This window comes from Felis catus, chromosome D4 (assembly GCF_018350175.1).
Source record: "Felis catus isolate Fca126 chromosome D4, F.catus_Fca126_mat1.0, whole genome shotgun sequence".
NCBI classification, from domain to species: Eukaryota; Metazoa; Chordata; class Mammalia; order Carnivora; family Felidae; genus Felis; species Felis catus.
The window spans coordinates 91,526,578-91,587,525 of NC_058380.1; the positions used below are offsets into that span (position 1 = coordinate 91,526,578).

The 60,948-nt window shown below is 62.2% G+C and overlaps 6 protein-coding genes and 1 long non-coding RNA gene across 17 annotated transcripts in view; 4 read left to right on the forward strand and 3 right to left on the reverse strand.

Moving 5' to 3' along the window:
• LOC123381672 (endoplasmic reticulum mannosyl-oligosaccharide 1,2-alpha-mannosidase-like) overlaps nt 1–3,096 on the forward strand; it is a 14,819-nt gene extending 11,723 nt beyond the window's left edge. For all 3 annotated transcript variants that reach the window (XM_045043310.1, XM_045043309.1, XM_045043311.1), the window contains one exon: nt 65–3,096. In XM_045043310.1, the coding sequence (XP_044899245.1) occupies nt 65–277 (213 nt within the window). In that variant the 3' untranslated portion in view covers nt 278–3,096. The remainder of the gene's footprint in view (nt 1–64) is intronic.
• Nucleotides 3,097–9,133: 6,037 nt separating this feature from the next.
• DPP7 (dipeptidyl peptidase 7) lies at nt 9,134–12,895 on the forward strand. Of its 5 annotated transcripts, none has more exons than XR_006588964.1 (13): nt 9,137–9,486; nt 9,561–9,674; nt 9,754–9,893; nt 9,975–10,138; nt 10,320–10,455; nt 10,529–10,610; nt 10,720–10,886; nt 11,060–11,120; nt 11,322–11,560; nt 11,671–11,795; nt 11,916–11,980; nt 12,341–12,411; nt 12,535–12,600. XR_006588964.1 is itself a non-coding variant. In XM_045043312.1 (13 exons), the coding sequence occupies exons 1-13, from the start codon at nt 9,405–9,407 to the stop codon at nt 12,734–12,736; spliced, it is 1,680 nt and encodes a 559-aa protein (XP_044899247.1). In that variant the 5' UTR covers nt 9,145–9,404; the 3' UTR covers nt 12,737–12,895. The 5 variants fall into 5 exon arrangements, 4 of the variants coding, with proteins under 4 accessions (XP_044899248.1, XP_044899247.1, XP_019672391.3 ...); XM_045043312.1 differs by having other exon boundaries at nt 9,145–9,486; nt 11,639–11,795; nt 12,535–12,895; XM_019816832.3 differs by having other exon boundaries at nt 9,145–9,486; nt 11,325–11,560; nt 11,639–11,795; nt 12,535–12,895.
• Nucleotides 12,896–13,590: 695 nt separating this feature from the next.
• Nucleotides 13,591–26,297, reverse strand: LOC111557571 (endoplasmic reticulum mannosyl-oligosaccharide 1,2-alpha-mannosidase-like). 3 transcript variants are annotated; one of them, XM_045043306.1, is made up of 13 exons: nt 26,046–26,297; nt 25,435–25,543; nt 24,631–24,746; nt 22,939–23,093; nt 22,536–22,648; nt 21,027–21,212; nt 20,182–20,330; nt 19,638–19,790; nt 17,546–17,736; nt 16,558–16,678; nt 15,487–15,684; nt 15,214–15,345; nt 13,591–14,512 (listed from the first exon to the last, which is right to left on the reverse strand). In XM_045043306.1, the coding sequence occupies exons 1-13, from the start codon at nt 26,154–26,156 to the stop codon at nt 14,300–14,302; spliced, it is 1,947 nt and encodes a 648-aa protein (XP_044899241.1). In that variant the 5' UTR covers nt 26,157–26,297; the 3' UTR covers nt 13,591–14,299. The 3 variants fall into 3 exon arrangements, with proteins under 3 accessions (XP_044899241.1, XP_023098867.2, XP_044899242.1); XM_023243099.2 differs by having other exon boundaries at nt 19,638–19,826; nt 26,046–26,296; XM_045043307.1 differs by lacking the exon at nt 22,939–23,093 and having other exon boundaries at nt 19,638–19,826; nt 26,046–26,079.
• Nucleotides 26,298–27,368: 1,071 nt separating this feature from the next.
• On the reverse strand, nt 27,369–33,991 carry UAP1L1 (UDP-N-acetylglucosamine pyrophosphorylase 1 like 1). 2 transcript variants are annotated; one of them, XM_023243097.2, is made up of 9 exons: nt 33,648–33,990; nt 32,761–32,965; nt 32,392–32,567; nt 31,917–32,089; nt 31,625–31,818; nt 31,011–31,151; nt 30,253–30,438; nt 29,613–29,679; nt 27,369–29,157 (listed from the first exon to the last, which is right to left on the reverse strand). In XM_023243097.2, exons 1-9 carry the CDS (start codon nt 33,934–33,936, stop codon nt 29,074–29,076), a joined length of 1,515 nt encoding a protein of 504 aa, XP_023098865.2. In that variant the 5' UTR covers nt 33,937–33,990; the 3' UTR covers nt 27,369–29,073. The 2 variants fall into 2 exon arrangements, with proteins under 2 accessions (XP_023098865.2, XP_044899249.1); XM_045043314.1 differs by lacking the exon at nt 29,613–29,679 and having other exon boundaries at nt 33,648–33,991.
• Nucleotides 33,992–34,875: 884 nt separating this feature from the next.
• Nucleotides 34,876–38,497, reverse strand: LOC109494062. Its single transcript, XR_002148659.3, has 2 exons — nt 37,782–38,497; nt 34,876–35,165 (listed from the first exon to the last, which is right to left on the reverse strand). It is a non-coding gene; the product is annotated as an uncharacterized LOC109494062 (long non-coding RNA).
• A 75-nt stretch (nt 38,498–38,572) lies between these two features.
• SAPCD2 (suppressor APC domain containing 2) lies at nt 38,573–45,331 on the forward strand. Its single transcript, XM_023243096.2, has 6 exons — nt 38,573–39,280; nt 41,657–41,769; nt 42,404–42,550; nt 42,887–42,994; nt 43,107–43,229; nt 43,303–45,331. Exons 1-6 carry the CDS (start codon nt 38,695–38,697, stop codon nt 43,429–43,431), a joined length of 1,206 nt encoding a protein of 401 aa, XP_023098864.2. The 5' UTR covers nt 38,573–38,694; the 3' UTR covers nt 43,432–45,331.
• A 9,875-nt stretch (nt 45,332–55,206) lies between these two features.
• Nucleotides 55,207–60,636, forward strand: ENTPD2 (ectonucleoside triphosphate diphosphohydrolase 2). Of its 2 annotated transcripts, XM_023243092.2 has the most exons (9): nt 55,211–55,454; nt 56,713–56,830; nt 57,350–57,500; nt 57,684–57,843; nt 57,924–58,151; nt 58,606–58,860; nt 58,943–59,062; nt 59,846–59,980; nt 60,055–60,636. In XM_023243092.2, the coding sequence occupies exons 1-9, from the start codon at nt 55,338–55,340 to the stop codon at nt 60,256–60,258; spliced, it is 1,488 nt and encodes a 495-aa protein (XP_023098860.2). In that variant the 5' UTR covers nt 55,211–55,337; the 3' UTR covers nt 60,259–60,636. The 2 variants fall into 2 exon arrangements, with proteins under 2 accessions (XP_023098861.2, XP_023098860.2); XM_023243093.2 differs by lacking the exon at nt 57,924–58,151 and having other exon boundaries at nt 55,207–55,454.
• The last annotated feature ends 312 nt before the right edge of the window (nt 60,637–60,948 follow it).

Consider the following 60,948-nt stretch of genomic DNA (forward strand, 5'->3'; position numbering starts at 1 on the left):
CCCGGCGTGGGGAGCTGGCTGGGCCTGCAGCCGTGGTGACGCCGCGGTCTCCGCTCTCGTGCAGGTCCCCTCGGGTGGCTATTCTTCCATCAGCAACGTCCAGGATCCCCTCAATCCCCAGCCCCGGGACAAGATGGAGAGCTTCTTTCTGGGGGAGACGCTCAAGTACCTGTACCTGCTCTTCTCCGACGACCCGGCCCTGCTCAGCCTGGACGCCTACGTGTTCAACACTGAGGCTCACCCCTTGCCCATCTGGGCCCCGCCTAGGGTGGGGTGACCCCCCCCGTGGGCACTGCCCGGGGGCCTCACACGTCTTGCGTCTGTGGGTACCTGTCCTCGGAACCCTGGCCTTGGGTAGGTTCGCTCTCTCGACCTTGGCCGCGGCGTGTCCCCTCGGCCGACTGTCCGTGCTCCAGGGTCAGGCTGATGACATTCCCCAGGGGGTTACCGAGCCTGACATCTCAGGGCCTCAGAGGTGGTCAGGGCAGCTGGGCGCCCGGTGCTTTGCCGCTGGCTTTGCACTTCTGGCTTGTGGTTCTCATGACGCCGGACGGCGTCGTGAGGTCAGCGCCGTGAATCCCCGAGGCCCCACCTGCTGGGGACCTTCCTGCTTGAATCACGACTTACATTCCTGATCCCCAAACGTCTTCTGTGTGGCCCCAGTGTCTCTGCTTGTCCCCTGGGGCCGCTCTGGGTCTCCTGGACCCACACATGTTCTGAGATGAGCTGAAGGGACAGCCCGACATGCGGTTCAGCCCGGGGTCTCAGAGTCTGTGAATGTGCCCTGACCCGGGAGTCCTGGGGGGGGCACTTGTGACCTCCTGCGAATCCGGGCACCTGGCCGGCTGTGGTGTTTACATGTTGGACTCAGGGATCCTCCCCCGGCCCTGCAGGGGTGGGGAGGGGCGGGTGGACAAGTTCATCCTGCTCCTGGACCACCCGACAGAACGGACTTTCCAGGCAGCATAAACGTGGATTGTTTCCTCTGTTGGTAAGCAGGTCCTTTACTGTGAAACGTCTTTGCGTAGTTGAGAGCAAGCCATCGTTGGTTTGGGGCGCTTCTGACTGCAGTGCACAGGGGTGTCAGGTTTCCAGCCCGATAATCCTGCCGTCCTCCATACATAAGTCAGCACATACGCACCTTACCTGTCGTTGGACGAGATAACGCATCTCGGGGTGGGAGCGGAAGGTGTGCTTCGCGGCCTGTCCCGAACACAGACCCACAGCAAACAGAGCCAGCGAGCGCCACACCCAAGTTCTTTCGTCAGCTTCTGTGTATTTCGTGAAAGACAGAAGGTCACAAAATGCAAAATCGGATACCTTGGAAAGGTCAGCGTAGAGAAAAGATTTCTGTAGCGAGGCAGAGCGGCCACATCCACCTCCCATTCTCCCCAGAAACAAAACAGCAGTAGAACCGTCGCGGTCAGTTTTGACAACAGCCAATGAACCATGAGGAAAAAAGGAAGTGTGGCTCCATGAAAGGAACAAAATTAGTTGCTAAAAACTGTCACTAAAGACAGTCCAGCCTTGTGAATTATTAGAAAAGGACTAATAAAACTAAATTAAACGTTCTCAACTTGAACACACACATGGAAGTAGGGGAAATTGGGGAAATACTACGAGCACACTGAGATTACCAGAGAAATTACCAGAGGGAATAATTATTAAAAATTATCTTCCGTTGAAATGTGCAGCGATTGAGAGATTCATCAGAGTTCAGTAGCCACAGCAGCGAGGAGACCACAGAATGTGAGCCGTGGACAGAGCCCGAGGGACAGGTCCCACCCTCCGCAGGCCCCACAAGTCTGTTAGAGTTGGGGTCTCGGGCACAAGGGGATTTGAAACAGTGCTGAACGCTTACCAAATGTGATGTTCTAAGATGTAAATTACAAATTCAAGAAGGTCAGACACTTCCTAGTAGAATCAACACAAGATGACCTGGGATAAGTGGGAGAGTCTTGACCGCCGTGAGCGGTGACCTGTGACGTGCAGACCCACGGCAAGGCCAGCCGCCCAGTGAGGGAGAAAAAAGGCCAGAAGATGGGAATGGAATGACGCTTTGATGAGAAAAGTTGTCACCCTGGAGTTCCATGTACAGCAAAAGTGAGTCAGAAATGGAGAATTCTAGGTATCTCCAGGGGAAAGCCGGATAGCTTGTCGCCAGGTGGCCTGACGTGCATGAAATGCTCCAAGGACTCTGGGCGGAACTGCTGCCGGATGGGAACTCGGGGCTCTGTTAAGACGCGGCTGGGATGCGTCAAATCAGTTACGTGTTTGGCTGCCACTCCTGTTTTTATTCTCCAGGATTTAAAAGCTGTTCATGGGAGATAATTACAAGTTTATGTTTTGGGGCCCATGGTGTGCAGCGTGTTTTGAGAGTAGCTACAGAAACAGACTGGTCTGAGCTGTCTCGGAGATAGGTCGTGTATGTTAGTGAACACAGTTGCTGTATGTGTGGACCAGATTGTTAGAAATTCGGGATGTCACCCATGATAGCCACGATGAAATTATCAAAAAGATACACGTGGGTGGAAAGGAGAAGAGAGTGAGAATGGTTCACCGAAGTTTTTTAAAAAAAAGTCCTTGGAAGAAATGAGGGACGAAAAAGGATTAACGTATAGAAAACACGTGCAAAGTGGTAGAAAGAAGTCTTATTGGTAATTACGTAAAATAAAATGGATGAAACCCTTCGGTCAAAACCAGAGCTTGGCAGAATGGACTAAAACACAGTGACCCAAGTACGTACTGTCTAGCAGAGACCATGCTTCCAAAGATACAAATAGACTGAAGGCAAAAGCAGGGGGGAGACACTCCATGGAACAGTGACCCAAAGAGAGCTGGGATGGCTTTGTGAAGGCCAGACGAAATAGGCTTTAATTCAAACACGGGGGGTGCCTGGGTGGCTCAGTGGGTCGAGCACCCAACTCTTGATTTCATCTCAGGTCATGATCCCAGGGTCGTGGGGTGGAGTCCTGCATCGGGCCCCACGCCGAGCATAGTGCCTGCTGGGATTCTCTTTCTACCTCTCTGCCCTCTCCGTTGCTTGCACACGGTGTCTTTCAAATAAAAATTAAAAAAAAACTTTTAAGAGGTCAACGTAGATGCAGCTTGCTTTGTTTGTATTCAGTGAAAACAAGATTTTTCCACGGGGAAGAAAAGACAGGGTTATAAAGAAGGTAGAACAGTCACAAATGCATCAACAGCAGAGTCAAATGAAATAGCCGGGTCTCCAGTGGCAGTTGGAGACTTCGTTAGTCCCCTTCAAGATGCACAGACCCGCTAGGGGAAGACCAGCGAGGAAACCGAGGACAGGAACAGGGCTACAAACTAGGCAGACCCAACAGACGAGAGCGCCCCCGACAACAGAGTGTCCCTGCTCCTCGAGGGCACATGGAGCATTCTCCACTGTCTACCTTAGGCCACGAAACAAGTATTAATGCATTTTATTTAAGTTTTTTTTGTTTGTTTGTTTGTTTTTTTTTTTTTTTTTTTTGAGAGCAAGCACAAGCCGGGGAGAGCGGCAGAAGGAGAAGGAAAGAATCTTTAGCAGGGTGCATGCTCAGTGTAGAGCCTGACACTGGGCTCAATCCCACAACCGTGAGATCATGTCCTGAGCTCAAATAGACACTCAACTGACTGAGCCCCCCAGGTGCCCCTAAAGATTTTACTTTTATGTAAACTTTATACCCAACATGGGGCTCGAACCCACAACCCCAGGATCCAGACTTGCACATTCCATCAACTGAGTCAGGCACCCCAGTGTATTTTAAATGATTGAAAGAGGGGGGGCCTGGCTGGCTCAGTCGGTTGAGCGTCCGACCTCAGCTCAGGTCAAGATCTCACTGCTCGTGGGTTCGATCCCCTCATCGGGCTCTGTGCTGACAGCTCAGAGCCTGGAGCCTGCTTCCGACTCTGTGTCTCCCTCTCTCTCTGCCCCTCCCCTGCTCATGCTCTGTCTCCCAAATATAAATAAACACAATCAATTGGTCAGTGGAGAAGTCAGAAAGGAAGTTAAACACTTTTGAGACCTATGAAATTGAAAGCACAAAGTACACAATTTATGGGATGCAGGGAAGGCTGTGCTCAGATCAAAATCCATAGCTTTGAATGCCTACATTAAAAAAAATTAAAAACGTACGAGGCGCCCAGCTGGCTTAGTCGGTAGAACACACAGCTCCTTATCGGGGCCGTGAGTTTGAGCCCTGTGTTGGGTGTAGAGCCTACTTTAAAAATAATAATATAGAGGTGCCTGGGGGGCTCAGTCGGTTGGGCACCTGATTTCGGCTCAGGTCATGGTCTTGCGGTTTATGGGTTCAAGCCCCGCGTCGGGCTCTGTAGTGACAGCTCAGAGCCTGGAGCCTGCTTCAGATTCTGTGTCTCTCCCTGCCCCTTCCCCGCTCACACTCTGTTTCTCTCTCTCAAAAAATAAACATTAAAAAAATTTTTTTAATAAAAATAAAAGGAGGAAAGATCTCCAGTTAGTACCTAACTATGTACCTTGAAGAACTAGGAAAGGAAGAGCAGACTAAACCCAAGCTTGCAGTATGAAGGAAATGTGCAGAATGGAGAGAAGTAAAATAGAGAAGAGAAAAGCACCAGAGACGGTCCACAAAACCAAAAGCTGGTTCTTTGAAAGCATCAACAAAATTGAATCTCTGAGCTACACTAACAAGGTGAATGTCCAATAGCTAGAACCAGAAACAGAAGTGGGGGCGTCACCAGTGGTCTTACAGAAAAATTTCACACCATCAAATCTGACGGTCTTTTTAAGATGGCAAGTTCCCAGACAGGCAAGAATGATCTAAACTCAAGATGATCTATAAATTTTCGACAGACCTAGGACAAATAGATGGATCCAATAGTAAAAAAAGAGACAACAACAAAACCCTCCCAACAAAGAGAAGCCTGGGGTCATGTGGCTTCTGGGGAATTCAGCCAAACATTTTCAAAGTTGGGGCACTTTGCTGGCTCAGTCTGTGGAGCGTGCAACTCTTGATCTTGGGGTTGAGTTCGAGCCCCACATAGAGTGTAGAGATCACTTAAAAATCTTACACACACACAAACACACACATTTTAAGAGTTAACCCCAGTCCTTCTCAAACTCTCAGAAAATTGAGAGGAGGGAAAACTTCCTAAATCATTCTGTAAACCCAAAATTACCTTGATATCAAAAGCAGATACAGACATTTCAGTAAAAGACTACAGGCCAATATTCCTTGTGAATATTAATGCAAAAATCCTTAGCAAGATACAAATCTGGCAGTATGTTTAAAGATTCTACACCATGATCAAGGTGTTTCAATATAAGGAGATCAGTCATCCACACAACACAATACACAGGAATGAGCTGTGGATACAAGCAACAACTTGCATGGACCTCAAGGACATCGTGCTGAATGAAAGAAGGCACAGGCCAGGGGGAAAAAGAAACAATAATACACTCCATTCACAAAGCACAGTGGAGAAAATACACGATAACTGCAATTGACATAGAGCACGTGACAAAAGCCAACACTCTTTCATGGTAGAAACACTCATGAAACCGTAGGTAGGAGGGAACTTCCTCAACACAATAAAGGGTAATCATGGAAAGACGCACAGCCAACATCACACTCAACAGTGAGAGACGAAGCTTTTCCTCTAAGACCGGATATAAGACAGGACTACCTGCTTCCACCGCCACTAGAAATAAAAGGCATTCAGACTGGAACTGAAGAAGTGAAACTCTATTTGCACATGATATGATCCTGTGTATAGAAAATCCCAAAGAATTCACAAGAACATGACTAGAGCTAATAAATTCAGGAAAGTTGCAAGGCACTAGATCAGCAATCAAAACGTTATGTTCCTGTGCACCTGCAGTGAACAATCTGAAAAGGGAATTAAGAAAGCACTTCCATCGAAAATAACATTAGGGCTGGGACGCTTGGCTGCCTCAGTCTGTGGAGCATTTGGCTCTTGATCTTGGGGTTGTGAGTTCCAGCCCCACGTTGGGCACAGAGCTTACTTTAAAATAAAAACACCATCGAAAAGAATAAATAGGGATACATTTAAGGATGTAATGTACACCAAAAAGTATAAAACATTGCTAAAATAAAGAAGATCTACATAAGTGGAAACGTCCTTTGTTCATGCATAGGAATACTTTATTTTTTATTTTTTCAATGTTTATTTTAGAGAGAGAGAGAGACAGAGCATGAGCGGGGGAGGGGCATAGAGAGAGGGAGACACAGAATCCGAAGCAGGCTCTGGGCCCTGAGCTGTCAGCAGAGCCCAATGCGGGGCTCGAACTCACAAACCGTGAGATCATGACCTAAGCCGAAGTCGGACACCTAACCAACTGAGCCCCCCAGGCACCCCAGGAATACTTAATTTTAAGACGTCAATGCTAGACAAAAATCTATAGGTTCAGTGCCATCCGTCTTAGAATTCCAACAGCCTTTTTTGCCAAAATGGAAAATGAATTCTCAGATTAATGTGGAATTGCAAGGAGCCGCAAATAGCCAAGATATTCTTGAAAAAGAACAAAGTTGGACGACACGGACTGCCCGATTTAAAAACTTACAACGAAGGCATGGTACTCCGAGCAGTGTGGTGCTGGTGTAGTGACAGACACGTGGTTGTCACTGAAGGGAGAGCCCAGAAATGAACACATACACGGATGGCCGACTGATGTTCTGCGAGGGTATGTAGGTTTACTCAGTGGGGAAAAGAACCTTGTCCTCAACAAATGGTGATGGGAAGACTGGATTTCCACATGCAAAGAATGGAGCTGGACCTTACTTCCCACCACATACAAAACACCAACTAAAAATCGATCAGCAACCCAAAGAGCGAAACCATCCGGCGCCTAGAAACAGCAGCAACAGCAATACGGAGACAGGTCTGCACCCAGCGGGCCTCACAGGGCTTCTCACGCCACAATCCAGAAGCACAAGCACCAGCCAAGTAGGACTTGGTCAAAAGCTGCGCATCAAAGGACGCGGAGTGCACAGAACCAAAGCCCACAGAACGGGAGAAAGTATTTGCAAACAACGTATCTGATAAGGAATTTATATCTAGAATACGTTTTTTTAAATGTCCAGAACAATAAAAAAGTAATGCTCAACAACAGATAAAAGCACCTTTCTGACACGAAAGGGGGCTCAGCGTGTAGCGTGTATAACTGAGCGTGCACACAAATGTGGCCCCGACCTCACGTGCAGCTCGCTCAGACCCAGATCACGGGCACCTGTGCGGGGTTCCCTGTCGTCCACACCCGCTGCTCTGCTGCTTGCAGGTTCGAGGGCTGAAGGGCAGAGCAGGTGGGGGAGACAGGGCCTGTCTCCCCAGATCTATGGGCTGTGGAGGCGGGAATCAAGACCCAGCTTTGGCCCCAAAGCCACTGTCCCCCCTCCCCAGGGAGTCGGAAGAAGGGCTTCTGGGCCCCCAGACGTACCCGCAAGCTCCGGGCCACCAGGTGAGGCAGGACAGTCAGAATCGGAATCCCCTTCTGGGCCTTACCGGTGCTGCCTGGAGGGTTTGGAGGGAAGGATATGCTGGGTCTGCAGCCGGGGTAGGAGGGTCAGGCAGCCGAGCTGAGAGGGGAGGACGAGAGGAGGGCCTGCCTGGGGAGAGGCTGCCATCCAGGGGGAAGGAGCCGTGAGCCCTTCTGTCCTGTCCTGGCTTCTACCCTGCAGAGGCCATGGAGACCCTGCGAGGGCAGCTCTCTACTCAACGCAGGACAGGCAGCCCTGGGTGCGGGTCCCGGGACACAGGAACAGGGACACGGGGAGACGGGGACATGGGAGCTTGGGGGCATAGACACAGGATGGGGACAGGGGGACACAGGGAGAGGGACATGGCACAGGGACACAGGGACTGGGACACGGGATAGGGACACAGGGACGGGGACAGGGGCACAATGATGGGCAAGTAGGGACACGACACGGGGACGTGGAGACACAGGGACGGGGACATGGGGTCCCAGGGACCCAGGGGCGGGGACAGGGGATGGGGCCACAGGGACGGGGACAGGGAAACAATGGTGGGCAAATAGGGCTAGGGACACGGGGACATGAGGGACACAGGGAAAGAGGGACAGAGACACAGGGATGGGGACACAGGGGTATAGGGACAGAGGGACATGGGGATGTGGGAACGCAGGACCACAAGGAGCGGGGCACAGGACAAGGACAGGACATGGGGATGGGGGCACGGGGACAGGGACACAGGGATGTGGGGATGGGGACAGGGACTGTGCAATGATTGTGGTGTGGCATTCGGTGACCATGGGGTGACCACACCCCTGGGGTGGTATGGCATGATCAACAGTCATTGTCACCATGCTGGTTGCCACAGTGACAGCCCGGGGACAGTGTGTGGGGCAGCTAACTGGCTGCTCCCCAATCAGCCTGGCTTGGGGCCCCGGGTTCTCAGGCTGCAGCCAGAGCGCGGGACCCCAGCCTTGGCCTGTCCCAGTGCTAGACAGGCCGGACCTGGGCAGAGACTGGGGTCGTGCTGGCCAGGGACAGTCTTGGCACGGGGACAGGTGACTCACCTTCCCTTTGTGGCCTTGGGCAGGGGGTGGCTCTGCTGATCTGGCCCCTCACGCATGCCCAGGACTGGATGCCAAGGGAGAGGTGGCCCCCCTGGTGTCTGGGTACTGGGTACCTGCCACAGCCCCTGGCACTGAGGGGCCAGTGGAGGGAATAGCCTGAGGGGCTGGGGTCAGGGTCCCAGCTCCCAGCAGGGGCCTGGGGCCACCGCCTCCCGACCTGGGCTCTCGGCAGCTGCGTGTCTGCACCGTCCGAGCTCCTGCCTGGGCTCCGAGGCCCCTGCTGCCGCCACAAGGCTTCACACTGTCGCTTGGACAAGCCCCTTCCTCAGAGCTGCTTGCCTTCTGCGTGAGCCCCCTCCTAGCTGCCACCACCCCATCTTCCCGAGGCTCCCCCACTTCTCCTCAGGGGTCAGCCCATGTGGCCTTCGCAGCCCTGCCCTCAAGAGCCCGCCCTCCCCCGCGGGCCTTCACTAGGGGCGCAACGTGGCCCAGGGCATCACCCAGCGGCCCAGAGGCTGGGAGAGGCCTGGGTGTGTCTCGGCTGGGTGGGGGGGGGGGGGCAGCTGGGACACTGGCAGGTCTCTCCCACCTCCCCGTGACTCAGCAGTGGCCCCTAGAGGACAGGTGGCTGGGTGCACATCCCCTGCCCTGACACCACACCCTGGAGCCCTCTCCCGCTTCCTGTGTCTCCAAGGTGACCGTCTCCGTGGCGACACGGTGGGTGGCAGGAACCTGGAGGACCCGGAGAAAAGGCATCACTAGCCCGGTGGGGCGGGGGAAGTCGGGCCCAGAGTCCAGCCCCGCCCGGGCTGTCACGTGAGGGTGGCACGCCGGTCATGTGACCGCAGCCCGCGGCAGAGCGGAGATGGGGACCCAGCTCCAGCTGGCCCTTCCCTGGGCCCTGACCCTGCTGCTGGCGCTGGGGCTGTGCAGCCCGGAGGCTGGGGGTGAGTGCGGGCCTGTGGGCGCCCCCCGCCGCCGTGCCCAGTGTCCCCATGCGCTGAGCACTGCGCCCCTCCAGCCCACAGAGTCCCCCAGTGTGACTTCCAGGAGGGCTACTTTGAGCAGCTTCTGGACCACTTCAACTTCGAGAGGTTCGGCAACAAGACCTTCCTCCAGCGGTTCCTGGTGTCAGGTGAGGTGGCCCTGGGGGTCCCGGGGCCCTGAGGTCCCGCCCTGTGCCTCACCCGCCCCCTCCCGCCTCCACCCGACAGAGAAGTTCTGGAAAAGGGGCGAGGGGCCCATATTCTTCTACACGGGCAATGAGGGCAACGTGTGGTCCTTCGCCAACAACTCGGGGTTCATCCTGGAGCTGGCGGCACAGCAGGGGGCCCTGGTCATCTTCGCGGAGCACGTGGGTACCCGCACTGGTGGCAGGGGAGGGCGGGCGAAGGCGGGCGGGGCCCGGGCTCAGTGTCTCGTCGGCCACCTGCAGCGGTACTACGGGAAGTCGCTCCCTTTCGGAGAGCGGTCCACACAGCGCGGGCACACGGAGTTGCTGACCGTGGAACAGGCCCTGGCCGACTTCGCGAGGCTGCTCAACGCGCTACGGCGGGACCTTGGGGCCCAGGACACCCCCGCCATCGTGTTCGGTGGCAGGTGGGTTCTCGCCCGTCTCATTTCTCCCTGAGGCACAAACACGTGGCCGGCCCCAGGGCCAGAATTTCTGGGAGACACGGAAGTCTCAGGTCCTCCTGGGGCCACCGTGGGCTCCAACAAGGGAGAGCGGAGAGGGGTGTTGGGGAGGCTGTGGCCCCAGGCGCTCTGTGTCCCCGCCCAGCTACGGGGGGATGCTCAGCGCCTACATGAGGATCAAGTACCCGCACCTCGTGGCTGGGGCGCTGGCAGCCAGTGCACCCGTTGTGGCTGTGGCCGGCCTCGGTGACTCCTACCAGTTCTTCCGGGATGTCTCGGCGGTGAGTGAAGGTTCTGGGGCCCATGGGCCGGACCAGGCTGTGGTGGCAGCTGCCACGATCCTCCTTTCTCCAGGACTTTGAAGGCCAGAGTCCCAAGTGTGCCCAGGGCGTGCGGGACGCATTCCGGCAGATCAAGGACTTGTTCATACAGGGAGGTGAGCGGTCCCCCCCACAACCCACTGACCGCCCCTCGCCTCCCTCCTTCCCCCCAATCCTCACCCAACAGCAGCCTCCGAAGGCCATCGTCCCGCCTTCTTCTGGCAGCTTATGACACGGTCAGCCAGGAGTTCGGCACCTGCCAGCCCCTCTCCGGCCAGAAGGACCTGACCCAGCTCTTCGGGTTTGCCCGCAATGCCTTCACGGTGCTGGCCATGATGGACTACCCGTACCCCACCGACTTCATAGGGCACCTTCCTGCCAACCCGGTCAAGGCAAGGAGACTCTGGCTGGGATCTGTGGACAGAGAGGGGCCCGGCCGCCCCCGGGTGGCCAGTGGTGGCCAGCCCGAGAGCCTTGAAGCCACTCTGGGGCCTGGGACCAACGAAGGGTGAGCTGGGGAGAGGGCTGCAGGCCCAGAGTGTGGGTCTTTGGTTGGCACCCCTAGGTTGGCTGTGACCGGCTCCTGAGCGAGACCCAGAGGATCAAGGGGCTCCGAGCGCTGGCTGGTGCGTCTGCCCCTCGGCCCTGGGCCTGGTGCTGAGCGTGGGGGGGGGGGGGGGTTGTGGCTTGGGGGGCAAGGGTCACGTGGAGGCCAGGAGCACAGCTGCCCCCGTGCAGTCCCTAGCCCGGAGGGGGCCGGTGGGGGAGGCTCTGCTCCACGGGGTCTCCGACAAGTTCCGGCCCGGCCACCGCCTGGCCACCCTCAGCAGCCAGAGCAGCAGCTGAGAGCCCCGCCCCCAGGAGCCCCACGCCTCACGGGCACGTGTCCCCCACCAAGGGGGCAGGGTGGCCATGCAGGCCCCCGGCCCCAGCGCCCCTCTCACCAGGGCTGGTGTACAACTCCTCGGGCACGGAGCCCTGCTATGACATCTACCGACAGTACCAGGCCTGCGCAGACCCCACAGGCTGCGGCTCGGGCCCTGACGCCAAGGCCTGGGATTACCAGGTCCGGGGGTGCCGCCTGGGGGTGCGGGGTGAGGTCGCCCGCCCCGCCGGGCCGACCTCGGTGTGTGGCGTCCCACAGGCCTGCACCGAGATCAACCTGACCTTTTCCAGCAACAACGTGACCGACCTCTTCCCCGACCTGCCGTTCACGGAGGGCCTCCGCCAGCAGTACTGCCTGGACACGTGGGGCGTGTGGCCCCGGAGGGACTGGCTGCGCATCAGCTTCGGGGCGGGAGGTGAGGCTCGAGATGGTGGCATCCTTCCCTCTGTGCTGACCCCCCCCCCACTCCCCTGATCTCCGTGGCTCAGACCTGGGGGGCTGGGCCTGCTCTCCACCCCCACATCTGTGCTTTCAGACCTCAAAGCTGCCAGCAACATCATCTTCTCCAACGGTGACCTGGACCCCTGGGCAGGGGGCGGGGTGAGTCTCCCTGGGTTCCCCAGACTCCGCTCAAGAACCGGCTCTGCCCTCGCCAGGCTGCACACGTGGTTCTGTGGGTTCTGTGCCGCCTTCGCTCTTGTTCCCGCTTTATCCCCTCCTCTCCTTTGCTTTTTTCCCTGACTTCTTTGTGTGAACTGACATCTGGCTCGTTCATCTCCGTCCTTCCCTTTCAATGAGGCCGCTCAAGGCCACGTAGTGTCTTTAAGTCATGGCCTCGGCTGTGCCCCACGGGCTGGGACACGAGGCCCTGGAGCAGGTGGCACCGGGCGGGCAGAGGTGGGGTCGGCCGTGGCCCAGAGCACGGCGAGTAGCCGACGGAATGTCCTTTGACGGACACAGATACAGAGAAACCTCAGCACCTCTGTCCTCGCTGTCACCATCCGGGGAGGAGCCCACCACCTAGACCTCAGGTGCAGTCCCGCCCCGGCAGGGGAGCGACGTGGGGCCCCAGGCCGTGGCCGGGTGTGGGCTGAGGTGGGGTGAGGCGAGGCTCGGGCCTGCTGCCCGGCTGAGGCCCCATGCCTTCTCCTTAGAGCGTCTCATCCACGAGACCCCACGTCTGTCCGGGAGGCTCGCAGGCTCGAGGCCAGGCTCATCGGCGAGTGGGTGGCCGCAGCCAGAAGAGAACAGAGGCTGCAGCTGGCCGAGCGTGGGGGACTCGGGGGGGCTGAGGAGCGCTCCCAGACTTGGGACCGGACAGGCCCGCTGGGGAGCAGCTCAGGGCGCTGGGGGTGAGGGGCTAAGGCCAAGGGACGGGCCAAAGAAGCATCTGGTGGCCTGGTTGTGCACAGCACAGCGCAAAGCATGGTGTCTGTAGTCCTCATGGGGTGACAGACCGGGCACACTGCCACACCTCTCAAACCAGCCTCGTGTTTAATAAAACAAAGCCCTCAACCTGTGTGTGGTCTCAGGGCAAGGGGTGGGCGCTGGGGCCCACTGGAGAGGGGGGGGCGGCAAAGCTCTACCCACGACCGCTACCGCGGCTGCACCCCTGGCTGGGCAGCTGCCAACCAGGCCCCTGGGTGCAGAGGGGCAGCCGACAGCCATGAGGGGGTACAGACCCCACTTCTGAGACAGGCCCGGGACCCTGTTCCAGGCACAAAACACATGGGACTAGGGGCCAAGAGCAGAAGGCAGCCCCAAGAGCGGCCACCAGCCCCCAGGGCTGCTGGAGCGACAGGAGTATAGAGTGTCTGAGAACTGAGGTCCTGCCCAGCACTGGGAGCGTTGGTCTCTGCAAACGCAGAGAGACTCAAGCTTTTCAGGCAAAGAGGACCTTCCGGAAAGAGTATCACATAGAGAGGAGCTGGGCCTGTCCCACGGGGCCACCTGGTTCCAGGAGGCAGGATCCCAAGCAGAAGCTGGGGGTTGTTTCTGGAAAAGCGCCCTGAGTCCATGCTCAAGGAGGGAAGCGGCAGGTGCTGGAGGAGGAGCAGGTGCAGGGCATCAGCTCCCACGGGAACCTGGACTCCGTGTCCACACCGCCTCCTCCCAGCTCTCCAGCCTGGATGGTGACAGTGGGAGTGTGACGCATGCCCCACCCACGGCTCAAGGAACACAGGCTCCATCACAGACACGGGAGACACCAGTCAGGGCAAATCCACGTTTATGCTGCCTGGAAAGTCCGTTCTGTCGGGTGGTCCAGGAGCAGGATGAACTTGTCCACCCGCCCCTCCCCACCCCTGCAGGGCCGGGGGAGGATCCCTGAGTCCAACATGTAAACACCACAGCCGGCCAGGTGCCCGGATTCGCAGGAGGTCACAAGTGCCCCCCCCAGGACTCCCGGGTCAGGGCACATTCACAGACTCTGAGACCCCGGGCTGAACCGCATGTCGGGCTGTCCCTTCAGCTCATCTCAGAACATGTGTGGGTCCAGGAGACCCAGAGCGGCCCCAGGGGACAAGCAGAGACACTGGGGCCACACAGAAGACGTTTGGGGATCAGGAATGTAAGTCGTGATTCAAGCAGGAAGGTCCCCAGCAGGTGGGGCCTCGGGGATTCACGGCGCTGACCTCACGACGCCGTCCGGCGTCATGAGAACCACAAGCCAGAAGTGCAAAGCCAGCGGCAAAGCACCGGGCGCCCAGCTGCCCTGACCACCTCTGAGGCCCTGAGATGTCAGGCTCGGTAACCCCCTGGGGAATGTCATCAGCCTGACCCTGGAGCACGGACAGTCGGCCGAGGGGACACGCCGCGGCCAAGGTCGAGAGAGCGAACCTACCCAAGGCCAGGGTTCCGAGGACAGGTACCCACAGACGCAAGACGTGTGAGGCCCCCGGGCAGTGCCCACGGGGGGGGTCACCCCACCCTAGGCGGGGCCCAGATGGGCAAGGGGTGAGCCTCAGTGTTGAACACGTAGGCGTCCAGGCTGAGCAGGGCCGGGTCGTCGGAGAAGAGCAGGTACAGGTACTTGAGCGTCTCCCCCAGAAAGAAGCTCTCCATCTTGTCCCGGGGCTGGGGATTGAGGGGATCCTGGACGTTGCTGATGGAAGAATAGCCACCCGAGGGGACCTGCACGAGAGCGGAGACCGCGGCGTCACCACGGCTGCAGGCCCAGCCAGCTCCCCACGCCGGGCTCAGCCCTCGGGGGCGCCGGCGGCCGCAGGGCCCCCGGCCGGGGCCCCTGCGCCTCACCGCGGCGGCACCCGTGGCCAAGGGCCGGGTCTGAGGCAGACGACCCCAAGGTCCGCCGGGGGACCGGCCCCCCGGGAGCTCAGCCGCAGCTCCTCCAGACGGCCCCCCTCAGAGACGCCAGCCGCCCTCACGTGACCCGACGTGCAGCCCGTGCTCCGGAACCCGGAGGCGGCCTCCCGAAGGCCCCCGAGCACCTGAGGCGGCCGGGACCCACCCACTGCCCGGCCGCCACAGGGCATACGCGGGTCGGGTTTTGGCGCTCGCGCTCTGCCGGGGTGGGTGGCGGGCCCCGGACACGGCGTGACCTCCGAGCCCCGGCCCAGACCGCGAGACGGGTGTCGGGGCCACGGTCACGGCGCCGTCTGGGGTGGGAAAGGGCTGCCCGGGGCCACACGGAGGATCCGGGAGGAGAGTCGCCCTGTGCACACGGGGCCACAGAGCCTGGTCCCCGAGACCCCGGGGCACGTGGCGCCGAACTCCCGAGGCCGCGGCGAGCCTGCACCACCCCCGCCCCCGGCCCCCTCTGGCTGCCCCGGCTAGGGGAGAGGGACTCAGGGCTGGGCAGGGCAGGCGCTCACCCGCGTGTACTTGTTGAAGCTCTGCAGGATCTCCCAGCCCCAGTCCTGGTACTTGCGCTCTCCCGTGAGGCGGTGCAGGTAGAACAGACTCTCCACCGTCTCGGGCCGCAGCAAGTTGTGCCTGTCGGCCGGCTGGGCGGGGGAGGGGGGAGGGGGGAGGGAGGGATGGGGGACACAACACGGGCTGAGCTCGGCCGGCTGGGGTGGGGGGACACGGGAGGAGCTAGGCCGAGCCCGCAGGGCGCCCCCACGCCAGACCCCAGCCCGGCTCACCTTGACCTGCACGTCCTTGCGGTCGCTCTGGGGGTACAGGTTGAAGTGCACGATTTCGGGGCTCAGCCCCGTCTCCATCTGGCGGTTCATCTGGTAGCAGGTGTCCATGAGCGCCCGGGCCAGCTCCATGTGGTCGGCGGGCAGGCCGTGGTGGGCGCCCAGAGCCAGCGTCCCTGGCAGGAAGCACACCAGGTGGTCCTGAAACCAGAGCGGTTTCCTCACCACTGTGAGTCGGTGGCCACGTGGGGCACGGGCGGGGGCCACACCGGGTGCAGGGTCCAGCGCTCCCTCAGGCCCTCCGCATCCCCAGGGGTCGACGGGCCTGAACGGGGACTCCTCAGGGCCCACAAGGGCAGGAACGTGGAAAGCGACTCCACTACGGGCCCGGCCCCTGGAGCTCCACATGGGCAGGGGGGAGGGTGGTGGACGACACCCGCCTGCCAGGGGAGTGGATGCTGACCCGGGTCTGGCCCTGACCCCACAAACACTGATGGAGTACCAGGGGCAGGGGACAAGTAACTAGACCCAAGGCAGAGGGCAGAGGGCAGGGGGCAGGGAGGGGAGGGGAGACGGGAGGGGGGAGGGGGGAGGGGGGAGGGGGGAGGGGGGGAGGGGAGGGGGGAGGGGAGGGGAGGGGGGAGGGGGGAGGGGAGGGGAGGGGGGAGGGGATGGGAGGGGAGGGGGCAGGGGGGAGGAAGGAGGGGAGGGGAGGGGGGGACGGAGGAGGGGAGGGGGGAGGAGAGAGGGGAGGGGGGGAGGAGAGAGGGGAGGGGAGAGGAGAGGGGAGGGGAGGGGGGAGGGAGTGGACTCTTGGGGGGGGTCCTGGGGAAGGCACAGGGTCCCCGGGGGACGGGAGCGGCACCCCGGGGGAGGGGCCAGGGACCCATCACAGACCCCAGCCCCCCTTGCCGCACACCGCCGCGCGGTCCATCGTCGACCTGTGAGGGCTCACGCCCCACGACCAGAATCTGAGCCATCTCTCCAACGTCCAGACTCGCGAAGCCATCGGGGGCCCAGAAAAACGGGTGGGTGCCGCCCCCTACGCCCCACCTGCATCACGACCGTGCTCACCATCTTGGCGCTGAAGCGGCCGTGGGCCAGCTCCCCCACAAAGGTGAGCTTCCTGGGCTCAGACCTGCGCAGCAGGTGCCTTTTGATTCCCTCGACGGCTTCGAGGTAGTCTTCCAGTAACCTGTGAACCGGCAGGCCCCGTGGGCTCAGGCCAGGTGGGTGCGCGGCCCGACCCCCTGCCCGGTTACCCAGGAGCGGGCACGTGGCCACGAGCTGCCATCCCCACGCTGGCGGCCTAGAGGCCTGGTGGCACCAGGTGGCACCACGCCAGCCTGGAGATGCAGGCTCGTGGCAGTCGGCGGCCTGGGGCACACACGGGGCTGTGCCCGCCGCTCCCCCGAACAGGGTCGTCCCTCTCAGCCGGCCCCCGTGGACCACCCGGGACCCCACGTGCCCACCAGGGTTCTCTCAACGTCCCCACGTTCAGGCGTGGGGAACTCCGGCTCCCCAGGCGTGATGCCCTGATCTCTGCCCGTAGCGGTCGGCCTCCTGGAGCTGCCCACCCCCAGCGGTCCTGGGTCGTGGTCACCCCCTGGCGTGAGACTTCAAGGATTTCCAGTCCCTTCGCTAGAGTGACCTGTGTTTTCCCGACCGCACGACGAGGCTCCCCGAGGCACTGCCGTCTGGGAAAGCGCACGTCTGAAGCGTCAACCCGGCAGCGCGGGGAGGCCCAGGGGCCCCCGGCCACCTTCTGCTGGGGAGCGGACAAGCGGAGCCGCCTCCACAACCCCGAGGACGAGAGCTCGGCCGGTGAGCCGGGGGCCCCTCGGCCGGGCCCAGACCCCAGGCCCTGCCTGGCGCAGAGGGGCCGGGGACCTCCGTGACCAGCCAGGCGTCCTCTCTGGCACGAAGGCCGTGCCGGGAAGAGACACATCCCCCGCGGAGGGGCCGAGTCCGGGTCCGGCACGGCCGCTGCCTCCCGACCGAGAACTCGGGACAAGGGGAGCCTCGGGGACCCCGTCCCCGAGGCAGCAGAAACAGGCCTCACTGCGTCTCCTTCTTTCCGCCCTGGATCCACTGCTTCAACAGGTACTCGTAGTAGCTGTCGGCCCTGGCGCCCAGAGTGAACACTCCCATGTGAGTGAAGAGGCCGCTGTGCGTGTTGATGAACATGGGCACCAGCCCGTCCTTCTTCCCCGACAGGGAGTGCACACGCCTCGTCACCTCCTCCGCGGCCTCCTGGGACACACACACACACACACACAAGGGGAGAGTGCGGGTGAGCCAGGGGGACGGGGCTGCCGGACCTCGGGCCAGCCGAGGAAGGCGGGCCTCGTCGGCTCACCCCTCCTCCGTGACAGGCGGGCCCGTTCCCAGCGGAGGACGGAAGAGGACGAGGACGGAAGAGGCCGGTGTCCCGGCCCACGGCGCTCCCCTGCCCGGCTGCACCGGGCAAGGGCTCCTGAGGGTGGCCCCGGCCACGCGGCAACCAGGTCCCCACCCTCACACGCGGCTGCCTCGATGAGCGGGCAGATGCCGAGGGCCCCGAACACGGGGCTGAGCTCCTCTTCCTGGCAGGGGACCGTGTCTGAAGGCCACAGCCGCGGTCCCCGGGACCTCCTGCCCAGGCATGGCCGTCTGCTCCCGCTCGCTGGAGGGAAGGCAGGCGCGTCTGCTTCCGGGCCCGCGGTCGCGGCACACCCGCCCGCCGATCCTGTTCATCCTTCGAGACCCAACCAACCTCAGCTCCTCCCGGGTAGCGCCACGCATCTGTGCTCCATGGCCCTGTGCGCGTTTGCTCACGGCGCTCGGGACCCTGCCTGGGGAGTGACTTCCTGGCCTCCACCCGCCACGGACGCCCGCCCCCTTTTACAAAGTCCTCTGAGGCAGGGGCGGCTTCAATTTCCCTTGGGTCTCCAGCAGCTACAGGGATCCGGCATCGCAACGGCGCCCGGCCGGCGTCTCAGAGCAAACGGAGAGACGCTGAGCTTCCGGAGCACGAGCCAACGACAGGAAAGCCGCTAATCCGCCGACAAGCAGACAGGCACCCGGACGCCCACCTCCACCCGGGAGATGAACACGGGGCCTGTGGGCGTTTGGAAAACGCCACACGTCATCAGGACAAAATCCACGGCCCAGAGGAGGCACCCTCACGTGCCCACCGCGAAGGCTACCGAGAAAGACCGGAGGACAAGCGCGGGCTGCCGCGGAAAAGCCAGAGCCCCGCGTGCGCCTGGAACCTTCTCCCGGGAGCGCCGCTCTTACCACCCCCGCGTGGGAAACAACCCAGCTGCTCCTCAACGCACGAGAGCCCGGACGGCACGTGGTCCGACCGCACGATGGCAGACCGCCGGGCCACGAAAAGGGATGCTTCGGACACGTGCTACGACACGGGTGCGCTTCTCCCGGACGCTTCCAGCGCGGACGAAGACGTCACGCGTGGCGACAGAACCGGCCACAGACGGCCCACGCCGTACGTAGGACCTCACTCACGCCGAGCATTCCAAACAGAGAAAGCCACGCACGACCAGTGGATTTGCGGCCACCGAGGCAGGGGGCCCGGGTGGGAGCGCTAGGGTGCGCTGGCCTACTTCCTGAGGCGAGGACCTGGTTCTGGAATCAGACGGTGGCAGCCGCTGCCCACGTGGGACTGTGGCGCGATGTTCAAGCCAAGAGGCAAAACTTCCTGACGTTCAAATCGCAGCTCAGGTTTTTCAGGAAGAGTGACGAGGCAGAGCGCCAAGTCCAGAGGGTCCGCCGCGTGCTGGAGACTCACCCACGAGGAGAGGGACCCCGGCCAACGGGGTCGGGGCGAGGGTCAGGAGCGAGGTCCACGAGGACCGTCAGCGACGGGCTAGCGAGGCCGAAACCCACGACCGTGGGCCCCTGCCTCGCTCCCGCCACGGACCACCCCCGGGGGCCACCACAGCACGAGGCAGGGGGCAGTTGGGACCCCAAGGACACGGGCCCGCGCTCGGACTCAGCCCCCGGTCGACGCCCTTCCCGCCCGCGCAGCTGAGGAAAGGCGAGGAACGAGGGACCGGAAAGCACACAGGACGGTGGTCCCGCGGCCCGGGGTCAAGTCCACGCACGCCTCCGCTTGGTGTGACGCCTCCGGCCGGCAGGCCGGCCCCCCGTACCTGAAACTTCTTACTCCCCGTGAGGCGGGAGAGCTCTCGGAACTCCAGCTGAATGCTCGTGACCTCGGCCACCGTGCTGTCCGAGGTCCAGCGGGGCGGGTGGGCGGCTCCGGTGCCGATGTTCACGTCCGAGTATGGGATCCTGGAGGGCGTCTGGAACGCAGGCAGCAGCCGATTCCCAAAGTCTTCCTGATGACGCGACACGACGAGGACCGAGGTTTCCCGTCACACGGCAGCCTCGGCTCCGTTCCACGACGCCCACCCTCCCGCCCCACCCCCGCCACCCCGCCACCCGTGCTCACCCCCGTAAGTGGACACGGGACCTCACTGGCTTCACGTGGCCTCGGCGCTCAACAGCGGCGAGACCGAGGAGCCCCGAGAGCACTTCCCCACGGGTCGCGACGGTGACGGGGACCTTCCCACGCACGTGCGCGGGAGCGAGACCCAGACGACCGGGGAGACGGGAGTCCCGGAACAGACCCCCGCCCCCACCCCCCGGGGGCCCCTCGAGCCGCGGAACCTCCGCCGGCGCCCGGACACTCACGGCCTTCCTCAGGAAGAGGTCGTCCCCGGACAGGTGGTAGGCGCTCAGAAGGCCGCCCAGGATCCGGATCGTGCTCTCGAACAGGTTGACGTCCACGTCTTTCTGAAACCGGAGCTTCTTAGACACCCACTTGCGGGCTTCTTCAAACTCTGCGACGGGAGACGGGGTGGGAGCGGCAGTAGGTTACAGGTCCCGGCGCCCCCGTGACCGCTCGCTGGCTCTGGGGCCACGTGTGTCCTCGTGTCTCTCTCTCCCGAGGGGCCTCGCCATCACTTCTCACGGCAAGGGGACACACCGCGGAGCCCCCTGCACCCGGAGGACGGGCAGCCAGCGTGCCGTCGTGAGCACCAACGCTGACGGGTAACGGCCACGGCACAAAGGGCCACGTGAGTAACTCAGGGGGAGCCTCTGGCCTCTACGGAACACCGGAAACGGACTCCGAGAGACCGATTCGGAAGTACCCAAAGACCCGTAGCCTCAACCACACCCCGTCCACGTGGCCTGAGAAGAGTGTGATGGAGAGACCCGGGACGCCGATGGCCTTATCGGATCACGTGCCGCCTCCCACCAGGGAGCCCCTTTCCGGCTAGGACGGGAGCACGGGCTGGAACTGCCCCCGGACGCCAGCCCAGGCCTTCGGCCGGGAGCCGAGGGGGCGACTGCCCTGAGCGTCCCCGGGACGCCTGCCATCAAGGGACAAAGCGACTGCCTGCCACCCAGGGGAAGGGAGAGCTCCTCAGACGGAAACAGTGGCGTCTACACCCTCCAGGGCACGGCTCGCTCCCTCGCGCGCCCAGGCGTTCCACCGGGGGAACTTGGCCGCGTGCTCGGGGACGAGCAGGTACCTTTTTTCAGACCCAAAATCCACATGGTGTCCAGGGCGTCAATCAGCGTAAGTCCCAGGCCAAACCACTCGCTGAAGGACCTGGACACGGGTTTCAGCTCGTCGTGGCCCCAGGCGAACTTGCGGTAGCCGGTCCACGCGTGGCGGAAGGCGTCTATCACGGCCCTCTGACGCTCGTTCGGGGAGGCTGGGAGGAAGACGGCGGGTCGTGGGGACCGGAACCGCCCAGGGTTCAGACACCGCCCCTCTGCAGCCCCAAGCCGCGGGGCGCTCAGTGGGGTGGGGGGACACCGTCCGGGGCCGCAGGGCGGCAGCGGACGACCCCGAAGGTCGGGGCGCGGCGCCGCCGGGCTCGGAGCCGCACGGCTGGACGCGGCTGCCAAGGTGGCGAGGCCTCCAGGGTCCACACGCGACGGCTCGGCCTCTCATCCGCCTGGCCTGCGCCCGTCCGCCTCCACCAGACGCCCGGCGGGCACGACCCTCTGGAGCTGCGGGGAACGCGCAGCGGGCGGAGGTGTTTGAGGCAGCAGACCGGTGCCTGCCGCTCCGCCACGGCAGCCGCGCTGTGCAATCCGGCCGGGGGAGCATCAGACGTGGCGGGCGGGCTCCGGTGACCTCCACGAGAGCGCCTCATCTCACAGGTGCCCACGTCGTGCGTGCCTCAGCAGCTCTGGGTGTTTTCGGGGAGGGAACAGCGTGTGGCAGACACACCCAAGGCCGCCCTGGGGCCCTTCCAGGGTGGCCTCGACGCCGACCGAGAAGGTTTCTCCCCTCCACACGTCGGAGGACCAGGCACGAGTGACAGGGCCCCCAGGCGGACAGAAACGTGGGCGTCGGCGGCTTCGCGGCACGTGTCCTCTCGGTGCGGCCTGAGGCCCAGTCGTGTTGGCATCTGCGGCTTTGACATCGGTCCTCAGAGCCCCGCGACCGCTCTGCCTCCCCCCACACGCCCGGGCCGCCCGTCCCGGCTCCGGGCTCCTTCCTCCTCCTCCTCCCCTCAGTGGCAACAGCGACAGGACTGGAGGGTCACAGCCTGGGCCCCAGGCTCAGCTGACCCGGCGCGAGCCCCCGCTCCGGGAGGCAAATGGCCGTGGCCGCTGCCGGCCTAACCTCGGCTCTCCCGTCCGTGGAACGGGCCTACGACAGACCGATGACCTCAAAGGCCGCCACGAGAACCAAAGCAGACAGGCCGCACGGAGCGTACAAAGCGCCAGTGCCCCGAGGGCCCTCCACTACCGGTGCCAGAACGCAGGACCCCAGGACCCCACCGAGCCGGGGCCGTGTCTCCACTCTCCCCAGGCCCCGCGCTGGCACGGACGCGGGCAGTTCCCGCACAGGCGGCCTGTGGCTGCCGCGACGGGCCTGGGACCGCGGGCCGCCGTGGAGCCCCGTGCCCTCCCCAAGGCTCTACAGAGAGCTGGGGCCCGCCCGGGTGCCCAGCTGGGTGTCCACGCGCCCTCTCCGTCACCATGTCCGGGCGAGGCCCGACGGGGCGCAGGCGGGGCCTTACCTGGTTGGTTCTGAATCCCGGCGGCCTGTGAGGAAGGCTTGGTGGGGGGGCCCTCTGCCTTTCTCGAAGGGGGTTCGGTGCCCTGCTCCGGCTCGATCACCGCACCCCTCCAGCTTCAGGGAGAGGAGGAAGAGGAGTCAGCCGGCTTGAGGGCAGAGATGCAAACGCCCGCGGTCACAGCCTGGCTGGGCCCGTGGCGGCCCTCCGCTCCATGCGGCACGACGCGGAGAAGGCAGGGCCCCGCCCCCACCGGGGTCCCGCTCTCTCCACTGTCTGCTCTGGGAGGAGAAGCCGCTTCAGACAGCGCGCCGATCCTACCCCTTCGTTTTTCAGGAAACGTCAAACGGACCGGCCTCTGCGCATCCAGCGACCCGTGCTGCCTCGTCTCTGACGCTCCCTGTACCTGACCACCGTCCTCTGCGTGCTCTCTTCCTGACGAGCGTCGCCCACCACCTCGTCCCTCCGCCTCGTGTCATCCTGCCTCCGGTCCTTGGAGTCTTTGTCGGGGGCTCTAATCTGCAGGTTGGGCGGTCCCCGTCGGAAATGCCTCTGAGGCTTCTAGATCGAAACAAGAGCCACTCGTGAAAACAGTTCAACGGCCCAGGAGCTGCCACTCCGTTTCCACCTGGGATGCTCTCCCTATCAGACCCAACCCCACGGGCCGCGTGGAATGGCTGGTGGCGCACGGCCCCCGGAGGAGATGCCTTCCCGCTCCCACGGCAACACGCAGATTTGGCCAGAAGATCCTTTCTCACGATCTCCGGGCCCTGACCAACCGGGACGGAGACTGTGCCAACGGGCCGGCGCGGCCCTGGGCAGTGGGTTGGCATCCTGGCCCGGGAGGGTTCCGGGCCGTCACAGGCCCTAAAGGTAGCAATAAAGGGTCAGGGCCACGTCCCCGTGGATGGAGGCGCAAAGAACACTGTCCCGGGCCTGTGCCCCAGGACTCCCACCCTTTGTGCTCAGAACCGGGTGGCCAGGGCACCGGGTCCAGGGACGGAGCGCAGGGGCCCAGGCGTAGCCCGTCGTCAGCAGAGGGCAGGAGGAGGCCCCTCCTCCGCAGGACACAGCAAGGAGGCCGACTCGGGGATCGAACACATCTCTGCCGCTCAGTACCCACAGGACCCGTGAAGGGGTCCTCGTTGGAAAGACGCCAGTGCCACGGAGCCGGGACCCCCGCGGCCAAGAGGATGGGATCTGGCCGCACACAAAGCACCGGGGCTGACCCAGGCCTGGGGCACAAGTGCCGCAGTCCGAGCAGCAGAAAAGGTCCCAGCGGCCCCGCCACAAGGGGCCCCGCGCCCCGAGGCCCGGACCCGGGGAGCCGTGCACACCGACCCCGGCCGCCACCCCAGACGGGATCACGGGCCTCCCGAGCAACGGAAGCGTGTCTTTCGGCGGGCAACCGTGCAGGCGGGCTCTGCTCCCATCGCCGTCACGAGAGCCCAGGTGCACGAGAGCGGCCAAGAGGAGCGAGAGACGTGCGTGTCGGCTCCACGAGGGAGGACGGGAGCCGTTTGACACACAGCCTCCGAGTAAGACGGTTTGCAGAGAGGCCTCCTGGCCGCTCCCCGTGGGGCCCGACCCCAGCCCCCTTCCCCGCCCACGCCCACGCCCTCTGAAACTGCAGCTCCCTGAACAAGCCCAGCTCCCCCTGCCTCGGGCAACGTCACTGGACTCGAGCCCTGCTCTCCCGACTCCACCCAGGACCAGCGGCGGCCCAGTCTCACACCGCCGTCCAGCGTCCCGTCCCCAGCCTCATCCCTGGAGGCGACTGCCATTTTCCTCCCGGGATGGACACCACGGGCCACCCACCGGCCTGCTCCCGCCGGCCTGCCGCTCCTCCAGACAAGGGGCGGGTCTGTTTCGCTCCCCAGCAGGTATCCAAGGGGAAGGGAGGAAAGAACATTCCTCCTCCTTGCCCCAAGCGTCATCCTACTGGCTCAGAATAAGGGGCGCAGGGCGCGAACATCAGACAAACAACAAGGGAAAGAACTGCTTCCCCCGTCCGTGTGGAACATCACGCGCGGTTCTGAAACGCCCGTGGGACCGACCGACCCCGGTCGCAACCCCACGTGTAGTTCACTGAACACACCTGGGGTAAAAGCCCCGGCGAGTTTTCTGGATTAGCATCTGCCTTCTGAGGAGCCGGCAAGACGGGCGGATCTGCTGGTCTCGCCTTCCGCTCTTCTGCTGACCTGCCATCCACGGCTAAACGAGAGAACAGGTTTTATCCCAAACGTGCCGCACAGCCCCAAGGAGAGCCCGAGCGAGCGCGTGGAGGAACGCGTCTAGGCGGGCGCTCCTCACCACGAGAGGACACCGTGAGACCTGGGGAAGGTCCTTTAAACCAACTCAAGAACGGCCAAGGGTAACCAAACCTTCCTCAAAGCACTTGGCAGCTTCTGTCCTGCAGCCCAGCCCACACGGACCTCCCCTCAGCGGCTTCCCTTCCAGGAAGCGCAGACCCCGGCCTATGTGCAGCTGTCTCCAGCCGCCCGCAGCAGCTCCTGAGCTTTCCTCCCCCACAGGGGTTCCCTACGCCCTCACCCAGACTGCCCGGGCCGCTCGGAACACACGGTAACACGTGTGAGGAAGTTCAGGGAGCGTGTCTGGACGGGGCACGCGACCTCAGGACCCGAACGTCTCCGTGAGGCACAGAGAACGGAGAGGCCGGCCCTTACACCGGACACCCAGGAAGCGGGCGGGCAACATCACATTGACTCGAGCCACGTTCTAGCAGGGTGGCGAAAGACACTCTCCGCTCCTTTTCGTCTGCGCTTCTCGCCAATTCGCAGACGCTCCAGGCGCTTAAGGCGCACGGCCAGACCGCTTCTGCCCAGCCACCCGCAGTGGGTGACGCACACGCATGGGGATGAGGCACACGCGCAGCCGGTACCTCTCCACTGGTCAGCCACGCTGATGTAGGACAGGAGCCCGCAGAGCACGAGAAACGTGAGGAAGAAAAGGATCACGTTGCGCTGTAGTCTCGACAGCTGCTTCCATTTCTACGGGACGGAAAACAACACAGCTGGGACCCGTGCGACCGCTGCAAATTCAGGGAGGACAGTGGGTAACTCCCAAGGTCCGGTTTCTGAACCGGGGGAAGCGCCCCGGCGGCAGAGACTGACGAGCCGCGGGGATATTCCAGACGGTATAGGGGAACGGAAATAAACAACAGACGCAGAAGCCATACGTGTCCTATCGCAGGGGCAGCGGGGAGAGGCTCGCGCGACGCGCGTGTTCCGTCTCAGGCAGCCGGCGGGACCCCGCATCTGCCCCGACGTGGGGGTGTCGATGCCCTGCAGCCCGAGACCGCGGGGCTCCTGACCCACCGCACCGAGGGGCAGCCTACAGCTTCCCCCCTCCCCGACCCCGCCCCGCCGAGCGCGGGCTGTAAAGACGGCCTGCGGCCGGCGACCGCCGCTCCCCGGGCCCGGACGAGCGCCCGCGCTCCAGGCAGGGGACGGCGGGCGGGCCGCGGGACCCCGGCCCGGCGCCGACCCTCACCCTCCAGCACGAGCGCCGCCGCCAGCTTTTGCTGCCGTCGTAGCTCTGGCCAAGGCTCAGCGTCACCGAGATGAAGTCCCGATGTGGCGCCGGCGGCGGCGGCGGATACATGACAGCGGTGGCGGCGGCCCGGGCGACCCCGCCCACTGGCGGCGTCAGGAGGCCGGGCTCTGAGAGGCGCCGGGGGCTTCGCTGGTCCGACACCCGCGGGCAGCCATCGCAGCGCCGTCCACACCCCGCCCATCGCGCGCGCGGCCAATGCGCCTGCGCCGCGCCCTCCTATTCCCCACCGCGCCTGCGCCCGCCCTCGTGGCCCTCTGCGTGCGTGTTTACGTCCCGCCGCGTCGGCGCACGGCCGCACCTGCGCCGTGAGGCGCTTGCCCGCCCGCGCCTGCGCGCAGCCCGCCGGCGCAGAGCCTGGGACTCGGCTGAGCGCCGCGTCCCCGGGACCGGCCGGCTCCGTGGTGTTGGCAGGACGTCCGGCGCCCCGCGCCCCCGCTCCGGGGCTCGACTCCCGGCCCCGGGCGGACTTCCCGGCCCAGAGCTAGTGGGGGCCGCAGCTCAGCGAGAGGACAGCGGGTCCGGTGCGAGCCCGAGTCGAGGCGGGGCGGCTGTCGGTGTCCGCTCTTTGGAGCCGATGGGCTTGGGGGCGCGCGGACGACCGCCGCGGCGAGTTGTGCGCGCGTTTCCCCTCAGTAGACACGCGGCAGGGCGGAGCGAGCCCCGCAGCGCCGAGGGCCGTCCCCGCTCCTTGCCGGCCCCCTCGGGTGAGCCCGCCGCCTCCCGCAGTCCCGGCCGCCGCACTTAGGGGTGTGTGGCGGGCTCCCCGGCGTGTGCGCCTCCCTGGCTTGTCTGAAGCTGCCCCAGAAAGCGCCTCCTGCTCTCCGCCCCCCCCCTTCCCTAGCGGGGGTCATCCCCGATGCCCCTGCGGGTCTTTTCCCCACACAGGGCTCTGCCGGTAGTGCCAGCGGTGCCCTCGTGCGTCCGTCCCTGCACATGCCGACAGCAGGGAGAAGGTGGTATCTGGAGGGTGGATCACCGGGCTCTCCAGCTGAGGGCGCGGGAGCCCACCCCTGGGAGACCTAGCCGGGGTGGGGTGGTTCTCCCTCCGCCCCAGGGTGTCAGACTCACTAGGTGGTCCCTGGCCTCCCTGAGACCCTGGCGAAGAGCTGGGTGGGAGCTCGAGGGGACTCCTGGGCCGCCCAGAGCAGGTGCGGGCTCAGCGTGTGGACTCTTGCTCTCTTGGATGCACGGAGCTGGGAACCCCTGGTTGCCGTTCCCAGCACCCGTGCCGGTCAGAAACTGCGCTCGCCAGGCCAGGGATCAATCACGGCATCTTGCGTTTATTGGGAATCCGCCACGTTCTGCGGGAAATCAAAGAGTTTGGCAGCCTCTCAGAAGTCCGTGGCTTCCTTATCGGTGGTCTGGGGAGGGACAGTTTTGTGCTGAGGGGCCCGTCCTGCCTCTTGAGTGCAGTGTGCACAGCAGCGCGCACCTGTGAGCAGTGACCTAGGGCTCCACCCGTGTTCCTGGTTTGGGGACGTGCTTCAATCCTGTGGAAAAGCCTTTCCGAAGGCTCTTGTGCCCCCGATCTCTGGGCCGTGTTTGAAACTTTACGCGCGGCTGTAATTCTTTTACAATAAACGGGGTCTTTAAAAACAGGCCGTTTCAGTAGCTTCCCCAGCTGGTGTAGGAAAGAGGCTGCCCGGTCGTTGGGCTGTGGCAGTGAGGAGCAGCAGCTGTGGGCAGGACCCCGGACCTGGGCCCCCGCCTTGGCTGGCCCTCCTCTGTCCCGGGCCCTCTGCTTGCCAGCGGAGCAGCTGGGAGAAGCGTCGGAAGGCACGCGGTTCGGTTCTGAGGTCTGCGAAGGGCTGGCACAGCGCGGGTGGGAGCAGAGTCCTCCTCTGGGCTTTGGGCCTGGCCCCGACCCCGCCGCCACGCCCAGGTCCGGGTGCGGGGACACACCGGGGACACACGTCCACCCTCCGCTAGTCCACTACAAGCCACTGGAGGAGTCAGCGGGCTCTGAACCCACCGCCCTGGTGACATCCTTGCCCTGGGGAAACCGGCTTCCGTGGGGGTGTCGCCGCAGCGTGAGGGCGTGGGAGCAGGCGGCCTGGCGGAGCGGCAGGCTGCATTCCACGCCGCCCTTCGCGTCAGCGGGCGGGGAGGTGCCCCGTGCTGCTTTCCGGAGGGGAGAGCAGCAGGCACCGGGGCCCGGAGCAGCAGGGCTAGGGGCCGGGGCCAGCGGGTCTTCCCCAGCCTCGGTGGGGCCGCAGGGGTGCAGCGTGGGGACCGTGGCCCCGTACGTGGAGTCTGTGTCTCCCTCCAGAGAGCGCGGGAGGTCCGTGAGCACCAAGATCTGTCAGAAGCTACTGGCAAGCTGGTTGGGGACGGTGCTCCCCGCCTGCTTATATTTCAGACCAATTAGCCACCACGTGCGGCCACTGGAGTTGGTCCCACTGGTTGTTGGGGAAAAGACCTAAAATTCAGCAGCCTGAACCAACCGTGGCCCTGGCCGAGGAGCCAAGGCCTCCAAGGGAGATTGAGAGAATTCAGTTTTAGGGGTGCAGGCTGTGCGTGGGGGGTGGGTGGGGGTAGGTGGTGGGCACTGGGGGGCTGGAGGGCTAGGCCGTGACCCCCCCCCCCGCCATGCCAGGTACTTAGTCAGCTGCAAGAGAGGGAGGGAGCAGCACCTTTGGTAGGTCACCCTGGGGGGGACGGACACCGTCCCCTCCTCTCGCCTCGTCCGTCCGTGGGTCTGCAGAAAAGCTGGAGTGGCCAGTGCTCCCCGCCGGGCGGATCTGCGCGTAGGGCTCGAGGTGCCGCTGTCCTCACGTACGCCTCCGCTCCCTTACAGAGGCAGGCCTGCTGCCCTCCCCGAGGACGCCGCACCTCTGCCTCTCGCCCAGACCTCACAGCCAGGAGCACGGCCAAAGAGCCCTGTTTGGTCACTTGTGTCCCCGGGAATGATGACGGGAGCGGCGCCACCCCTCCGGACCCCGGGGTTGGCAGGCCAGAGAGCAAGTCAGGGCTGCAGAGCCCTGGCCCGGTTCTCATCCAGGATCAGCGGGGATGGGAACTCCCGGCCTTGCAGATACGCCTCCAGAGCCTGGAAACAAGGATGTCATTATGTCCACACGTTAACCTCTGTCCCCAGTTGGGGTCCATATTCTGCCTTGAGCCCATGTGGGGTAGGGCCAGACTCGCTCCCAGCACTAAGGGTCGGATGCCACTTGCAGACCCAGGCCCTCTTGAGCCCAGATCTTCTCAAAGGGGCGGCGCCAGCATTCCTTCCTTGCAAGGCTCCCACAAAGCCTGGCTGGAACCCTAGCCTCTGGCCTCACCTGATACCCTCCTGGCCTCTCCCGGTCCTTGGGGCCTCCTGCTGCCTCACCCACCCTACATCCTAGAGGAGGACCCTCTGTATTTGAAAAACTATTTGTCTCATCGGTAACGTGAGGCAGAGCTGTGACTTTCCGCCCCAGCATCCACCACTCCCCAGCCCTCCTCCCGATCATGCATCCCTACCCCAGAAAAGACCTGAATGAGCCAGTCAACCCTCACCTCTCCAGAGTATGATACCAAAGGCGAGATCTCACAGATGGCAGGAGGCTCTCCGCTGCTGGGCAAACTGTGGGAGCCCATGCGTCAGCACCTGCTCCAGGGTGTGTGCCCTGGGGCTGGCCTTGCCCGGCCCAGCTCCCAAAGATCTTTGCTCAGCACCGCTCCCTCCCACGGCACCCCCGGAGCCCTCGGCAAACTGCCCCGGACTTGAGTGATCAGCTCTGATCTGGGCTGGAAGACACCCCTCAGCCCTGCAGGTACCCCGCACAGGTCCCCCTGGGCAGCACGATTTAGGCGGTGGCTCTGTCGTTTCCTTTTCCAGTCCCGAAACGTGACCTGCGTTGCTGTTTTTCTATACGTCATGCCTAGGTCTTGGTTTCAGGGCTCACAGATGAGTCAGGAAGGCTGGCAGCCACCCACCTTCCCCAAGCCCCTGAGCAGACCTTCAGGAGTTGGGCTCAAAGCTGCAGGCAGTCACTGTATGGCCGGCCCGGGTGCGTGGCCACCCATACTCAGCGTGGTGCTGGAGCCCAAGCTCCCAGCGCAGCTCAGACAGCAGTGGAGCCGGCAAGGGCCTGGGGTGGGGAGCTGGACCCTGACACCCTTGTCCTTTGAGGAGCATGCTGACGGGCACACTCACCTGGGCAGCTCAGGGAGCCGCACCCCACACGCGTCCAGAAAGTGGGCCCCTGCCTGCAGGGCCCAGCGGTAATGCTGTAGGAGCAGGGCGCACCGAGTCGTGGTGGGGTTGTCGCTAGCAGCCGAGGCAGCATTCTTCAGAGGAGAAAACTCCTCCTCCCGAGACACTTCGAAGGCCACGAAGTTCCTGTGCGGACGACAGCTGGTGACCAGACGTCCTGACCCAGAGGCCCTGGTCCTGGGCAGGCAAAGCCTGCACCGGGCTCACGAGGACTAAATGGTGGTCTGTTCCACGCAGGAGGCCCCACAGTCACTGCGTGTGTCTTTGTTTCTGAGATCCCTGGGGCTGCCTGATTTCCCCCCCCCCACCCCATTCCCACCTGCCAAACCCACAGACCCTGAGGCCCCAGATTGAGGGCCAAGTCCCCTGGGAGTCCCCCAGCCACCGGCCCGGGAACAGCCTCCTAACCCCGGCCAGGAGCAGACGGAAGGCTCAGGAGTGGCAGGGGTGGCCCCCAAAGCACAGCCCCCAAGACTCCAACTGCTCCAGATGTCACCATGCTCACACTGCAGGGGTAGTGTGATCCCCCTTCTCCTGCCCCCTTCTGGAGCCCGCCTACAGCCCCTAGACCCCACTGCAAAGGTGCATCCCCACTGTCCCCCACAAGCCTCCACTTCCCAGCCCAACTAGGTCTCAGAACCCACCACCAAAACAAGGAGAAGAGAGAAAGAAAAAGATAAACGACTTTTGCCACTAACTTAGCGAACGGGAACACATCAAACACAAACTTCTCCAGCTTTATCCCATTTGGTTTTAGCGGCTTTACCAGATTTCCCTCCTCATCCACGTACGGGACCTTCTTCACAGCCACGTGTGGCTTCAGCAAGGGCTCAAACTCACTTGGGGGGGGGGGGGGAGACAGGAGAACAAAAGAAGGAAAGACACGGTTCAGACGGGACACCCCTGGGAGCGCCCTCCCCACCTCTCTGCACACCTGGCCAGGCAGGATGGGCCGACAGACGGACACCGCAGGGCACAGGAGCCCCGGGAGCTGAGCCCTGTCTCCAGAAGGACACAGGCATCATCTTACGCTCCCCAGCCCGAGAGAGAGACTGGTACCACTGGCCACATCCCCGCCCAGGTGAAATGGCAGCTGGCAAGTCGCAGGGCAGAGGTGGGGCCTGAGGCCACAGCCACGGTGTGGGGAGGAAGAGCAGGCCAACCGGGCCCCATTGCCTTATAGCAGCTGCTAGAGGTCTGGTGGCGTTGGCGGACTTAAATGCACCCCAACCCAGGCTGGCCCCTGACCGCAGCCCCGCTGGGCTCAGGCCAGCCTCCCTGGCCAGCACCCTTGGCCACCTGCTGAGCCCACCTGACGACAGCCCGGAGGAAGCCTCGAGTGAAAAAGTGGTTGCAGATGTTGCCCAGGTGATAGAGGAGGCTCCCATCGGGCCCGCGAAGCCGTGCGGTCTCGGGGCTGATCTCGCTGTACTCCACCACCTGAGGGACTCCGTCCACCTGGCACACCACCCCCACCGGCTCCTCCGGGGACGCCTTTTCCACCACCTGCAGCCGAGGCAGAGACAGGAAAGGCTGGCTGGGGCCGGGGGCGGGGCCGGGGGCGGGGCGAGGCAGGCAGCCGGGCAGTGGGCGGGGAGGCTCACCTTGGCCCCACAGTCCGCGCCGCGCAGCACGCAAAAGCCGACGAAGACAGGGTCAGCCAGCCGCACGAGAATGTTGTCCACACAGTACACGTGCACAAACTCCACTCCCCGACGCTCCATGTCCTCTAGAATCTGGTGGTCTGACAGTGCGCGGTACAGCCCTCCGTTGCCATCTGCCAAGGGAGAAAGGGACCAGTCCCCGGGGCTTCAGCCATCCAGTCCAGAGCCTGCTGGAGGCAGGAGAGGCCCCTGGGGCTGGACCTTGTACCTGGGGCAGCTCTGTGTCACTATCCAAGTAGCCCTATGGCTGTGTCATGCGACACACGGGAATCAAGGCCCAGAGAGAGGAGGCCAGTCGCCCAGGACCACACAGCCTTCTAGCATAACGTTCTGGCCGCGTGCAGCCCTCCTGACCTCCGATTAGCTCCTTGTTCTAGACCAGGCAGCGCTTCCCTGACTCAGGGGCGGGGCATACCTGGGGCCATGGCAACCTTGTCTTTCTTCTCCAGGATGGCCCTGCCATCAAAGGTCACAGCAGGCAGCATGCGCTGCTCAAACATGATCACGTTGTTGGGGTCCAGGTGGAAGAAGTCATGCTCCTTGAAGAACCTGGCGGTGGGCTCCAGCGTGAACTCACTCGTCATGATGTACCTGCGAGGAGAGGCAGGGCTGAGCAGGCCCTTGGAAGGGCCCGGCCGCTCGGGGATCCAGGGCTGCGATAGGGGCTGGCCTCGGAGTCCGGGCTGGGGCTGGGGGCTGGGACTCGAGTCTTGGTGTGGGGCAGGGCTGATGCTGCGTGGGCAGGGGATCATTCTGGGGACAGGGTGAGGAGGGAAAGGCACACCAGGGTATGGCGCACTGGGTCCCGCTGCGCTCGCTGGCCAGCTGCTCCACCCGCCGAATCCGTTCTGCCTGCAGCTGGTACAGGCTCTTCTGGCTGGGCAGTCCCACCTGATACATGCCCTTGGGGTAGGTCACGCCTAGGCGCGTGCCCTGCCCACCAGCCAGCAGCAGCACAGCCACCTTGCTCAGGGCGATCTGGTGGAAACCTGGGGGCAGAGGGTGCCGTGAGGGGACCCCTGGGACCTGCCATATAACCACCCCCTCACTTCAGAGCAAGCCAGACGTGCGCCCAGGACTCTAAAACTTCTGAGAGCCACAGAACAGAGATCTCCAAACAACATTCCGACCTCATGTGGGCCAGGGCCCCATCCAAATCTGACCTTGTCCAGACCCATCAGAGGTCCTGACGATGTCCTCCAGGGCTTATTCCCAGCCTGGGTCCTTCAGAGGGAACACCAGGTCAGACTGGTCAGAGCAGTCTGGTGGGGGCCCTGGGCAGCTTCCCTCCAGGAGCACCTGCCTCACCCGTAAGGCCAAGAAGCCAAGAGTGCACCCGGGGCCAGCGCGGTTGTGAAACGGAGCGTGTACAAATGTGCAAGGGGTTCCCTGCTGTCAGTAGGCTTGTGGCCTGGGCAGCTGACCATCCAGGTGTGCGCCTGCACAAAGCACTCGCTGGAGGGGGAAGCCGCCTGAGGGCGGCTGCCACCTTCGCAGCTTTTGGAGTCCTACACCTGAGTCGCGAGCTGGCGTGTGAACGGAGACCCCACAAAGGAACGAGGCGCGCCAAACCCCTCCAAGTACAAGCTCTCCTGTCACCCCACTTTGGGCAAGGCCCCCTGCGCCGGCCAGGCCCACCCCGACCGGGGACCCCCGCCCCGCCCCGCCTACCTTCCTCCTCCCAGAGCCGCCGCGTCTCAGGGTCGCACCGGCTCGCGCTGCCCACGCGCTCAGGGGGCAGGGGCCGCAGGCGCGCGGCCAGGCCGGGCTCCGGGCCCGGGGGGCACGCGCAGGCCGCAGCCGCGCGCTGGCAGTGCTCGCGCAGCGCCTCGGGCTCCAGCGCCTCCAGCTCGGCCAGGAGCGCGGCGCGCGGCCCCGGAGCCAGCTCGGCGCAGAAGCGCAGCAGGTGTTCCTGGCCCGCGCGCCGCAGCCGGGCGCGCACGTCCCGCTCCGAAGCCATGTCGCCGCGGTCGGCCGCGCGGGCACTCGTGACTCGCGCGCTCCTACCGGCGTCACGGGACCCGGCGGGAGGTGGCGACCCCCGGAGGGGCGGGGCCGGGGCGCCCCGCCCCGCCCCCGCCCCCGAGTGCCCCCTCCCTCCTCCGGCCCCGCCCCTCCTCCAGGGGCCCCCTGCCCTCTCCCGCCTGACTCCGCCCCTATCCGCTCGGCGCCGGACGCTGAGGGGCCGAGTCAGAGGGCTAGCGACGCCCGAGGCGTGGGGGCCCGGGGCCCCTGAGTCGGGAAGCCCCGAAACCCCCGATCCCGGCGCGTGAGGGCGGACTTCAGTTCTAACGTACCCCCCTCTGGACCCCACAGCCCTGAGGGTCAGGGCACCCGACGTGGAGACCGTGTTTGCCTTGACCAAGACCCCTGCCGTCTGGGCTGGGGAGGATAGAGCCCGATCGTCAGTAGGGTCGGCTGTCTGGATGCCGCCAAGACCTCCCAAGAGGGCCACCCAGCACCCGCCGGGGCTTCCTCCTTCACACCTTTCGTCCTTCGCATTGCCACGTAACCGGAACCGCTCAGGTTCGCCCTTCGCCCTGCCGCATTATCTTAACTGTGACTTTAAAATATTTTCCTATTAGGGGCGCCTGGGTGGCTCAGTCGGTTGAGTGTCCGACTTCGGCTTAGGTCACGATCTCGCGGTCCGTGAGTTCGAGCCCCGCGTCAGGCTCTGGGCTGATGGCTCAGAGCCTGGAGCCTGCTTCCGATTCTGTGTCTCCCTCTCTCTCTGCCCCTCCCCCGTTCATGCTCTGTCTCTCTCTGTCCCAAAAATAAATAAATGTTAAAAAAAAAATTAAAATATTTTCCTATTATTAAAATAGGCATCTTGATGTCTATAAACTCCCTTGTGAAAAATAATGAGAGTAGCTTGAGCCATTTGGGGACAAAGCTTCCAAAAAAAAAGTTTTTATTAAATCTTAAAGTAAAACAAATTCAAATGGCATTTTGGGACCCGAAATGAGAAGTGACCTCTCCTCCAGACCTGCCCCAGCTAACCCCTGTTAAGGCTGTTGCATCCACACGACTCGTGAAACAGAATGCTACAGGCACCAGTGACAGTCACAACAAAGTTTATGACAATGAGAGGCAAGGCCGACCGATCGGGACCAACACTCTTGATAAGAGTGCGCCCGGAACAGCCAGGGTACGGAGTTTTTATAGCCGATCACATCGTTTTATCACCACCTGGGAACAGAACAAAGAAACAATTTCCAGATGAGTTAGAAACAGTCGCCTAATGAGGTGTTTATTTTAGACTTTCTGCCTCTAAGTTGCAACCAGTGGATCTCCTTGACCCTGCCTCTGATGCTCTTTTCTTTGAACCTTTGTTTCCTTAATTGGTGAAGCCTAATTTACAAGAGTATGAGGCTGTTATTTTTCAAGCTAAGAGTTAGCCCCACACTACAATTTAACCCTTACAAGGCAATTGTGTCTCGGTGCAGGCAGGTTCTGTACATAGAAACTCCCACATGTTCCTTTCTTGGGTTAGGAAGGAGAGCTTCACAGCCCCCTGGGGGTGCACTCTAAATTCTGGTGGACTTTTCAAGGATGGCCTTAGGCCTGCCTCAGGACCTTTGCACTCGCTGTTCCTCCTACCTGGACCACTCTTTCCCAGAGACTTCCTGCCACACTCTGCCAGGTCTCTGCTCCTGTGTCACCTCCTTGGGGAGACCATCCCAGCTCATGTTGGCTCAGACAGCACCTTCCCATCCACCTCTGTTCCTTCCTGCCTTTCTGCGTTCTTCGCTGCCCGACTCCCCTCAGAAAGGAAACTCCACAACAGCTGGATGTAGTCCGGTTCACTGCTGTGCCCCCTCACTCTAGATGAATGCCCAGCACACAGGAGGAACTCAAGAAATGTTTGTTGGGTGAATGAGTGTTGAATCCCACATCTAGCACAGTGACTGGGCCACAGCAAGTGTTCAGGGAGTGCTCTCTGAATGAATGAATGAATGAATGAATGAATGAATGAGTGGTCTGCTCCAATGGTTTGTGGCAGTCGAAGCGCAGTTTGGGGCAGATGTTGGAGATGTGCATGGGAGGTAAGGAACCAAGGAGCGGAGTAGGTCCCACACCCCAGGCCAGCGTCTAGGGGAACCCTTACCCCCTGCACATGTGCCCTTGAAGGCAGGTGTCACGTGAACTCAGGGCTCATCTCAGAGTGACCCCCAAATCTCACTTCAAGGTGGGGGTGGGGCTGAGATCGGGAGGGCTTGGCCAATTGAGGCTGTGTAGCCAGAGGCACCTAAAGAGCCAGAAGAAGCAGAGCTGACCCACCTGGGCAGACAGGGGGGAGTGCCAGGGAGGCAGGGGTGAGTAACAGCCTCCTGGACCACCTGCAAAAGGCAGGCTTTTGGCCAAGGTCCCTGGTTGTTACTGCAGGAATAGAGACCAGAGAATCGCCAGAACTGGGCAGCTACCTGTCCTTGACTCCGTGCTGCGTTAGGCAGGGGACAAAGGGGCCCAGTCCCCCTGTCCACCTCCAAGGAGCTCCAAGCTGGCACGGTGAGAACATGATCACAACGGGGATGGGCCCCTCAAAAAGTACAGGGGCCACAGGGGACCCACCTGGCTCGGGGCTCTGGGAAGCCCTCCGGGGGAGATAGCAACACTGAAAGGTACAGAGCTAGGAAAGTGTCGGGCCAGGCTAGAGAGGAGGAAGCGGTCAGAATTCAGGACAGGAAGTACACGCGGGCCACACCTTAGTCCCACACCCAGAGCTGGGACTGACTCCAGTTTTTTCTGTACCTTCCTCCAGTGCCTAGCCAGAGAAGCCCACCGGGAGGCCGGCAGGCCAAAGGCCAGTGGGGACTTCCTCCTCCATGGCTCCTGATACTCTGAGCAGGCCTTGCTTTCTCTGCACGGCGGACTCAGGCTCACAGTGGCCCTGGCCTGGGTGCTGCTGGCCACGCGGTCCTGCTGTCCTGAGCTGTAGCAGCATCGCTTGCTGCCGCTGGCCGCTGGCCTCCACATCCACACAACACCCCCCCCCCCACCACCACCACCACCACGGAGCTGTCCCTGGGCCTCCCCATCCCACCCAAGGGTGGCGTTTCCACTGTGACCTCCAGGATGAGGCTTCCCATGTGCTGGTCACCCACTAAGCCTCCACTGTGGGCCAGGCTGAAGCCAGGCCTTGGGGTGGCCCTGTCCTGCTTCCAGAAAGCACAGGGAAGGACCCGTGGGGAGAGAAGCACAAGGGCTAGGAGAAAGCAGCCTTGTGCTTCGAAGGTCAGGACATCTAACCAGACTTCCAAGGGTGGGTCAGGTACCTGAGTGGGGCTTCAAAGGACGCACAGTGATTGGCCAGGAGCAGACAGGGAAACTTGTTCCTGGCGGGACAGCTACCGTGTGCAAGGGCCCAGAGGTGAGAGAACGCTGGGCACCCCCAGGATGGGGGATGGGGCAGGGTGTGCTGGAGGGAGAGGGGGAGGGAGAGGCGAACTACAGGAAAAGCGGTCTGAATGCTGTCCTGGGACTCTGGCTAGTCCCGTCCCTGAAGGGGAAGGCTGGGATGAGCTAGGCTCCACGGGGAAACTCCAGGCTCACAGCTTTCCAGGTGCTTCCAAAATTCCTTACCATAAAGGAGCCTCAACTCGGAGGCGTGTGAAAGGTAATAAAGGAAGGCCGCATTTTCAATGGAGTCAGGAAGCCCTGACAGGGGGGCTCTCATGAACAGGGCACCTGTCCCAGCGGACCGCACGTCCTGGGCAGGAAGAAAGTCACCTTACCGCCCTAGCAAGAGGAAGTTCTCTTCTGGACGAGACCGCAGGCTAAGCCCCGGCCCCCTCCCAGACTGACCAGACAGAATGGCTGGATGCTGGCTGGAAATGAAGCAGGGGCCGCTGGGGACACAGGGCTGCCTGGCCGGGAGCGCCTGGGGAACCGCTGGAGGAAGGGTCCGGCCAGGGGAAGAGGCTGGAGCAGAGGAGAGCTGGTCACCAGATGGGGATCTGGGGACACAGGAAAAAGTGGCTTTGTCCTGCAGTAGGCAGGAAAGGCCAGGCTATCCCCAGGGACAAGGGGAGGAGCCGGCAGCAGTGTGGACAGACAGGCCTCTGTAAGGGGAAGCGTCCTGCTGGCTGGAGCCCAGTCCTCTTGGGACTCTCCTGGCACATGGGCCCCAGAGTCGAGGTGCCTGGGCCCGGGGACCGTCAGCGAAGAGTCCCCAGGGGAGTCAGACAGGGAAGGTGACTCCCAGAGGAGGCGTGCTCCCCATCCTTACCCCACGAGGCCACCTGGGGACAGGTTTTCGTAGGGCGCCGGGCCCCGCCCCTCCGAGAGGGCTGAGCCGCCGCGAGAGGGGGAGGGGGAGGAGAAAGGGGTCCGCTCGGGGCTCCGCCCGCCACCCGCGAGACCCGGAGGAGGCCGAGTCGGGACCCCGCCCCCAGGCTAGTACCCGTGTCTCGGCGCACCCCCGGCCCCTCCCCGCACGGCGGCGGGAGCGCGCGGGGCGGGGCGGGGCCCTCGGCGGAAAAATCAAACCGGGCTGGCGGCCTCTCAGCCAATCCGGGAGCAGACGGGCCGGCTTCGGCCAATGGCTGCCGCGAATGCTAATGAGCGCTGACGCCACGAGAAGGGTCCATTCAAAAAGTCGCAGCTATTGTCGCGCCGGGTTGCGCGCGCCGGCCGGGCCCCGCCGTCGGGCCCCGGGGGGACGGAGCGCGGACGCCGCGGGGACCGAGCCCAGGACGGAGCCCGGCGGCGGCAGCCCATGGCCGGAGCCGCGATGGCCGAGCCGGGCCACGGGCCGCCCGCCGCGCCCGCGCCCGGCACGGAGGGGCTGCCGCGCGCCTTCCTGCAGAGCCTGCGCACGCTGTTCGACATCCTGGACGACCGGCGGCGCGGCTGCGTGCACCTGCGCGAGATCGAGTCCCGCTGGCAGGGCGCTGACGCGCGCGAGCTGCCCCGCGGCGTGCTCGAAGGCCTGCGCCAGGTGGCCCCGGCCAGCGGCTACCTGACCTTCGAGCGCTTCGTGGCCGGCCTGCGCACCTCGCTGCTGAGCGCCGACGGCGGCCCGCGGGGCCAGGCGCGCGCCCCGGCCCGGGGAGGCTGCCCGGCGCGGCCCGGGGGTCAGCCGCCGCCGCCGCCGCGCCTGGTGTTCGCGCCGGCTGACGAGCCGCGGACGGTCCTGGAGAGGAAGCCCCTGCCCCTGGGCGCGCGGCCCCCGCCAGCCGTCCCCGGCGGCGCGGCCCGGAGCCTAGAGAAGCTGTGCGGACCCGCCGAGGCAGCGCCCGGTCCCGCGGAGCCCGAGCGGCCCCAGGGCGCGGCGCTGGAGCGGAGCCCGAGCGCGGACGCTGGTGAGTGCGGGGCGGCCCCCAGCCCCGCCTCGTAGCCGCCCCCCGCCGAACCCCCGCGACCGGCGCCTCAGGCCAGAGCCGCAGAGGCGCTGCGGCCCTTCTCTTACCGCGGGGGCCGGTAAGCGCCTGGAGGGAAAGCGGCCTCCTGGGTTCCCGGTGTGCTCAGGGGCCAGCCCCTCCCCCTCCACAGCGGGAGGCCATCGTAGGGCCCAGGGGCTGGTGGATGACCCCCAAACTCCACCAGGAAGCCACTGTACAGGCCTGAGCTGAGCACTGAGGACCCCTGCCCCACACCTGGGGACACTTAGACCCTCGATCGTATCCGTGGTAACTGCCTAGGCAGAGTTTTCCTCTAGTGCAGAGGAGAGAGGGGCCCAGGCTGGGCGGGGCCCTCGCTGCCTTTTTGGGTTCTCAGTCCCGCAGCTCCGCTCAGACGGCTGGGCTTGCTGCCTCCACCACTGAGGCCAGGGCCTGGTTGCCAGGAAGAGCGAAGCGGTGGGTGAGTCTCCAGCCCAATCTTCAAGCCTGCAGGGGTGACACCAGGGAGAGACCCAGGCGCAGCCGCTCTGGATGGACGGCAGGCTGCTTGCCTAGCTTCCGGTCCAGTTGGCAGTGCTGGGAGATGGCTGAAGGGCTCCCCTGTGCCCACCCCCCCCCCCACCAGTGTCTTCCCTGGAAATAACACCTGCACTATGGCTGGCGGCAGGGTCCAGACCCCTCAGCCCATTCAGCCTGCACCTGTGCACCACCTGGTGCAGGCCTCCCGCCCCCCCCCCCCCAATGGCCGCTGCCAGCCCTTTCTATGCCTTCACTGCTCTGGCAGCTTCATTGGACCTCCACCCCAGCCTTGCCCATGTCCCCCAGCCCCATGACTGGTGCTTGGAGCCACAGTGGCTCCCGGCCTCCTTGGTGCAGCCGTCCAGAAGCCCACCCCAGGCTGGGGGCTCCCCCTGCTCCTCACTGCCCAACCACTCTGTCCCTGTAGTGTGGGCAGGCAGGGGGCACTTCTGAGTGCAGGGCTAGTGCCGTCCCTGTGGCTGCATGTAGTTGAAAATCAGCCATGGGACTGGGGTTTGGAGGCCTCAGACCTGCAGTCCTGCTCTGTCCGGGTGCCTGACACCACAGAACAGCTTTAGTCTCAGGCCAGGCTCTCACTGTCACCTTTTCCAGGCAGAGACCCAGACGAGAGGCATGGCATGTTTTGGCACTCCAAGCTCCCGCAGATTTCCAGGAAGAGAAAGCCCTCATACTCACAGAGCCCCCCGCTCCAGAGATCCAGGGGCCCCTTCCCTATCCCCTGCTGGAGCTCAGTGCACCCAGGCCTGCCCTGGCCCCCTTGGTGGAAGCTGCTAGCTCAGGCCCAGACGGGGACCGACAGGGCTGCGTCCGCCTGCTGGTCCCTCTGAACATCCAGCGTGCTGTCATCTGGGAATCTGGGAGCTGCCCCCACACCAAGCCCGGGGGTTCTGAGGTTCCATGCTCTCTAGCCTCCCTCTGCTGTATCTTCTGTGCCAGCCATGCAGCATGGGCAGGTTGGGACGTGAACTTTGGGCTGGCTCGGAGCCTGTCTGCCAGGGCCGGCTGGAGGCCTGCAGAGACCTGGTGCCAGCCCTGTGGACATGTTCCCTCCTTGCACCACCGCCCCCAGTGCAGGGGGCAGAGCCTGTGAGGCTGAGCCTGGTGTGGGGGAATAGGGCTCGGGAGCCAGGAGGGTGACCTTCTCCACACCCGCACCTTACTCTGCCTCGCGGGTTGCCCTGCACGCGCTCCCCATCCCCCGGGGAAGTCAGCTGGCCCCGATGGCTTTTCAGCCCCAAGCACACTCAGCTGCACACACTTCACCTGCACGGACTCCCGTCACCCCTGAAGGCCCCGGCAGACCCGGAGGGAGAAGCAGGGACGGCCAGAGGCCTGCTCACTCCCCCTGTACTTAGCAGCCCATGAGCCCCTGCAGTGTACTCGAAGCACCCTGGGCACCGGGAGTGCTGAGAAGAACCGGGTGAAGCCCCTGCCCCAGGGCGCTCGTGCTGAGGCATGTGTGTGGGCGCACACATTTGTGTTGTGTGTACAGACAAGCAGCCTCAGCGGTCACACGGCCCTTACCAAGGGAGGGGTGAGGGGAGCTGGTGGGGATGGAGTGGGGAGCCAGCCGCCAGCCAGGCACAGAGGCAAGGTGTGTGCTGCGCTGGGCCGTTGCCCGTGCCCCCAGGATGGGTTGAGATGGGGAGGGCCCGTGCAGAGGCTCTGAGTTGCCCATGAACCCAGAGAGACGTAGGCCTGGACACCCAGCTGTGCACCGCCAGGCTTGGGGTGGGGGACGTTGAGCTTGACTAGGCAGGCCTGGAAGTGACCCAGGTCCTTGCTCCTCTGCGGCAGGTGCAGCGGCCTGCAGGGCCCGGGAGCTAGGCATGGGCGATGCCCATCGGGCCCCCCGTGCCCGAGGGGAACGTCGGAGGCACACCATCACCAACGGCGTGGACTGTGACCTGGTGAGTGAGGGCTCTGGGGGATTCTCCACCTTGCCTGGGATAGGACTTGGCCCCCACGCTTGGTCTCCTGGACCACCCCTCTGCCTGGGAGGTGGCAGTCAAGCCTGGGTTCTGGGGGACCTATGGCTGGAATGTGAGTTAATTACAAACATCTGTCCCCGTGTCTGGGTTTGAATACACTTGAGACGTGGCTCTAGACCACACGAAGAAGTCCTTTAGGGAGAAAGCAGCCTCCGTGCACCATGCAGTGGGCACGGCCCCTCCCCAGAACTGCCCCTGCACCAGCCGGCTTCATGAGGCTGTCCTTTGCCAAAACTGAGCCCGGCTCCCCCGCTGCGTGCTCGCCATTTTCTCCAAAGGAAGCTGCTGAGCTCGGGGGTGTCGCCTGCGTTCCTGTGGGGGAAGCCTGCGTGGAGGGGCCGAGAGAGGACAGCCCGCCCGCAAGGGGACAAACGGGGCGGTGCTTCCCAACACGGGCACGCGTAGGACTCACGTACAGGCGCGTGCGCCGGCAGAGCTGTGCTGGCGCGGCTGGCCTGCGTGAGCGCGCGTCCGAGTTGCGGGGCGTGCGCCGTGTGTGTGTGTGCGTGCGTGCGTGCGTGCCATTCACACGTGTGCGTTGCCGCACGTGCAGCTGAAGCAGCTGAAGGAGCTGGAGCAGGAAAAGGAGGTGCTGCTCCAGGGTCTGGAGATGATGGCCCGGGGCCGCGACTGGTACCAGCAACAGCTGCAGCGCGTGCAGGAGCGCCAGCGCCGCCTGGGCCGGAGCAGGGCCAGCACCGTGAGTAACGCCGCCCGGGACCGGGCTGTCCCCGTCCCTAGGCAGGGTGACCCCCCCCCCTGCACCTGCAGGAACCACCCACCTAACCCCAGGCACCCCCAGGTAGGCCCGGGATGCCCTATTCCGGGACACATCGGCCGCCCCTCCTCCCAGGGTGCTGGGACCCCCACCCCCGACACACACACCCCGTGATGTCCCCCACCGGCAACACCCGTAGGCTCCCTCTCTGCTCAAGCAGTAATTTGGGGAGACAAGAGTGCCACCTGTGAGGGCTCTTCTCGAGGCACGGCGGCTGGTCCTGCGCTCCGACCTTCCCCTTTTCTGCTTTCCTCTCAGGACCTTGGGACTGAGGGGAGCCCCCTCCCGCTGGGCCGGCTGCTGCCCAAGGTCCAGGAGGTAGCCCGGTGCCTGGGGGAACTGTTGGCCGCAGCCTGTGCCGGCAGGGTGAGTGCCCCCCCCAGACCACCCAGCGCCCGCCTAGGGCCCGTGCCCATCTTGGCGCCACCCCTCACCCTTGTCCTGGAGGCTAGGCCTGCCTGACTGTGCCCTCCCGTAGGCTCTGCCCTCATTGTCCTCGGGGGCCCCGTGCCCAGCCCTGGCCCCCACCTCACCGTCAGCCCCAGGCTGGCAGCAGCAGACCATCCTCATGCTGAAAGAGCAGAACCGGCTCCTCACGCAGGTGAGGTGCGGGGAGGGGTGCAGGGTGGGGGCTGGAGGCCCGGGGTGCCCTGACCGACCTCCCGCCCGTCCAGGAGGTGACCGACAAGAGTGAGCGCATCACGCAGCTGGAGCAGGAGAAATCTGCCCTCATCAAGCAGCTGTTTGAGGCGCGCGCCCTCGGCCAGCAGGATGCTGGGCCCTTGGACTCCACCTTCATCTAGCCGGCCATGGCCGTGGGCGCGGGCGCGGGGCTCTTAGGACCTGGCCTGGCAGTCAGCCTGGGCAGGTGCCTCCTTGAGCCCCACTTAGGCTAAAGATCACCTGACTGGCCTGGACACGGGTTTCTTCCTCTCTTCCAGTCGGGGCTCCCCCAGAGCGCCCCCCCCACCCCCAGCCCAGGTGGGGCCAGCAGGCAGGCTGTGCCCCGGAATGTCTTGTGGCTCCAGATACGGACTCGGTCCTGGCCTGGGGGGGCTAAACCGGGGTGGGGCTTCATTGTGCTGTCACAGCCTGAAGCTGCTCCAGCGGCTGTCAGTGGTCAGCGGGGGACTCCCCCTCGTGTTTACCCGGTCTCTGGCAGCCCTGGGCACCGCGGCTTTGTGGCAGGCCTGTCCTCTCTGACCCAGGGTCTCGGGAAAAGATAGCGGTTTCCCCTGGCCTGCACTTCCGACCACAGCCAGCAGAGGGGCCTCACACACAGTAGCCAAGAGCTGCCTTGGAGCCGCCGCTGGGGGTTTCCTCCCGGGTCTGAGTCAGGGTCCCTGAGGGGGGCTGGAACACCTGGGGGCCTAACGGGTGATTGAGCGCAGGAGCCCCAGGTCTAGGGGCTGGCTGTCCTTCAGCCGGGAGCACGGGGAGGAGAAAAGGGGTGGTTTCTAATAGTGGGGTCTGCCTGTGTCTGGTTTTGGGGGAGAGTGATCAGAGTTCATGCCTGGGCCGAGGCTGGCCTGCTTGCCCCTCCTCACAGATCCCAGACCCTAAAACAACTCGGGCCAGCTGTCACTCCTCCTTGCCAAAACTAGGCCCCACGGAGCGACCTGTGACCCAGGCTCAGGGCATTGACCCCGCCAGACACTCCAGCCAGGGCAGGACGTGGTCACCAGGGCTGCTCTGGTGTGCCCCTGTCCTGGGGAGGGCCCTGTCCCCGGGAATGATGTCTGCATGGGCCTCCCGGATGTGCCCCAGGGTTCCTCATAGGCCAAGCGCCCCCACCAGGACCTACCCCACATGATTCGGGGCTGGACGGTCAGCTCCCACCTCCGGTCTTCGCAAATGCTCTTCTGTCTCCTGGAACACCCTCCCCCTGCTTCACCCGGCTTGCTCCTACCCAGCCCTCCAGGATGGAGGAGTGAAGGACCGCCCAGAGGCCGGAACAACGAAGGTGGCAGCCTCTGGGGGGGCGGGCTCGGCAGCGGTGACCTCTGGGGTGTCCGCCACGCCCTGGGGTTCTGCGTTCCCTGTGCTGCCTTCACGTGACTCGGGGGGCAGGAGGTGGCGCATTGTCCGCTCCAGGCGTCTTCTAGCGGGAGACCTTCCGCAGAGTGTGCCCCTCCAGCTGAGGGAGATGTGGAGTCGGCAGGCAACTCGGATAGAAACCCCTCGTCCTTGGGGCTCCGTGTGGGGTGAACAAACGTGTCCTCTGCAGTCTGAAGTCAGGCTACCTGTGGGGCGTAGAGGCCTCAGGGGAGACTTTTAAGCGGTCCTAGTCTGCTGGCAGAAGCCAAACCCTGCCCGGCAAAGCGCCGGTGACATTTGGGGCCAAGTAAGTGTTGACGGGGGAGGGGCTGTCCCCTCCTGTGTGACGCTGACTGCTGTCCACGCACTCGGTTCTGACAACCAAAATATCTCAAGGCGTGGTGGCGGTAGAACGCTGTCCCTGCCTGAGGATCCTGTCCCAGAGGAGACCGTAACTTCACTTGGTCTTAAGGGTTCACGGAGGTCAAGTTCCAAGGAAAATGAGCATCTCCAAGTTAGATTTTTTTGCAAACACTGTGAGGAGCCTCCACGACGAGCCAGCAGAAACCACCGGTTCTGCAGACGGTTCAGACAGTGGAGCGATCAGAGAATATAAGAGAATTTTTATTCGTCTAAAGAAATAAAAAGGATTCTTGAAAATATGAACAAGAAAGAGTCCTCATACTTTCTTATTCTGTGAAAGTATAGTCTATAAAGGTGAGCAGTAAAGCCTAAAAAAAGAAACTTAAAAATTGAAATTTAAAACTCAAGTGGACTAAACTTGAGATGAGAATGCTAGTGAAAAACCAGCTTAGGGAATGATCCAGAACGCAGCCCAGAGACTCAGACCGGAAGCACAAATGAGAGGGGGCGTCCTGGAGGGCAGAGGGAGAGGGTCACCCATCTGGTTGCATTTCCTAAGAGAGGACGAGGGAGGAGGCACGGTATATGAAGATAAACTAGCTTAGAGTTTCCCAGAGTTGTCTGAAAACCTCAATCCCCAGGTCCAGAAATCCCAACAACTGCCAGCCAGGCTGAATGGGAAGAAACGCACATTTTCTCTTACAAGATCACGAAGGAGCCGAGACGAAACCAGTGGCCTCCAGGGGAAGTGCCATCAGAGTCGGAGGGTAGCGGCTTTGATGGCCAAGACGTAGACTCGCTGCCCTCCAAGGCCAGCCCCAGAGAAACTCAAGAATGAGGGCAAAATAAAAACACTTGAGAAATAGTTGAAAGTTTACCACCGATAGGACTTCACTACCGGGCAATCTGGAGGAAGGACTTCAGAAAAAAGGCAGGAGTCAAGAAGGAACCCTAAATAAGGATGAGTTCTCTCCCGCTGCAGAACAAATTAGCTTCAAGCTCAGCGGTTTAAAGCAAGAGTTATTGTCATTTTCTAAATGTTTACTTAGCATGAGAGGAGAAGGGGGGGGGGGGAGAGAGAAGCCCAGGCAGGCCCCGCACTGCCAGCGCACAGCCCGACGCGGGGCTTGAACTCACGATGAACCGTGAGATCGTGACCTGAGCTGAAACCGCGAGTCGGACTCTTAACTGACGCCCCCAAATCTATAGTTCCTTTCTTGCCATTTCTGTGGGTGAGGAGCTCAGGGGCAGTTGCACTGGCCAGTTCTGGCTTGGAGCCTTCTGGGCCGCCATCTCCGACGGGCCCGCTTCCAAGAAGGCGCCCTCGTGGGCTGTTGGCGGAGCACCTCCGGGCTCGTCACCTCCAGCGTCCTCACATCACTGCAGCTGCACCAGAGCGGAGACCCAGGAGAAGCAACAGTGAGGGAGCCACGTGCCTGTGAGGACCTGGGCTCAGGAGTCCCGAGTCACACCCTCGTCTCACTTAACTTTGTTCGTTAGAAGCCAGTCCTCAGTCCAGTCCTTTCTCAAAGGGGTGGGAGGGGAATCGGGGACCACCTTTTCAAGGAAAGAAATAATCTGTGCACATCCGACAGTGCTTGCGTTGTTCGTAAGAAGGGCCAAGATACCGCTCTAAATTTCATTTAGTGTGTCTTGAAATAACTGGGAGAGCCAGGGACAACACCTTCCCAAGAAGGGAGGCGCAGGCGGACAGGGTGAGAAAAGGAAAAAAAAGTTCGATCTTTAAGAAAAAGCAAAAAACCCCAAAACACAATAAGGTGATAGAGCTACATCGGTAATCACAACATAGGTGGATGGGTTAAACTCTAATTGTCAGATTGCAGTTTTACGAACTCGGATAGCTGTTTTAAGAGACAGACCTAAGATATGGCGTCAAAAAAAAAAAAGAAAGAAAGAAAGAAAAGCTTGAGTGGTTGTGTTAATATAAAACAAAACATACTTTAGAGCAAAAGACATTGCTAGTGATGAAGAGAGTAACTAATGATAAAAAGCTTGGGGCACCTGGGTGGCTCAGTCGGTTGAGCGTCTGACTTTAGCTCAGGTCATGATCTCACGGTCCGTGAGTTCGAGCCCCGCGTCGGGCTCTGTGCCGACAGCTCAGAGCCTGGAGCCTGTTTTGGATTCTGTGTCTCCCTCTCTCTGCCCCTCCCCTGCTCATGCTCTGTCTTGCTGTCTCTCTCTCTCCTAAACATTAAACAATAAAATAAGAAAACAACGACAGTGAGCTGAGCTGTTACACCCCAATCAGAATAGCTAAAACGAAAACTAGTGATAACACCATATGCTGGTGAAGATGTGGAGAAATAATCGCTCGTATGTTATTGGTGGGAGTGCCAAGTGACATAGCCGCTCCGGAAGAGACTTTGGTAGTTCCTTTAAAAACTAAAATTAACACGCGGCACCTGGGTGGCTCAGTGGGTTGAGTGTCTGACTCTTGATTTCAGCTCAGGTCGTGATCCCAGGGCTGTGAAGTTCAGTGTTGGGCTCCGTGCTGAGCACAGAGCCTGCTTGGGATTGTCTCTGTCTCCCTCACCGTCTGCCTCTCCCCCACTCATGCTTCCTGTCTCATTTTCAAATAATAATAATAATATAGGATACCATATATGATGGTTTGTTAATTTTATGTGTCAACTTGGCTGGCGTATGGTGTCCACCCGTTGGTCAAACAGCTATTTACATATGGCTGTGAAGGTATGCATTAGATATGTTTAGGATTTACATAAAGCAGATCGCCCTGCATAATGTGGATGGGCCACATCTAATCAGTTTAAGGCCTTCGACCCCCCCAAAGAGGAAAGGATTCTGCATCTGGAGACGCTCTTTGGACTCAAGACTGCAACGCTGACCTGACCCTCCCTTGGGTCTCCAGCCAGCTGCCCTGCCCTGCAGACTTCACACTTGCCAGCAATTACTTTCTTGGGCATTTATCCCAGGACAGTGAAGACATTTTCATGCAGGAACATGTGTTCATAACAGCCTTACTGGTAATAGCCCCAAACTAGAAACTACACAAGTGTCTTTCTCTAGGTGATCAACCGAACAGAGTAGATTCACCCACACCCTGGAATACGATTCAGCCATAAAAGGAAGGAGCCATTGCTGTGCTCAACGATGTGGGTGAACTTCAAGGAAGTTGCTGAGTGGTAAAAGCCAATCTCAGAAGGAGAGGTTGTACCTGATCCGTTTACACAACAGTTGTGAAGTAATACAATTACAAAGGCTGAGAACTCGTGTGGGTGTGGCTAGAAAGGGGTAGCATGGGAGCGTCTCGTGAAGGTCAGTTGAGTTCTTGCTGGTGGGACACATGGCTGTGAGTGTGATAAGACTACAGAGAGCCACACATGTGCACACGCACAGACACGTAAGTGCATGTAAAATGGGGAATAGGGGGCGCCTGGGTGGCTCAGGCGGTAAGTGTCCCGATTCCAGCCCAGGTCATGATCTCACGGCTCATGTGTTCAAGCCCCACATTGGGCTTGGTGCTGATGGTGCACAGCCTGCTTGGGATTCTCTGTCTCTCCCTCTCTCTCTGCTCCGTCTGCACATTGCCTCTCAAAATGAATAAATGAATCTTTAAAAAAAAAAAAAACCAAAACACAAAAACAAATGAAATGCCCACCTAGGGCACTGGGGAAAAAGTATAAAGGATTTCCGTGCACATCTGGGCTAAATTCTTCTATGAACTCAAGCTATAAATGGATATATGTCGAGACTTGTCAGAACAGTAAAAAAAAAGAATTGTTGAACCTACCATCACAGTTGGAAATTTAATATACATCCCTAATAATTGGTAGGCTGTGGTAGTTTTGAACACTACTAATAATTTGATGTCATGGGCAGAATTAGGTTAACGCGTTAGTCAGTCTTACTAACTGGAGAACACACATTCTTTTCAGGCGCACGCAGAACAGGTCTAACTATTTACGACCACGTGCTGGGGAAAAAGCCAGTCCGGCAAATGTCAGAATATATTTGAGGATGGCTCTCAGACAGACCTCGCGCTCCAATCGGGATGCAGGGAAGTTCCAAGTCAACACCAAAAAGGGAACCAGAAAGAGCCCAGACTTCTGGATATTGAAATACACACACCTAAACAGCTCATGTGTCAGATAAGAAAGTCCAACGAAAGTGGAAAAAATTGACCTAAATGGAAGCGAAGAGCATACAGCAGCCAACACAGACAAGAGGGAGATGTATCCAGACACTTAGACACTCACGTCAGGAGAGAAGAAGGCTAGTCAGTACTGAACTGGGCATTGCATTTCAGAATTTCAGAAGCCGGAAAAAGACCTAGCAGAATAAATAACAAAGCATATGGAAGGAAGAAATTATACTTAATTTGTAGTGAACATTTACTGCATACTTGCTACTTTTCTCGATACTGGGGAGCAGACAACCGAAACAGACACAGAAATTCCTGCTCACATAATACGCTCAAGGTGGAGTGAAAGAGACGGGAGTACAAATCAGCGAAACAGAAAACAGGCCTCAGAGAGAACATCGCTGAAGGGGAATGCGTGGCTGAGAAGACAGACACCTGGCCAGAGGAGTCATCCGGGGCGGACGTAAATGCTAGAAACAACATGACCTGTGCGGCAGGAATTAGGCAGATACTAACAGCTCGTGCCTGTCCGCTTGAAGTGGATGCCTTGCAGGGAAAAACTCCAGGCCTGCGTGCTCCTGCAGGCAAGTTCTCAAGGAACAGATAATGCAAATGCGATGTAACTTTTTCCAGAGGTTTGCGAGGCTAATATAACCCTGATGGTCAGACCGAAGAGGGACTTCACAGGAAAGGACAAGTACAGTCTAACTCACTGTTAGTCTTCAGAATAGAACTGTCACAGGGCGGGCGGGGGGTGCGGGGGGGGTGGTGGGCTTAGCTGGTGGAGCATTTCGGCTCAGGTCATGGTCCCAGGGTTTCTGGGATCAAACCCCGCATTGGGCTCTGTGCTGAGCGTGGAGCCTGCCTGAGATTCTCTCGCTCTGCTGCTCACGAGCTCGCTCTCCAAAAAAAAAAAAAAGGAATAAAATTGTGAGTTATTTTGCGAACCACGGGAAAGCCATAGGCACATCCAACGGGAAGGAGAGGATGTTGTGTTATGGAGACGCTGGAAGCTGGGAGGCGTTTTTCTGAACCCACGTCCACTGGAGAGAAGCAGGGGGTCGGGGTGACGGCCACTGGTGAGCGGCGGGGGGGCGGGCTTCTTGCAGGAGAGGCGGTGCATCTGTCCCTGTCGGGGCGGGAACCGGGATTCTTTCCCAAGGACACTCTTCCGTGGAGGCTGCGCCGGGGACTCCTTCCCGACGGCGCAGCGCCCCCTTCTGGCTGCGTTAGCGAGGTTTCTCCGGGAATGTGCCCACGCAACGGGTGTTTACATTCAGGGCCGCTTGTGGTTGAAATACCGACAGGGTTTTTCAAGGAACTTGGTAAGCTGGTTCGAGAGATTTCTGTGGAGGAGCTCAGGGCTCCAGCCAAAGAAGCAGGGAGAGGGGACTTTCCTCCCAGAGATCGAGACGCGCTAGCACTCCCTGGCTGAATGCCCTATGGTGTGGGCATGGGCCCGTGTCTGCAGACCCGCCCGTCAGGGCAGAAAGGCCAGCCCACGGGATACAAGGCCCGGGAAGACCGGTTCCCCAGGCGGGAGAACGGGAATCGGAACCCCTTCCTCTCACCCTCCACAAAAAACACGTCCAGGTGGATCAGACTCACAATCAGCAGGACGCTAAAACCTTTCGATTTTTTCCCCGAAGTTAATTCACTTACTTTGAGAGAGGCAGAGACGGTGTGAGTGGGGGAGAGGCAGAGAAAGAGAATCCCAAGCAGGCTCTGCACGGTCAGCATAGAGCCTGACGCGGGGCTGGAACCCATGAACCGTGAGATCATGACCTGAGCCAAAACCAAGAGCCTACGCTTAACGGGCTGAGCCCCCCAGGCGCCCCTCGAACAAAGCCTTTACAAAGCGAGTGAGGAGAACATCCTACGACCTCCCGGTAGACTACTCACACGAGACCCCATAGGAGCAGAAAAGCAACACATCTGGACTAATTCAGAGTTTCCATGACTTCGCTGCCAGGATGAACGTTCAGAGTCTACATAAAGAATGCCTGCAAGTGAATGCGAAAACATAAACAACCTCTAGAAAAAGCAATAAGGGCCTGAACAGGCACTTGCACAGCAGACAGGAAAAACACCCCGTCTCTTCAGAAACACAGGAAGCGCCACAGAAATCTCGAGGGTCCATGTTCACCAGCGTCTCACAAACCATCAAGTTGTGACGTCAATTCCAAACGTCGGAGAGGACGCAGGGGAACCAACACTGTGTGTCTGGTCTTGGGAGTGCCGGATGGCGCCCTCATTTTGAAAACAATGTAGTGTTTGCTGGGGATGCTCACACACATGCATACAACCACCCACTTGTTCCTAGGAAGTTCCCCCAGGGAAATGCGTGCAAATGCAAATGCAAATGCAAAAAAAAAAAAAAACCAAAAAACCAGCCTGGAGCTAGAGACCCCTGCGTGTTCGTGCTCATGCTCAAGCTCATGCACTCGGATGATGACGTGCAGGCTTCAGGGGAGCCAGGCCAGAAAACGGTGCGGCAACCACAATAAACCAACCACAACTTCAGAGGTCTACGTGGACGGACCTCAGAAGTCACTTGAGCGAAAGAAGCAAGTTACAGAACCATCTGTGCAGCACGTAAACATAAACTGCGGTCCAGCACAGGAAACGCAACAGATATATTTATTTAGGGGGAAAAATATATATGAACGCAAATGCGTGGATAAGTGGAACACTATAGAGAGAAATATGAGACTGACGAACGTAAAACCCAAGAGAGTGCGTGGCTCTGACTGGGGCCACGGAGGGGTCTTTGATGTACCCGTTCCCCTCTTGTGTGTTTGTTTTGTTTTTGTTTTTAATTTTTTTTCAACGTTTTTTATTTATTTTTGGGACAGAGAGAGACAGAGCATGAACGGGGGAGGGGCAGAGAGAGAGGGAGACACAGAATCGGAAAAGGCTCCAGGCTCTGAACCATTAGCCCGGAGCCTGACGCGGGGCTCGAACTCACGGACCGCGAGATCGTGACCTGGCTGAAGTCAGACGCTTAACCGACTGCGCCACCCAGGCGCCCCATGTTTGTTTGTTTTTTAATAGGTTTCACACCCAGCGAGGAGCCCTGTGCGGGGCATAGGACCCATGACCCTGAGAAAAAGACCTGGGCTGAGATCACAAGCCGGATGCTTAACACACTGAGCCGCCCAGGCGCCCCCGTGTTGTTAGTCTTCCCACCGTGCACAATTGCCCCACCTGCTCTCCTGTGTGTCTGCTGTGCCTCACAAGGCGCCACAGCCTTTTCCCCTTCCCCGGGTCCCTTTGGAAGATCCGCTCTCCTCAGGACAGGTGGTGGGTGGGCCTCCCCTGTGCCCACACCGTGCGGTTCAGGAGCACCCCTAGCTCACTGTGCATGCACGGATCCTGGGGCACAAGTGTTTGCTGAGTGACTGAATGAGCACGTGAAGAAAGGGAGCAGTGAGTTGTGAACGTGAATGAAGGGAAGGGTCACCAAAGTGGACTCTGGATGTGGCTGGAAGGGGGAGCCAGAGCCCTAAAGGCCAATCACAGGAAGAATCATGACTTACAGGCCCCACCAGGGAAAGATGCGCACTACCTCTCCTATGGGAAACCCACCCCCTGAGACCCACCAGTGGCCGTCACTCTGAACTCTCGCTTTTCTCCAGTGGACGTGGGTTCAGAATAACCCCTTCCTCCGTCTCCTCCGTAAAATAGCATCCTCTCCTTTCTTTGTCAGATCTCTGCCTGTAGTTTTGTTGGAGTTTGTAAATGCCGAGCTGCGATTCTGTCATCCCCAAATACACCAATTTTTGCTAGTCAAATAGACTGTCTTACTTTTCGGGTGAACAGAGTGAAGGGCCTTTACCGGTTAAGAGGTTTCAGCCATAAGACGCGGCGCCTCCCAACGGGGAGACTGAGGCAGGCATAGCCAAGATGTCCGTGGGCCTCAGCAAGGTCCGCGACCTGGGAGGTCTGGATCCCTCTGGCTGCACCTCTCTGCAAAGGCATTCCTCTGCCAGGACCCAGGGCCAGGCCACATGTAGCACATCTGGAGCCCTCCTCCCCCCCCCCAGTCACCCCTAGGTTCCCAGAGGCCCCTCCCATGGTGAGTTCCTGCCAGGAGCCCCCTTTCGTGCCCCCCAGCCCACCTCCCACTCAGGAAGGACGTCTCTGCGCCAAGGAGGGAGGTTGCGGCCCCGGTTCTGTCCCAGAGAGAACTCACTCTCAGGCTTCGTCCTGGCTGCCCCCTGCTCCCTGCCTGCTTTCCTTCTCTTCCGGGACTAATCTGGGCCCTGGGCCACGAGCCCTCCCGCATCCAGGCCTCCACTACCCTGGCCCCATCCTCTCCCGGCTGGTGGGTCTCCGTCCGAGGACCAACCAGAGCATCAGGGAACCCTGCTTGGGCTCAGTGCGGTGAGGTGTGGGGGCCGGGAGGGGGGCCAGCACAGGGTGGGCGGGCCTGTAGGCAGCGCCCGGCTGCCCTTTCTTGCGCTGGGCTCCCTGTGGGCCGCCTTTGTCTCTTTCTTTTCAACTTAATCTGCAGGCCTCTCCCTCCTCTGGGCTCTCCCTGTGGAAGAAAGGCCTAGAGGGAGGGGCAGGGGGGTGCCCGCAGAGCCACAGCCCTGTGCTGGCCACACCCGGAGACTCTGCTGGGGCCCAGCCAGATGGGGTTGCGAGCAGGCTGAACCATCTCCGGGATTCCCACCCTTTCTGCTCTCGGGGTCCAGAGCTGAAAGAAAAGCTCCTTCACTAGGCCAGTGACACCAGCTCCTCAGCCTGGGCAGCATCCCAGCCCAATTGTTCCTGCTGGTTCCAGCCAGCCCGGGTGCTGCCCAGACCCTGTCCCCATCAAAGGCCACCCTTTGGCCACCACCTCCCTGCCCCCAGTCACTGGCGCTCGGGGTGGTCTTGCCACATGGCTCCCTGCTGTTACGTGGCTGGGATTCTTGGTGCCGGAATTCCTGTTTTGCCTAAGGCCCGGAGTGGGGGTGGCTCCCGGCCAGGGAAAGGGGTGATGCTTGGCTAGGGTGGCTCACAGGGTGCCTGGGGAGTTAAAGCAGAGGCCAGACGGTTCAGGGGATTAAGGGCAGAGCTGAGGTCTAGGGCTGGCTGAGCGCTTCCCTATCCCAGTCAGCATCCAGGGACCTGTTGGCAGACAACCAGGGCTGGGAGAGCTTCTCCCTTATCTCCTTGCCCGGTGCACAGAGGACCCTCCTCCTGCTCCCCACCCCCTGCCCTCCCCAGTCCAGGCTTCTGGGCACCCCACTCTCCAGGCAGAGGGGGTGTCAGCGATGGGCCAGCCCCTGAGCCAGGAGACTGGCACTGGTCCATATGAGCTTGGGCTCTGGTCTCTCAGTTCACTGTAAGCGTGACCACCCTGCCCCTTTCTCTAGGTGTGTCCTCACCTGTCACCTTGGCACTAGGGCTGTGTGTGGGATAGGTCTGGCTTCATGTTGCTTGGCTGCCCAGCTTTGAGCCCTCAGCACCTTGAGGGCAGGCCCAGACTGGGTCACTCTGATGTCCCCAGGGCCTGACTGTACCTTTGCAGCTACCTGCCGTGTGGCCTACAGCTGGGTCAGCACCACTGGCTGGCTGGCCCTTGATTTCATGGAGAGCTCGGCAGGACCCCAGCCGGGACCGGTGCAGCTCCTGTCGCTAGTGGTGGCTCCTTCAGGTCAGGATCAGGTCAGGATCAGGCCGGAGAAAAGCTGGCCACTCCGGCAGCCTGGCCCTCTGAACCAGGCTGCCTGAGAGCCAGCCCAGCCCACCCTTCCAGGCCAGGCCTCCTGCCTAGACTCTCCTGGAGAGGGCTGGGGTTTCTCTAGGTCCTGCCCAGGGGAGGTGGGGGGAATCCCCCAGTGCCCACAGGCCGACCCTGGTAGCCAGCACGAGGGGTCAGGGGGACGCGGCAGAGGGGACGAGTGTCGGAACTGGGCGGACAGGAAGCAGGAGGTGCTCGATAGCCGCGACCGGGGGCGCTGGGAGGGGCGGCGCGGGTGATTCAGCCGACACTTCTCCCACCTGCGCTCGCGGGGCGGGCGGGCGGTGGGCGGGGCGGCCAGTCAGTGGGCGGTCCTGGTCCGCCAGTGGGCGTGGCCAGCCGTGGCCTCTGTCCGCGCCCCGCCCTGGGCGCCTACCCCCGGGCCCCGGGCCCCCGGCCTCCAGCTCCCTGCCGCCCCTTCGACAACGTCTGGTGCACCCGCGCGCCCGCCCATGGCTGGGAAGGTGCTGTCGCTGCTGCCGCCGTTGCTGCTGGCCGCGGCGGGCCTCGCCGGGTTCCTACTGCTGTGCGTCCCCACTCGAGACATCTGGGAGCTGCCCGCCCTCAAGGTGCACGCTCGGGCATCCGGCGCAGTCCGCGGAGTTGCGGGCCCCGGCTGGGAGGCTTGGACCCGAGCAGGGCCAGGCTGCGCTCCCGCGGCAGCCGGGGACCCCCACCCGCGCTGCGCTGCGCTCCTGGCCGGGCGGGGGGGTGGAGTCCCGGGAACTCCCCGCTCGCGGTGCCCGTCGCGTAGCCTGTCAGGGACGCGGCCGAGAAGCTGTCTCTCCGCTCCCCAGATGCAGCCCCAGGACGCCCCAGGCTGCGGCTGGACCCTCCGCCCCCAGCCCTGTGCTGTGCCCCAGGGATGCATACCCTCAGGGTTCAGTCAGATGGGGCGCGGCGGGCGTCGGAGCCTAGGGACCCCTCCCCACCCACCCGGTGGCCCTGACAGTGCGGGGTCTGCCCTTGAGGGGTGCCCGGTGGGAGGACAGGCCCGGCTGGTCCTAGAGGCGTTGGGGTGGGCTAGGCCAGATCTGCTCCCGCCAGGCTCCCGCAGTCCTGCCGGCTCCCTTGACCCTTTATTGGACTGGCAGGAAGAGAGCTTTGCTGGGGGCATGTGGGTGCTCCAAGCCCCAGCAGCCCAGGATGGGAGGTCGCAGGAGTGGGCGCTCTGTAGCCAAGAGCCACAGCTTGGGGGCTGCTGAGGCTGGGTGGCGGTTAGCCCGCTGATGCTGCTGTTCCCGGGTTGGGGAATAGGCCTGGAGAGGCCCCTTTCCCCTGCTCAAGAGGGCACGGGCTCCAGTGGGGCTCTCAGTGCTGGGAGCCTGGCCCCTGGAACTGCAAGGAAGGCCCACGTGGCCCCTCTCAGCTCTGCAGGACCCAGCTCAGAGGTGCTGGCCTTGAGGCTCAGGGAGGGGGTGTCTTCCACATCCTGAGGCTGGGCTGAGGTCAGAGAGGTAGGGACACAGACGTGGAGAAAGCGTGGGTGCAGGTGTTCCTGCAACTGGGTTTCTCTACTGCAACCTGGGGACCTCACGTCCCTAGGGCGTTTCCGAGGGTGGTCCCGGGACTTTTCTGACACTGACACAACCCTTCAGCTTGCCCTTGCCAGGAAAGTTCCTGCAGTCAGAGGAGAAAAGGCTCCTGGCTGTCTACCCCTGCCCCCATTCTCTCCCCTACCAAGCCGTGTCTCTGTGGTCGTCCCTGCCGCCTGAACCCCAGTACTTCATCCTGGAGGTTCCAACCTTGCCACAGGGTGGGGGTGGGGGGAGACCCGGGGAGCCAAGGGGCGTGGCCTCAGGTCCCCACCCTCACCCCCATTCCCAGTACGGCATTGTCCTGGACGCGGGCTCTTCGCACACGTCCATGTTCATCTACAAGTGGCCTGCAGACAAGGAGAATGACACGGGCATCGTGGGCCAGCACAGCTCCTGTAATGTACGCGGTAAGGCCCCCTGCGCCTAGACACCCGCTCCACTCACTGTAGGGCCTCAGGCGCCCTCTCTGGCCTCAGGCTCTGAAGCCAGGCGCCTTGGCCCGATGCCACTGGGGCCTGCTCCAGGAAGGAGCTGCAGGAGCCTCCAAAAGAGGCTGGGACCTTGGGCCTGGGAGAGGCTACAGGCAGTTCATTCTAGAAAGTAAGCCTCAGGCAGTGACTGGGAGGTTTGGGCTTTGCCTGGCCCAAGACTGGCACACCCAGGCACGCCCCTTGGGAGGCTAGGCCAGATTGACAATGCCTAGTGCTTTATCCTGGCACCTGGGCCCACACCCATGGGCGGGCAGCAGCCTCAGAGACTGGGTGGCCCAAAGGCAGGTAGGCCCTTTTGTCTCTGAGGGCATAAACTGGGAAGGTGTGTCCAAGCTGCCACCGGGCTTGGGAGCCCAAGGTCCCCAGCCCTCCTGGCCCATGGCTCTTCCAGGGGCTGGCTGTCAGGCTTGGGCCCATCTCCCTGTCCCCCTCCAGGAGGAGGCATCTCTAGCTATGCAGACGACCCTTCCAGGGCTGGCCAGAGTCTCGTTGAATGCCTGGACCAGGCGCTTCAGGAGGTGCCCAAGGAGAGCCATGTGCACACGCCCCTCTACCTGGGAGCCACAGCAGGCATGCGCCTGCTCAAGTGAGTGTGCCCTTGGCCTTCCTGGTCTCCACAAGAGCCTCAGCATAGGGTGGGCCCCACACACCCTCGGCAGCGGCCCTGAGCGCGGACCCACGCGGCCGACCGGCCACACACGGTGCACCCCAGCAGCGGGATCTTGGCTCCCTGGCGAGGATGGCCCTCAGAGTCCTCCCTGTGTTACAGCCTGACCAGTCCCGAGGCCTCGGCCAATGTGCTCGCGGCTGTGACCCGGACGCTGACCCGGTATCCCTTCGATTTCCGTGGTGCCCACATCCTCTCGGGCCAGGACGAGGGGGTGTTCGGCTGGGTGACGGCCAACTACCTGCTGGAGAACTTCATCAAGGTGGGCCTGACGGTCAGCCCAGCGAGCCAGGGGGCGTGGCACCCACCCACCAGCTGACCCCCACCCTCCGCTCCCCACAGTATGGCTGGGTGGGCCGGTGGTTCCGGCCAAGGAAGGGGACGCTGGGGGCCATGGACCTGGGGGGCGCCTCCACACAGATCACCTTCGAGACGGCCAGCCCAGCCGAGGATCCAGCCAATGAGGTCCAGCTGCGGCTCTATGGCCAGCACTACTGCGTCTACACCCACAGCTTCCTCTGCTATGGCCGTGACCAGGTCCTCCGGAGGCTGCTGGCTGGTGCACTCCAGGTGCCCCACCACCTCTGGCCCACCTGCACCGCTGTGCCCTCCTGGAGGGAGGGGGGTGAGAAGAGATGGGAGCTGAGGGTTCAGAGCAGAGCCTGGACCGAGGAGGGCTCCTCCGGCAACAGGAACCAAAGCTGGGTTGTAATCAGCTGGCAGGATAGATGCGGAGGGATCCTTCCTGGGGAAAAGCCAAGTGGTGGTGGGGGGGGGTCTGGCGAGTGCCTGACTGGGGGAAAGGGGGGCCAGGGCCAGGTCTCCAAAGGCCTGGATTTTGTCCAGCAGATAAAGGGAAGCCATAGATTGCTCCTGAGTGCAGAAAGCGATGTTGCCCAAGTGGGACTTTCGAGAGAGTCAACAGGCAGGCCCTCTGGGGAGGCTTTCCAAAGGCCCCGGGCAAGGGGTAGCGGGCAGACTCTGGAGGAAGAGTGATGCCTATCACAGCCCTACATCCCCCTAGACCCACGGCTTCCACCCTTGCTGGCCGAGGGGCTATTCTACCCAAGTGCTGCTTCAGGACGTGTATGAGTCTCCGTGTACCGCGGCCCAGCGGCCCCAGACCTTCAACAGCAGCACCCGGGTCAGCCTGGCAGGGAGCAGCGACCCTGCCCTCTGCCGTGGCCTCATCTTAGGACTCTTCAATTTCTCCTCCTGCCGCTTCTCCCGATGTTCCTTTAATGGCATCTTCCAGCCCCCAGTGGCTGGGAACTTCATGGTGAGTCCAGGGGGTGGGAGTGGGGGCGGGTGCCCTGTGGCGTGTGGGGCCTGCTCATGGGGAGACCGTACCCCCCTTGCAGGCCTTCTCTGCTTTCTTCTACACCGTGGACTTCCTAAGGTCTGTGATGGGGCTTCCCGTGGCAACCCTGCAGCAGTTGGAGACAGCCGTAGTCGCCGTCTGCAACCAGACGTGGAGTCAGGTGAGGCCTACTCCCGCCTTCCCCGGGGTTGCACAGGAGGCCCCGGTCAGCTGGCATCATGCCTCCCTGAGGCCCGACCCTAGAACCGAGATCTGGAGGACAGAGCGAATAGCAAAGGCCCCGTGGCAGCAGGGCACACAGAGGGAGATGGGGTGGGGACTGGTTGCAGCGGGAAGGACCGGCGGAGTTTAGGGGTGGGGAAGCCAGACTTTGAAGACAACACCCAGGCTCCTGGGGTCTGCCCCCGGTTAGACGCTGTTACCAAGAAAAGGAAGACGGAAGCGCTTGCTCAGGCGGAGTGTCAGGTGTCTGCCAGACCCCGGGAGAAACACAGTGTCTGTGGGCTCTGGTGGTGACCGAGGCCCCGTCCTGTCTTCTCGGGGTCTAGTCACGGGCAGACTTAGGGGGGGCGGGGAAGCGGGGGACAAAAGGCCAGCCCAAGGTCCATGCGGAGGGCCTGGAGCTTCTCCTGTTGCCCTGACCACGGGCTAAGGTCGCTGCCAGCCTGCTGCGCCCTGGGTGGTCATCCCTGCTGTGCCCCGGGGGGCCCACCTCCGGGGCGGGGGTGTCCACGGCCATCCATCCACAAGTCACACTGTCCTTCCTGGAGGGCACAGTCCTGCCCTGGGGGGGGGGGCGGGGGGAGGAGGTGGCCCCTCTGGCCCCTCACTGCCCGTGGGTGTGTGTTGGGGGGAGGGGTGCTGCACGCCACCGGCCAGCTCTCCTCGTGGGCCCGGACCTCCAGGTGGCGGCCGGCCCGACAGTCTCCCCCGCGCGTCCCAGCTGCAGGCTAAGGCTCCAGGGCAGCGGGCCCGCCTGCCCGACTACTGCGCGGGGGCCATGTTCGTGCAGCAGCTGCTGAGCCGCGGCTACGGCTTCGACGAGCGCGCCTTCGGAGGGGTGACCTTCCAGAGCAAGGTAGGAACTGGCGGGGGTGGGGGTGGGGGACCCCCGGGCCGCGCGGAGGCTGAGGCCGTGCCCCTCGCCCGCAGGCCGGGGACACCGCGGTCGGCTGGGCGCTCGGCTACATGCTCAACCTGACCAACCTGATCCCCGCCGAGCCGCCGGAGCTGCGCAAGGGCACAGACTTCAGGTCCTGGGTCGCGCTTCTCCTGCTCTTCGCCGCCATGCTTCTGGCCGCCGTGGTCATGCTGCTGCGCCAGGCGCGCTCGGCCGGGGCGTCGAGCGCCATCTAGCGGCGGACCGGGTCCCGGCTCCCCGTCCCACCCGTGACGCCTCCGCCCGCAACGCTGCTCCGGCCGAGACTGGGGGCCGGGCCCACGGGGGACCGGGGTGGGCGAAGGGAGCCACCTCCGGCCCCTGCCTGCCTGCTGCAGCCTTCTCCAGCCTCCAAGGTCTCCTGCTCCTCCCCGCGCCCCTCCCCCCCCCCCACTTCCTGGGGGTGGGGGATTCAGACCTCCCCGGAGCCCTGGGCGGGTGACTTCAGGACTGGGTGTCTAGGGACCCCCACCCCGCCCTCGGGAGTCTGGGTCTGCATCGGGGCGGTCAGAGCCCACAGGCTGGGAACGCAGCGCTTCCTTGTGACAATTTTGTAATAAAAGCTTCTTCCTAGAGCAGCGGAATGTTCCTAGGGTGGGGCCTCCTTGCTGCTGCCTGCCCTCCCTCCCTCCCCACAGCTATGTTGGCCAGGAAGGCCTGCTGCTGGTCCCCAGGGTGGCCCCGGGCTCCTTCTCCTTCCTTCTTCTCTGGGCCCGGACCGGAGCAGTGAGGGAACCCTGGTCCCCTGGTCCCCTGGTCCCCTGGTCCCAGTGTGTGGCCTGGAGTAGCTGTGGGGTGGCCGAGCCAACACAGACCCCGTGTCCCCTGAGTCTTCTCCGGCCAGCAGTGCCCCTGCGGCACCTCCAGATCTGCATCAGTGACCCAAG

Bases quoted from the DNA above. Each gene is read 5' to 3' on its own strand.
- DPP7 (XM_045043312.1), top strand. From the start codon at position 9,405: ATGGGGACCCAGCTCCAGCTGGCCCTTCCCTGGGCCCTGACCCTGCTG. The intron at 10,456-10,528 runs GTGAGTGAAGGT...TCCTTTCTCCAG, and splicing joins TCTTCCGGGATGTCTCGGCG to GACTTTGAAGGCCAGAGTCC. The intron at 11,981-12,340 runs GTGAGTCTCCCT...TGACGGACACAG, and splicing joins ACCCCTGGGCAGGGGGCGGG to ATACAGAGAAACCTCAGCAC.
- LOC111557571 (XM_023243099.2), bottom strand. From the start codon at position 26,156: ATGTATCCGCCGCCGCCGCCGGCGCCACATCGGGACTTCATCTCGGTG. The intron at 23,094-24,630 runs GTGTGTTCAGTG...GTTTCGATCTAG, and splicing joins CGCCGGGGCTTTTACCCCAG to AAGCCTCAGAGGCATTTCCG. The intron at 14,513-15,213 runs GTGAGCGCCTGC...GCTCTCGTGCAG, and splicing joins GCTTCAACAAGTACACGCGG to GTCCCCTCGGGTGGCTATTC.
- UAP1L1 (XM_023243097.2), bottom strand. From the start codon at position 33,936: ATGGCTTCGGAGCGGGACGTGCGCGCCCGGCTGCGGCGCGCGGGCCAG. The intron at 31,819-31,916 runs GTGAGCCTCCCC...CCTCGGCTGCAG, and splicing joins GCGCGGACTGTGGGGCCAAG to GTGGTGGAAAAGGCGTCCCC. The intron at 29,158-29,612 runs GTGAGGGTTGAC...CCTTGTTTCCAG, and splicing joins TGGTATCATACTCTGGAGAG to GCTCTGGAGGCGTATCTGCA.
- SAPCD2 (XM_023243096.2), top strand. From the start codon at position 38,695: ATGGCCGGAGCCGCGATGGCCGAGCCGGGCCACGGGCCGCCCGCCGCG. The intron at 41,770-42,403 runs GTGAGTGAGGGC...CCGCACGTGCAG, and splicing joins ACGGCGTGGACTGTGACCTG to CTGAAGCAGCTGAAGGAGCT. The intron at 42,551-42,886 runs GTGAGTAACGCC...CTTTCCTCTCAG, and splicing joins GCCGGAGCAGGGCCAGCACC to GACCTTGGGACTGAGGGGAG.
- ENTPD2 (XM_023243092.2), top strand. From the start codon at position 55,338: ATGGCTGGGAAGGTGCTGTCGCTGCTGCCGCCGTTGCTGCTGGCCGCG. The intron at 55,455-56,712 runs GTGCACGCTCGG...CCCCATTCCCAG, and splicing joins GGGAGCTGCCCGCCCTCAAG to TACGGCATTGTCCTGGACGC. The intron at 58,861-58,942 runs GTGAGTCCAGGG...CCCCCCTTGCAG, and splicing joins CAGTGGCTGGGAACTTCATG to GCCTTCTCTGCTTTCTTCTA.